The sequence below is a fragment of the Lycium barbarum genome, chromosome 5 (genome assembly GCF_019175385.1).
Source record: "Lycium barbarum isolate Lr01 chromosome 5, ASM1917538v2, whole genome shotgun sequence".
Classification (NCBI taxonomy): Eukaryota; Viridiplantae; Streptophyta; class Magnoliopsida; order Solanales; family Solanaceae; genus Lycium; species Lycium barbarum.
The window spans coordinates 104,168,906-104,240,994 of record NC_083341.1 but is presented as its reverse complement, the minus strand read 5'-3'; the positions used below and the strand labels follow the sequence as shown (position 1 = coordinate 104,240,994).

Sequence of the window (72,089 nt, the reverse complement as noted above, 5' to 3'; positions counted from 1 at the left end):
ACACTAGGCCTATATTACAGTACCTGATGAAAATTACATTTTTAAGTGATTTTGGCTTGGCATGGCGCCCGGGGCGTCGCCCTAGGCCATTTCTGACAGCATTCAGTAAAATGGGCATAACTCCTAGAAAAACGTTCCGTTCAGCCTCCACAACATATCATTGGAAAGGTATTTCAAAGATCTAAAACTTTTATGTTTTAAGTGTTCTCAAATTCTCAATGGATTTTCACGAAATTGGGATGGAAGGAAGACGTATCGAAAACTAAGCCGATTCTATTGAATCTTAAGCGCCTTACTATTAGCTATCATCTTGAGACGATCATATCTCCCTGATCCGATCTCTGATAGGCCTGTTCCTTATATGGTTGGAAAGCTATTTCTACGTAATACAACTTTCATTAGGGGTACTTTCCCAAATTCCGACCTAATCAAGGGGTTATGATTTCCCGAAGTAGGCTTGTCAACCATTTTCGAAAAACGTTCAAACCTTCTGTTCTTCCACTAAAACTCTAATGATACGAGTCTAACCTTAGTTCTAATATACAGGGTGTAACATAATCTCCCCCTTGGGATCATTCATCCTCGAATAATGGTCTTGGTTATAATCGCGGCTAATTTGGATACTTTACGGAAGCTTGACAGAGTTTACTCTGTAACTCAGATACATAAAACTGATTAGCTGAGGCACGTAATCACTAAACTAAAGTGAACACATGCTTACTGAAATGAATGTCTACTGAACTGACTGAATACTGAGCTGATTGAATACTGGACTTACTGAATATTGAAAACATGCAGATTATACTATAAGGATCTGAATGAAAAGGTTAGGTACCTTCAATATTTTCTGCCTGCTCTTCAAAGAGATTGGGCTATCTGGACTTCATGTCCTCTTTGGCCTCCCACGTAGCATCTTCAACTTTTTGATTTCTCCATAGTACTTTCACTGAAGCAATCTCTTTAGTTCTCAACTTGCGGATTCGATGATCAAGAATAGCCACTGGGATCTCTTCATAAGACAGGCTATCTTTAACCCCTGTGATTTCTGTAGGAATAACCAGAGACGGGTCTCCCATGAACTTCTTCAACATAAACACATGAAATACTTAGTGTACAGCAACCAACTTTTGGCCCAATTTAGGCCACTTGCCTGATCCTTCGTAGGATTCTATATGGCCCAATATAGCGGGGCCTAAGCTTCCCCTTCTTCCCAAATATCATAACGCCTTTCATAGGCGAAACTTTCAGAAACACCCAATCATCAACTTGGAACTCCAAGTCTCTACGCCACATGTTCGAATAAGACTTTTGGCGACTCTGAGCCGTCTTCAAACGCTCTTGAATCAACTTGACTTTCTCTATAGCCTGATAGACCAAGTCTGGCCCTAATAATATCACCTCTGCTTCACCAACCTCAAGCCAACCAATTGGTGACCTACATCTCCCCCCATACATGTCACGACCCAACCCCATGGGCCAGGACTAGTGCCCGAACTGGACACTCATATGCATACCTGTTAAATATGATCACATTGAGACTACGACAATATAGGAATTTGCAAGAGTAAGCTATAGACTCAAAACGCCGCATATCATAAACATGTCCCCTGAGGAGTCACAACTAACCTATACATAATGTGATACGCAAGCCGACAAGGCTGCCACTACATGTCAATATGATACGCAAGCCGACAAGGCTGCCACAACATATCAATACCATACGCAAGCCGACAAGGCTGCCACAACATGTCAATACCATAGCAAACCATATAGATACAGCTGAACAGAACTTATACACAACCCACACATATGTCTACAGACCTTTAAGAGTATCGATAGTGAAATATGACGGGACAGGGCCCCGTCTGTCACGACCCAGTTAGGGGCCGCGACGGGTACCCGGAGCTAGTTACCGAGCACCGCTCACTCTACTACTTATCTTGCTCATTTAATATTCTTTTATCAATTTACATACCAGTTGTAGGAAAATCATAATTAAACAAACATAAATACTTTATATACAATTGCCTTTCGGCCATCAAAATAATATACATGCATATGAAAATGTCTTGTGAGACCATCTAACCCACACTGCGTATCTACGAGCCTCTACTAACATATTGTATATACATGGACGGAACAAGACTCCGTCGTGCCCAAAATATACATATATACCAAAAGGATAATCCTAAGCACCTCCGGACGATGGAGTGCTTCCAACCAGCTGACTGCTACTGAGGATCTGGGCCAAGCTCTCCTCTCTGTCTACCTGTGGGCATGAACACAGCGTCCGAAGAAAGGACGTCAGTACGAATGTTGTACTGAGTATGAGAAGCATAAACAATGAAAGAAAACATCAACAATATAGTGATAACATCAACATGAAATATCTGGATCTGTCTGATAATCATAAAGGAAATCATGCGTGCCATCTTACTCGTACTCATCCTCATAACATATGTGCATCATATGCAAGCTGCCCGTCCATGTCGGAACGGTGTGATAATCAATAATATTAGCCCGCGTCCAGGCCTCCCGCGTCCGGGGTACCATCTCATGCCGCCCACTAGTGGTGTCTGCCCATGCCCGAAGGTCATGGTGTATCCGTATAGCTGCCCGCCTTGGCGGTGACTGCCCGGCCAACTAGGCAGGGTGTGAAATGCTCATGTCATGCTTATCATAAAATGCTCATAATAATAATATACTCATCATAAAATACTTATCTCATTGTAATACATGCATAAGGCTCAAGATCAACTTTACTCTATCGGGGTGACGTAAGGTCGTGATCCCCCGATTCCATTATGGAACAACTATTGATACTCTGCCTCACCTTGAAGGAACTAGTACATAAGGTGAGTGTAAGAGATAATTAACATCATCATTATACTAGCATCATCATATCGTATTCCTCATCTTATATAGACATTAAGGAGTTAGACTCTTAGCCTTTCGGACTACAACAACTCATGAAGAGAATAGGAATTTCGTGCTACAAGATTCATGCCATCAGAAAGAAGGGACTAGCCTCACATACCTTGGTCGTTTAGCTAAGATATCGCTCACTCGTTCTCCTTCAATATCGCGTCGTTACCTTCATAAAGAATTCATATCAACATTAGCATACTAACTACAAGAACGCGTCGCTAATTCTAGGAGAAGTCAGACAACGCTTCTCTTGTTTATACTATTTTTTTCCATGTTTTATATTAACTCCCAACATTCATAGCATTACTCACAATATCGAAATCAACAATCGTCGTTTACGTACATTTAGGAAAATCCACCATTTTCCTCCAATTTCCCTCATAATTAGCCTTATGACTCGTCCTTGCATTTTCATGCGTTTAATGCTTGTTTCATGATGTAAGCATCATTTACAACGTATTTGTATTCACAACACTTCAACATTCATAATTCAATCCCACTATCATTCATTTATGGCACTATTCACTCAGTAATGGTCCATTTCTATGTTCTTCTACATTTCAAGTGTCTAAGCTTTTCAATACTTCAAACAACATACAATGATCATGAAACTTACCTTGGATAGTGGTTGAACAACCCTTGAGTTGAAATTCTTCACTTAGCCAAAACCCTAGTTCCACCCTTCTTTAGAATTTCTTGATTTAGAAGATCCTTTGATGTGTTCTTACACTTATTTTCATGAATTTAGTGGTGATGATCTTGATATTCCCTTTGATTCTCTTGAATTCTTGTGGAGGAATAATTTGGAATATTCTAGAGGTTTCTTGAGTTGTGTTGATGAATAATGAACTAAATTGTAGTCCAAGCCCCTTTTAATGATCCCAAAATTTGATCTTTAATGAATTCTCGTCGGGTGAACAGTGGTCGTAAATTGCAGTTTACGGACCGTATTCTGATTTACGGCCCGTCCACTGTGGACGTATTTAAGCATTTCAAGAAACAGAAAGTTTGGCTGAGGATTATGGCACTTTACGACCTGGTTTACGGTCCGTAAACCAGTTTACAGGCCGTAAACTGGGTCGTATTTAACCATATCAACGCTGGGCAGAAAGTTGAGATTTTTGGAATGATAGAATACGATTGCACTATACGGTCCGTAAATCACTTTACGGGCCGTATAGTGCCATATACGACCACTGGCAGAAAATTTTTCTGCAACTTTATTATTTCCAAAAATGCAAAATTAGCCATTCCCGACTTAGTAAAACACCATACACTCAAGTCCTTCATTGTTCTACTCATCACACAAGTACGGAAAAAAAAATTCGAGGTGTAACACCGTCGTACCCCTGGATAAACATATATATACATCAAAAGATCTGTACCAAAAGTCTAGGCTCCGGAACAATGGAGCTCTCCAAGACAGCTGAGTGGAAATCCTAAGCTGGAGGATCACCAAATCGAGTATCTGTACCTGCGGGCATAAAACGCAGCCCCCCCCCCCCCCCCCCGGAGAAAGGGGGTCAGTATGAGATATGTACTGAGTATATAAAGCATGAAATACAATAAAGAGGATCATGACTGAAATAGGGATCACACGAGACAAGTATGACATTCAAAATACCAATACACTTGCCTTATGAAATGTAAATCATGCATATCAATATCATATATCATACCCGGCCCATTATGGTACTCGGTGAATAAAGTCATCACATGCCATCCTTGGTGTCATAATCACATCATCATATCATCATATATATATATATATATACCGTACCCGGCCCTCTAGTGAGGGACTCGATGAACAATGCGGTGAAACTGTGCACGAAAACATACCCGACCCGGGACTCGGTGAAAAATATATTGAGGCATGCACGAGCAGAGTAGTGAGCAACCATATGCAAACTAGATTATATTTGAGACTCAATAGAATATTCAAACGAACTATCATTTGGAAATCAAGACAATAGTCATTTCAAGTACCCTTCGAATGTCACTATGGAACATATCAAATAGAAATTCAGAAATCATAGAAACGTATCAAGACATAATAAAGTAAGCTTTGGGAATCAATGACATTATCCATCCTAGTGGTTCTAAGAATAGGAGCTTCTTTGGAGTCATATATACGTCATCCGTTTGTTTCATAAAGATCATGCCAAAAGAAAGAAGGGATAGCTTTACATACCTCGTCGCTTACTTACTCATCCCATGTCTCATTTCTTGAACCTGCAAGTCTATATTCCAAAGCGATATGCTCAACTCAGTCCATAGGAATAAGCTTTAAACTCATATTAACTTAACAAAATGATTTAGTGAATCCCCTGTATAATTCGTTCTAACCAACTTTATATCATTTCCAAATCATAAACAAAGACTTCAACAACGTCATCACATAAATTCCATGGAAGCAGAACAATAACTCACTTCATAACTCTATAGAATTCGGCCCACGTCTCACTAATCTCATACAATCTACAAATAATACCAAAGATGCCAATAATTAAATTAGGATACTCTTTCAAACCAATCCTTAATTACTTAGAAATCTAACGATATTCGGGCAGCATCTTCCCTAAAAACATAATAATCCTCGTGATTTCAACTTAGCCAAAATATCAATCATTATACCAGCAACAATAATACCAATAATTTCATATCAAACTAAAAGTAAATCCATTCTTAAATTACTTCCAAAATAGCCCACATGATAACAACAACAATTTATCCGATTTCAGATATAATTTTCGTAATTCCCATCTCACAATTTAGCTATGACCTGGATGAGATTAAATGTACCTAAGAGAGGAGGATTCTTACCTCATAATCAAGAACTCCTCTTCTTCCACCTTATTTCACTTCAAAGAAATCTCTGATTTGCTATCATCCGGAGAAAACCGACATTAAAATCACCAAATTAACGGATGAATCATCATGACTGAACTTGGTTTGACCTTACACGGAATAACGTAGCTGCTATGTGTTAAGAAGAGAATGTTGCCATGTTATTTGAAGAAAAACGTTCTGCTACATAATAATGAAGAAGACGTTGGTAGCCATTGAAGAAATCTGTTTCTATTCCTTAGAGAAATCAAAAACATCTTTAATATGAATTCTTAAGTGAATCATATTCTTTGGCCGTAGGGCCCACCTAATTCCACATTGTAATATGAAACATTCTTATCCCCACTTGTATTGTATGAGTCATATTTTGTTTCCTTGTAATGCATACACATGGCCATGCCAATACACTTGTCCCTTTATTCATTTTTTTATGAAAACTTGCTTACTTTATCTCGTGAAATTTAATTCCTTGCTCCCAATTTATTTAAACATGGACCACTTTTAATACACTTCGTATACTCATTATCATAATCGTGCAATATAACACTAGTCCATTGTCCCTTTTGGTACACATAAAATATTATTCCCAATCATCATCGTCACGCTTTTTCGTCTTAAATCATTTCGGGACTTCAAACTCTTTGTACATCGAGCTCTCGATTTTCATCCTTGAATATGATCGAATTCTCCAGGCTCGGGTAATTTTGCTCATATTGGTCGATTAAATTTTTCTAGTCCAAAAATACGGGATATTATAGCTTGGACCGTATTTCATCGAATAAATTTCAAACCTCGACAAAACTTATTTTCTTAGATTTGTTTAACTTCAAATATTTATAACACATATGTACCATCACTACAACCACCCATAAGCTTGGGAGGATAACCTCATTTTCGATACTAATATCATTTAACTCGCACGCTTTCTAACACATGAAAATACGGGATGTAACAATACAAGGCCTCAAACGGTGCCATCTGGATACTAGAGTGGTAACTGTTATTATAAGCAAACTCAATGAGAGGCAAATGGTCATCCCAATTACCTTTGAAATCTAGGACCCATGCTCTCAACATGTCCTCAAGAGTCTGAATAGTACGCTCTGCCTGGCCATCTGTCTGAGGATGAAAAGCTATGTTGAGGTTCACCCTTGTGCCCAATCCTTTTTTAAAGGATTTCCAAAAGTTCATCGTAAACTGAGCACCACGATCTGAAATGATAGACAAAGGAGTCCCATGCAATCGGACGATTTCCTGAATATATAACTCGGAATAATCTTCTGCTGAATCTGTAATCTTCACTGGTAAGAAGTGAGCTGACTTGGTAAGTCGATCTACAATCACCCAAATCAAATCATGCTTTTGAAAAGAGTTGTCACACCCTAATCTTGGTGAGGCGTGATTGGCACCCGGCACCTTATAGGGCCGAGCGAACCAAACTGTAACTCGCATCATCTATGTCTCCAATGGCAAGATAAGGCCAAGAAGGTCAACTATGAATATAATATCATGCATAAGTATAGGTACAATAGGCCTACGACGTCAACATATCCACTAACAAAACATAACTAAGTTGTGCACAGGAATCTGTCTGCAAAGCCTTTATGAACATGACTGAAGTACATAAGTCGGGACAGGGCCCCCGTCATACCCTTAACACAAAATACATATACAACCCAGACTCGGCAATGCTCCAGGAAGAAGTGGAGCCCACCAATAAACACTAGTACCTGAAAGCAGCCTACTATGGAAGATTCTCGTCCCGTCTGTCTACACTTGCGGGCATGAATGCAGCGTCCACAAGAAAGGACGTCAGTACGAATAATGTACCGAGTATGTAAGGTGGAAATGTAATATAATAAATATATACTGCAAGAAGAAGGATAAGAGTCCAACTGGCACTTCTGACTCACCAATGAGAATCTAGTACGCATGTCTCTTAATACTCCCATCTCTTTAACTACATCTCTGTTTGGTATTATGTCTCTAACTTACTTATCGTCCTGGTGCTAACTACCCAACTGATTAGTGGTAACTTCCCGACCGTCCGTAGCACGGTGGTAACTGTCCGTCCGATTATCGCCCGACAATAGAGCGCAAATTCCCGACTGGCCGTAACTCGGTGGTAATAACTGCCCAACCAGTCGTAACATGGTGGTAAATACATAGTTGCCCAACTGGTCAGAGACCAGTAGTAAACACATATCTGCCCAACCTGCTGTAGCTCGATGGTAACATCTGCCCGACTGGTCGTAGACCAGTGGTAATTATAATCGACATCATAACCAAACTTCTAAAAGTAATCTCTATGCACTTTTCATAGTTGTTACATCCGACATTTTCGCTTATTCGAAAAATTCAAGGTAAATTAACTTGTGATGGATAAGGCCACAATTGGACCATACTTGGTATGAATGTGTAGGTTATGAATTCAATGGCGTGGAATTACGAAAGGTGGCCAAGGGCAAAAATTGGAATTTTGGAAACTTGTCCCGTGAACTACAATATGTAACCAACAATTTTGGGCTCTAAAAGAAATAAGAAAAACAAGGCCCATTAAGGCATGGCCCAACCGGCCATGTAGGCCTTGGCCCATGAAATATTAAATTTTTCATGTGATAAATCCATATATGGATAAGTTTAAAAGAAGGATCTAGATGAATCAAGAAAAACAAAACAAAAGAAATCAAGAACAAAGAGAGAGAGAGAGAGAGAGAGAGTTCGGGTGAAAGAAAGAAAAAGAAAGAAAAGAAGAAAAAATTATTGGAGCCAAATCTTGGTTCAAAAAAATTCTTTTGTTGTGAGGATAGTACCAAGTGCAAAACCCTCTACAAGTGGATATAAGTGTTGGGGCAAGAAAACAATTTTTATCTCCAAGTGAAGGACTTGAAGAAAGGTGAGGATTTTATGCTTTTGTTATGTTATGAATGGTATATGTATGTTGTAGTATGTGTGAATGAATGAAAAACATGAAAATTTTGTGTGTTGGAACTAAGGGTGTGTTGGCCGAATATATACATGTATATTGCATGATTTTGATGGCTTGAATTCATGTTGTAATTTAGTTGTAGCATGAGGGAAATTGTGTTAGAAATGAAAGTGGAATGGATTAGTGAAAATTGGAAAATATAGGAGGTGGCCGTGTGGTGCTATGTTGAGTATGGAATATGAATTTGATCTTGTTTTCATGCTAAGTGTGTTATGGTGAAGTGAATGGAAAGATGACAATCTTTATTATCTTGGAAAAAAAATGGTTATTAAGTTGTTGTAGGAGAATATGCAACTTTGTTAGGATTTATGTAAAATGAAAATGAAAGTATCAAGAGGCAAATTATGATCATTGTTGATGAATTTGGAAGATGGAATTGTATAATGAACTTGTATGTGGAAGGTTAGGAAAAATTGGAAAAGTAGTGACTTAACGGAAAGTTTGAATGTTTGCGTATCTTATGAATATTGTGTGAAAATGGTATGGATGCCTCCGATGTATGTCGTGATGATTTTTATGGATAATGAATATGAAAATAATAAGTTTGGTTTGGAAATGTAAGTTTGAAACGAAAGATGTTTCGTTATGTCGAAAGATGGCTAGTGATGCCATAGTGTATGTCTTAATGTTTATTGTTGTTTTAATGTCATTTCTGGGTTGTTGTGTTGATGAATTGAGTCGAGCTAAGTCTCGGGGATGTCGTGTATACAGAGGAAATGCTGCCGAAATTTCGGTAGGCAAGCATGTGTTAAGTTGGAATATTGAAAGTTTGAAACTAACAAATGGTAAACTTGACCATTTCCAGATTTTGGACGAAATTTGGATTGACGCCAAGCGAGCGTAAGGTGCTACCAAGGTATGTGAAGCATTCCCCTTTGTTCCTAGGCATGTTCCGGATGTGATAGGCTCGGCCGCGAGCCTTAAGTACGACTCCGTCCCCCGGAATTCGAGACGGAAAACCGCTCCAATTCCTTCAATCCAATTGAAGCTATTTTCTTACAAATTGCCTTTAAAGTGAATTTTTGTACAAAACTTCCCTAAACGGAGTCGGAACACTTCCAAATGATTATGGATGACCTTATAAGGTCTACTATCGGTAATTTACCTATGTCGCCTCGAGTTTATCCGCGGCGGGCCCACGAGGCCCGATACCTTCTGTATGATCTTAATTACTTTAGTTTTGCCCGATTTTCTCAGAAAACACCTGGACTACTATTCTGATCACGATACGACTGTTTTTATAAAAATCTTACAAAATAGTTTTTGACATTTGGAAATCTAGTTCTGGTTATAATCTGTCGTGCCTCCCCAAGTGACGTGTAGGCACGTACCTTGAAAACTATCCGAATATGTGGTTCGATTGGCCAGTTGGCCTACTTCTGTTCTGTTGAGTCTGTATGACGATCTGTATGTATGTGGTTCCTCATTAATCAGTTCGTGCACATGCTATGATTCCTTTCACCCGATCCCGGGCCGGTACGTATATCGTGCGGTGGGCCGCCGAGCCCCATATGTGAATTCTGAAGTATGATGTGTCCGGTTCCGGGGTACTGTGTTACATGTCCGTCCCCGGTTACCAAGGATATATTACGAAGTATGATGAGTCCGGGCTCGGGGTGCTGTGTTATCTGTCCGCCCCGGGTACCGTGGTTATGTTATGATGTGTGACGGAGATCGGGGAAGAATTTCTGATATCTGACGTGTTGTGGTGCCAATGGCAGGAGTGGCGACCACGTTCCTGCACCCTATGTGTGATTCTTTCTGTCTGTATGACTTATGCTTCTGTATGTCCGTCTGGATTATCTGACCGACGGGTTATGCTTCTGTATGTCCGTCTGGATTATCTGTCCGACTGGTTATGATTCTGTATGTCCGTCCGGATTATCTGTCCGACTGGTTATGCTTCTGTATGTCCGTCCGGATTATCTGTCCAACCGGTTACGATTCCGTCTGTCCGTCTGGATTATCTGGCCGACGGGTTCCGATTCTGTACGTCCGTATGAATTCTGATTCTGTCTGTTGGACTATGATTCTGTCCGTTTGTCGGGACTATGACTCTGTCCGTCCGGCTTATGAGCCTGTCTATTATATTTCTGTGCTTCCGGTCCAGATCATGATTATGTTTGATATATTTCTGCTTTACATACTCGGTAAATTTTTCGTACTAACCCCCGGTTCTTCGGGGGCTGCGTTACATACCCGCAGGTACAGGCGCACTTGGTGATACGCCGCCAGTCTAGGGCTCGGATTCTGCTATTCTGAAGAGCTCCTTCGATCCGGAGCAAATACTTTTGGTATATATCTTCTGTTATCTGTAGACTCTGTATGTATGGTATTTCGGGGTACGGCGGGGCCCTATCCCGTCATCTGATTTTGTATGTCTGTAGAGGCCTGTAGATAGATGTGTGGGTTACGGGTTTCATCTGTTTGGTAGGTACGAACGATTTTGTGACTCCGTCTGTATGTTAGCCTCATCGGCTTATCTGTAAATGTCTGTATGTTCAGGTATGTATATGTTCGCGCGCGTGCAGTATCTGTATCGGCCTGATTTTGTAAACATCTGTTTGAAAGAAAAAAAAAATTGTATGGTACGAAGTTCTGTCAGGTAGGTATGTACGGGTACCCAGTTAAGGTACCAGTCGCGGCCACGGGGTTGGGTCGTGACAATAGTCATCACTTAACCTGTAGGGTCTACATAATCACATAAGACTTATAAGCACAGCTCAGGCCATTAGTACTTCTTCCCGCTTAACTAAACATCAACCAAGTCCTAAGATACAGCATAAACTTCTTTTCGAACATTAAAATACCTCATAAGGGATCCTCTACTAGCACTCTATTCATGTCCTATAAAACATTCCTTAAGAACCTGTTCCTAAACTCGTGGGATTATCATTATGAAACCATCATCACGAACACATCTCACCTTGAAGGAACAAAATCATAAGGTGAGATCAACATCAATGAATAACATCAATAGCCATGAAACAAGCTCAATGATATCACAAGAACATCGGGAACTGTAAGCTTTGGTATTTTAGAAATAGAGTTATTGAGGATATCATGTATAGGTTCACAACAAAGGAATCATGCCTTAAGAAAGAAAGGTTTAGCCTTAACATACCTAGAAACTCACTTCTCGACTTTCCAACCTGCCTCCGGTCTTGCAATCTATTTACAAATGTTCGTATTCTCGTAATCTACATATAAAACCATTCATACTATTGTTAGGCTCACCATCATAAAATTGTCTCAAGCCTTTAATTAAAATCCTTTTAGAATCTGCTGAAATTCGGGTAGCATCTCCCCTGTTTATATGCCTATCCCGAAATCACAATACCACAACCAACAACAACAGTACCAGCATCAACAACACCATTATCCATACCAATATATTCCATAAAACATCCTACACGATGTTTTCCAAATTTCTCAACTAACAAATTCATTATACGATCATTTAATAGCTTTTCCTCCATAAATAAGCTTAATTCAATATTACTAAGGAAAGATTCATACTTTTCACCCGCTAGAACTGCAATATCTTCAATTATCACCTTGCATCCAAGCCAAGTTTCGCCGCAATACGAGATTATAAACACAACTATACGCTGTTCGGACCTAAATCCGGAGATTTCACTTAATTCGCGGTAAAATTTAGTGGACGGAAGTTGGGGGAACTCTTCAGAATATTTGGGAACTTTTAGGGAGTATTTGGTCTGAAAATAAGGGGGTAAACCCCCTTTTTATACTTGGCTAGAGTCGGTTAGCACCGACTCAAAAATTGCTCAGCGCAATCGTGCTGCCTTGTGGCGCGTCCGCGCCACCTTCAGGCGCGTTCGCGCAAGATTAATTCCCTGCTCTGACAGCCCATCTTAAAATGCTCATAATTCTCTATTTTGACGTTCGATCAACACGCGGTTTGTTGTGTAGAAAACTACACTTCATGAACGTCACTTTAGGCTTTTTCTTTGCTTAAAAACTTCACATATACTAAAAGATATTCTTCCTCCAAGTTGGGCCAAAATTGCCCTTCATATATTCTCTAAAGTTCCAACAAACTTAATTTCCTTAAATCACTTGTCCTCCAATCCTTCCATAGCTTATTATATGAACTTAAACCCTCATAACTATAAGATAAGTGCATATAATCTCATATACCTCTTAAAAGGTAGCTCGAATCTCAACATACGAAACTACGGGGTGTAACAAGAGCGAGGTAAACCTGTTATGAAATCCATGTTTATCATCTCCCATTTCCAGACGAGAATGTCTATGTTCTGAGCCAACCCACCAGGCCTCTGGTGTTCGGCTTTCACTTGCTGGCAATTTGGACACTTAGCCACAAAATCTGCTACGTTCTTTTTCATGTCATTCCACCGATAAATCTTCTTAAGATCATGATACATCTTTGTGGAACCTGGGTGAATAGAATACCTGGAATTGTGGGCTTCAGACATAATTCGATTTTTGAGCCCATCTATGTCTGGAACGCATAGTCTGCCTCTGTACCTCAAAGTACCATCATCTCCCCCTTATTCAAAGGTCGTAGTCTTGTGTTTTCGAATTCCCTCCTTCAGCTGTAATAGCTAGGGATCATTAAACTCATTTTCCTTCACCTTGGCTACCAAGCAGGATTCAGCCCTGTTCTAAACAACAACGCCACCATCTTCGGAGTCAAGAAGTCGAACTCCTAGGCTTGCTAAGCTGTGGACTTCCTTTGTCATAGTTCGGTTGTCTGTCTCAACATGAGCTAAGCTTCCCATAGAACGCCGATTGAGAGCATCGGCTACAATATTTGCTTTCCCCGGATGATAGAGGATATCAACATAATAATCCTTAAGCAATTCAAGCCATCTTCTCTGTCTAAGATTCAGCTCCCTTTGCTAGAACATATACTGAAAACTCTTGTGATCTGTAAAAATATCAACATGCACTCCATACAAATAATGGCGCCAGATCTTTAGCGCGAATACCTTGGCTGTTAACTCAAGGTCATGAGTCGGATAATTCTTCTAGTGGGGCTGGAGTTGTCTGGACGCATAAGATATAACCTTGCCATGCTGCATTAAAACACATCCAAGACCAACTCTTGAGGCATCACAATACACCACGAACCCTTCGGTTCCCTCTGGTAGTGTCAAGACTGGAGCTGAAGTCAATCTCTTCTTCAACTCCTCAAGACTTTTCTCGCAAGAATCTGACCACTGAAACTTGACCTTCTTCTGAGTCAGTCTAGTCAAAGGGGACGAGATAGAGGAAAATCCCTCTACAAAATGCCTGTAATAGCCTGCTAGACCCAAGAAACCTCTTATATCGGATACTGAGGTAGGTCTAGGCCAATTCTTCACTGCCTCTATTTTCTGAAAATCCACTTTCACGCCTTCGCCTGTGATGACATGGCCCAAAAATGCTACTGATTTCAACAAGAATTCACACTTAGAAAATTTCGCATACAGCTTGCGATCCTGCAGTGTCTGCAACACGATTCTGAGATGTTTTGCATGGTCAGTCTCGCTACGGGAATAAATCAGGATATCAGCAATAAACACAATAACGAACAAATCAAGATAAGGCTTGAAGACCCTATTCATAAGGTCCATGAAAGTTGTTTGTGCATTCGTCAAACCTAACGACATTACCAAAAATTCGAAATGCCCATAACGAGTCCCGAAAGCTGTTTTAAGAATGTGAACTTCCTTAACCTTCAACTGATGGTACCCTGATCTGAGGTCAATCTTGGAATAGCACTGGGCACCCTGAAGTTGATCGAATAAATTATCTATTCTGGGAAGAGGGTATTTGTTCTTGATGGTGACTTTATTCAACTGAGGATAGTCAATACACATACGCAGAGACCAATCCTTCTTTCGGACAAACAAGACCGGTGCGCCCCAAGGTGAGACACTTGGCCTTATAAATCCCTTATTTAGAAGATCTTTCAACTGGGCTTTTAACTCCTTCAACTCTGTTGGAGCCATTCTATAAGGCGGAGTAGATATCGGCTTAGTGCCGGGAAGTAGATCAATTCCAAAGTCAATCTCCCTATCAAGGGGGACTCCGGGAAGATCCTCAGGGAACACTTCTGGGAACTCATTTACAATTGGTGTGGATTGGAGAGTGAGGGTTTGAGCATCTATATCCCTAACTTGAACTAGATGATAAATATACCTTTTAGAGATCATCTTTCTGGCTTTAAGATAGGAAATAAACCTAACCTTAGGTGTTACTGCATCACCCTTCCATTCTAAGATTGGTTCACCAGGAAATTCAAAACTTACTATCTTGGTCCTACAACCCACTGTGGCATAACAAGACTCTAACCAATCCATGCCCATGATTGCATCAAAATCTACCATCTCCAATTCTACTAAGTCTGCTACAGTAAAACGATGGTACACTTTGACTGGACAGCTCTTATAGATACGTCTAGCTATAACTGATTCCCCAACTGGAGTGGACACTTCGAAAGGTTCACATAACTTTTCTGGTTCTATACCAAATTTCTTAGCAATGTGTGGGGTACATAAGATAGGGTGGATCCTAGATCTATAACAGCATAAACATTGAAGGTGAAGACTGTTAGCATACCTGTGATAACATCTCCACGAGCCTCTGTATCCTGACAGTCTACCAGTGCATACAAGCGGTTCTGGCCACCGCCCGTATTAACGGACTTTGCTGCACCACGCCCCTCTTGGGCCTGAGAATTGCGAGGAGCTGCTGAATTTGTGGACTAAGCCACGTTACCTCCATTATTCTGCCTTGCTGATGGATAACCCCTCAAGAAGTGGCCTTGCTGACCCCACCCAAAGCAACCATTTATGCCCGAATGACACACTTTTCGGTACTTCTTACCACATATGTTGCAAGTAGGGTACTCAGGGCCTCTGTAGCCCTACTGCTCTTAAACTCTGTTTCTGGCTGAACTGACCTTTTGATCATATTTGGACCTCGGGACTGGTGCACTTGCTGCGGATAGAGTGGGTCCTGATGACCTCTTGTAGAAAACTGTCCGCCTTCACCTCCCTGAGAGCCTCCATGATTTACATTTCCTACAGACTTAGCTCCTTTGCTAATTTCTCTGTTATTCTCTTCCTGCAGTCTCTCATTCTCCTTTCTCAAGTACATTGTTATTACTCAACTTCCAAATTCATTATACTACACCTCTTCTCGGGTGACGTACACTTTATTCTACTTTCAATATCACCTCAAGTCTCATTCGTTACCAACAAGTACTTCACAATTGTAACCCTATGGGTAGTCATCCTCAATTGGACCTTGAATTCCCTGCTGGTCGCTTACGATTCGAAACATACGTAATTTGATAGGAAGAGAAGGTTACTTATTGCTCTATGCTTCATGGAAAGATCTAGAGTAGAAAGAAATGAGACAATCCTGAATGTCTTGGAGGTCAACTCTTTACATGTGTGGCGCGCACACACATAAAGTGACCCCACTGGACACGGCTTCATAGACTCCCTAGAACTCTTGAACCTAGGCTCTAATACCAAGCTTGTCACGCCCAGAACCACGGCCTGGGCATAACACGGCACTCGGTGCCTGACTGCATGTGACCGAGTGAACCAACTGGCTGGCTGAATCAACATGTGACATCAAAATATACTAACACATGCTGATCTACTAAAAGTCTGTCTGAATATCATAAATGCAGAAATACTGAATAAGCCCGAAAGTCTGAATAACTAGCCGACAAGGCTAATACAAAAGCCTGCTAAACATTTGACTGACTGGAACTATAGTTTATGAAGCCTCTAAGAATAATAAAGTCGAATTGTTTATCGGGACAAGGCCCTCGACAAACCTGACTGACTAGAAATACTGAAAAGACGGTAAAGTGTGATAACGCCCCAAGGGAACTGGGGCTTACCAAATAGCTGGTACGATAATCCTAGCGCTCTGAATCGTCAACCTGTAAATCATTACCTGCATCATGAAATGCAGGCCCCCGGGCAATAAAAGGGAACGTCAGTACATTTGAATTACACTGGTATGTAAAGCAACCGAAAGAAAGAACTGTAAATACTGAAACTGAACTGATAACTGCTAACTGATAACTGAACAGAAATAAAGAGTCGAAGATATGAATACTCCCTGTTCTGAATAACGAACCACCTGTTTATCTGAGTAAATAATCTAAGGCCTCATGCCCAATATATATATGCACAAATTGCGGCCTCGGGCCCAAGTATACATATACATAACTGTGTCCTTAGGCCCAATAACACAGGTGTTCATCCTTAAACAATTTACATAAAAGAACTGAGAACCATGCTGAAAGATACAACACTGACATACTGGGCAATGATTCACTCATACATGTATTCATGAACTGATTATGAGAACTAAAGCTTTACTATTTATAAACATGTTGAGTATTCTAAACTGAGACTCACAGGTATCAAACACAAGTCTATGTTGATTACGTACTGAGCTCACAACATTCGGAATGAAAGTCATGAATGAATTATGAAACTAGAGAATAGAAGTTCTGCAACTATTTAAGGAACTAAGCTTAACTATATTTCTGAGGCAATTAGTAACGTTGTAAACGAACGTGGCGTAGGGAGAATCATTAACATTCCCAAACATAGAGAGTTAGCCTCACATACCTTAATTCCGGCCTTTGAATGTGATACAACATTCGTCAACCCTTTCAACTTTAATCTGTAATAACACAAGTCAAAGGGATGCCATATTAGCAATAACATTCATGCTTTGGTCACCTAGGCATTTTATCAAACACTTACTGGGCATAAAGCCCCACAACGTTCATTAATGGTGTTTTCTTCATCCAATTCTCATTATATTACTTCTAGGTGATTCTACAATCTCAATTTGATGAAAGTAACATCATTCTTCATCACCCATATAACTACAATAATCCTAAGTTAATAATCCAAAACCCTGGCATAGTTCATATGATACTCTCTATAAAACCCATTTACTATTCTTCCAAGAACTCAATAATTCACAACTATAAGTGATTCGTGAGTAGAAGTATTACCTTTTTGAAGTTCAATCCTCTTGAATTCATATTCTAGGGTTCTTTTGTCCAAGACGAAGATTCAATCGATAATCTCTAGAATAGATGGGGATTCTAGCGTTAATCTTTGTTAGATTGATGTAATAATCAATGAGGTTTGAGTAGGAACTCACCTTGGATGCTTTGTGGAAGCCCTAGGGTATTTTCTCTCCAAAAAGACGGTTAAGAATGAAGTGGGAAAAGTTTTTCGGAGTTGGGTACATATAAAATTAAAAAAAAAAGGCGTTTCAGACATAATTTGGCCTGGTGTGTTTCCCCGGGCGTCGCCCAAGGCGGCGCACTAGGACTATATTACAGGACCTGATGAAAATTACATTTTTTTTATGTGCTTTTGGCTTGGCGCGGTGCCCTAGGCGTTGCCCTAGACCATTTCTGACAACATTCGGTAAAATGGGCATAACTCCTAGAAAAAAGTTTCGTTCAGCCTCCACAACATATCGTTGGAAAGGTATTTCAAAGATCTATAAATTTTATGTTTTAAGTTTTCTCAAATTATCAATAGATTTTCACGAAATTGGGTTGGAAGGCAGACGTATCGAAAACTAAGCCAATTCAATCGAATCTTAAGTGCCTTACTATTAGCTATTTTGAGACAATCATATCTCTTTGATCCGATCTCGGATAGGCCTGTTCCTTATATGGTTGGAAAGCTATTTTCACGTACTACAACTTTCATTAAGGGTACTTTCTCAAATTCCCAACTAATCAAGGGGTTATCGTTTCCCGAAGTAGGCCTATCAACCATTTTCGGAAAACATTCAAACCTTCAGTTTTTCCACTAAAACTCTAACGATACGAGTCTAACTTTTGTTATAAGACATAGGGTGTACCATTCTTCCTCTGAATCACTGCACTGTCTGAGACGGAACATGTTCACAAATCTGTTTCATTATCCCCTTCTCGTTTTTTCATGCAACTCTATCTTGAGCCTGCTTTGTGATAGATGATGGAACATGTTGATAGACATGTTTCATGCATCATGCTCTTTGCTCTGTGTCTGTCTACTTTACTGAGATTTATTCATTACTTGAATAAATCATGTCTTCAGCCTTATATTACTCTTTGACACTGATTATGTTCCTGCTTTGTGTTGGAACACGTTTGCAGACCTGGTTCATATGCTTTGTATGCAACTCTCTTTACTTTGAACAAAATACTTTGTTTAAGTTATCTTCATCTTTTCTGCTTCATGATCTCTTCTCATCCATCCATCAACTGCACCTGATGACTCTTTGTGATGGAACATGTTTTCATGCTTGTTATATTCTTCAATGAACTGCTCTGGGACTGAGTTAACTTCACCTCATTTACTTTGTATCTGTCTTTGTAATAAAGCATATATGTGGATGGTTTATTCTCTCTCTGATTTTCTCATTGCACTTGTCTTTGCACTGACACATATGTTGATCATCTGTGTTCAAATGCCTGCATTTGTCTCTGCTGCTTCTTTGCAATGGAACATGTTTGTGGACCTGTTCTATCCATCCTGTGCTGCTTTCTTTTCAGGCCTTTTACATTGTCTGGAACCTCTGCTTCATTTGAACTAACTGTCTAGCTTTGTTCAATTTTCTAGTCAATTATCACATGTATTTAGACCTGGTTTCTTTGCATAGTACGTTTACTTTATCAATCATCAAAACTTCATACATGGCTATATGCCAAAAAAATATTATAAGCGTATGTTTAGATGAGGGGTAAAAATATTGTTTAACTTTTAATGGGCATTTTGGTAATTCAATTTTTTAACTTAGGGTATTCCTACGTTTAGAATAATATGATTAACAACCCCTCAAATTTAGCTTAGAGCATAATGAATTGATTAATCAAGTGGTTAAATTCCCATTTAATTGATTTATTTATTATCAGTCGGAGGATAGATTTACTATTTGGTACAAAATTATTACTCCATAAGGGTAATGTTTAGATGAGGGGTAAAATATCGTTTAACTTTTAATAAACATTCTGGTAGTTTAACTTTTCAACTTAGGGTCTTTCCACTTTTAGAATAGTATGTTAATATTGCTTCCATAAAAGATTAATGTAACATTGACAAACGTTTAATTTGTTCATCACTTCTAGTCCTCCACCTTCTTATTTCACTATAAAAAAGCTAGCTTATCGTGTTTTTCAATCTTGGATTCATTGGAGATGGATGATTTTTTTCTATTATCAAAGTGAGATGGTTGATTTTGACAATGCTAGAATATTACCACGTCAGCTAAGTGATCCAAAATATCATATGAGTGTAGCGAGTGACTTTGTGTGTGAAAGATATTATTTATTTAGCGTAACTATGTTATTATTCTAGTTTTTCTAACTACACCTCCTAATATTTTTAAAAAATTAGTTCTTAACAAACTTGACATATAACGAGTGATATCATTGAAATAGAATTACATTGTTTAAATGATGTTATAGACTTATGTTTTCCTTTTCTTTTGAATTATATTTACTTAAGTTATGTTGGAACTTTGGAATTTGACATAAGAGTATTATGTTAAGAAAATTAGATTTTGAATTTATTTTATATTTTCGGTTCCAATTTATTTGATTTAGTAGTATTGACTTATTATTTCACATTACATGTCGTTCATTTTTCAATTAGAATTGATAAAAAAAAAATTGTCAAAACATTTGAATAATGTTGACATTATATTTATAAAGATTAAACTTTTTCTCAAACATGCAGTCCATGATATTCATACAAAATGTATACTTTTAGAAATATATGATTATTAATTTATGTATTTACAAAAAATAATATGGATCTTAAATACGTCATTTAATACATTTATAAGATAATTTTTGATAATTTTTTTTTAAATTTAATCAATTGTTTAATTACACATATGCCACAAAACAATACGTTTGTAATTACACTATAATTATGTTATAAGAATACATCATTACCCCCTTGAAGTTGGATCTTTTTTTTTTTTTTTTTTCCAAAGAGACACTTGAACTTTGTTGGGGTCCTATTACCCCCTATACAACTTTGAACTGATATAATTACCTCTTTTTCATCTAACCTCAATTTTTAGAAAGTAGGTGTTAAACACTTACCAATCCTTACTTGAAAGGTGTTAATTTAATAAAACTTACACATTTTCTTTTCATTTTTCTGTTTTGTTTATATTTTTTCCTTTTACTTTTTTTCTTTAACTATTTTGACTTCATCATCCCCTCCCCATCCCCAACCCCAACCCCAACCCCCCACAAATGATTTCCCTTTAGAGCAGAGCCTAGATCTTTTCAATGGTGGTTCATTTTCTTCCAGCTCATTTTCCAAATGGCTTACCTTTGATTCCTCACTGGCTTCACAACTTTTCAGTATAGTCAAAGACATTTATTACTCTTGAATTCGATTTTTCTACCATTTTATACTACTAATGTAGAACTTGAAGGAGCTCAATGAGGTTGAGGTGTAGCTTCTTCCTCAAAAATGGACTACCATCGATCCAAAAAGAAGGATGTTAGCTCCTAAGCCTTAACATCCCCAAGGACCTCGACAAAGTACACTCATTAATCTTGAAATCTAATGAATTTTTGCAGAATCCTTCGAAATGAAAAGGAAATTATTTAATAAAATTTTGGGTTGAAGAAAGAGTTGAAACCGTAGGAGTGAAAGAAGATGGGTGGAGTTGTGGAATGATGACGACCGATTTGTGAAGAAGAAGAAAAAAAAAATTAAACAACAAGAAAAATAGAAAAATACATTTCATTTGCCTCACTCTATGCCAGATTCTTAAAAAGAGATAATTATATCAGTTTAAAATTATTAATAAAGCAATAGAACCTGCAAAATACAGGTGTCTCCCTGAAAAAAAAAAAAGGTCATATTTCGGGGGTGATTATGTATTCTCTGCTCCCTTAATTGTTTCATCAAAAAGCTTTTGGAATCCATTTAGATAGTAGTAATTAGTACTTTCTTAAAATGAAAAAAAAAAAAAAAAAAAACTGTGTTGGTTTCATCCAGAAACATAAACGGAACTTCAACCAAAGTTTGGCCCACGCAATTATTGGTAGGGAAAGGAAACAACCACAGAAAAAGGCGCGTGTAAAACAAAGTGCGTGGGATGTGACATGAAGAGAAAAAAAGAGATACAGGCCAAGGCCCTCCTTCCACCCCCCACACACACTGTTTGCTTCTCTCTACCTTCAAGCCTTTAACGCGCGCACACACAGACAATCTCTGTCTCTCTCTGCTCCAAAATACATGATTGGACACACAAGTTTTTGCTACTATCAGTGTTCAATGAAACCCAATTCCATTTATAAATACAAAATTTATAATTGTTGCTCAAGTATAGTATGTTCTTTTCATCTTCCTTCAATTACTCTCGTCTCTCTCAAAATAGTATTTATTCCTTTCGTTTTAATTTATATGAACTTATTTAATTGGGCACGATATTTAAAAAATAGAAAGATTTTTAAAATTTGTGATTCAAAATAAGCTTTAAAAATTTATGTGGCAGTAAATCATTCATAAAGTGAATTTATTTTCATATTATGAAATCATTCATTTTGATACAAATTAAAAAAAAAAATAAGTTCAAACAAATTGAAATTGATTGAGTACATCTTTTTCTTCCAGACTAGAGATTTAAACTTTGATTTATAGCTTTAACTATACTGCTCCCTACTGAACATTTTAATATTATCAAGAGACTTGCAATTTATACTACTACTACTTTTCATCTAGTTTTGCAGTATTTACATTTTAATTTAACAAAATAAACTACTCCACTCTGATTCTTACTAGAAATTGGATTGGAGGGAACAGTAGACGCATTGAGACACAAATTTCCTAAAAAAAGGTTTTTTTCTTTTCTCTTTTTTCAATCTTTAAATTATGCTTATCTGTAATCTTGATCGATAACTTCATACCAATGGTTAATTTTACTGGATTTTTATGTTTTTATGAATTGTAATCTTGGGTTTCTTTTCTTTTCTTTATGAATCCTTTTGGGGAGGTTGAATTTTGCTATATTTAGATTTCTATTTCTGCGTGTTATTTCTTTGGCCTCGATTATTGTATTATCCTGCTGTTATTTCTGAGTGTTGCTACTGCCTTCTTTTTCATCGTTCTTTGAGCGGAGGGTATGAGGAAACAGCATCTCTACCTTCTCAAGTAGGGGTAAGGTCTGTGTACGCTCTATCCTCCCCAGACCCCGGGAATACACTGGGTTTGTTGTTGTTAAATTTTTGGTATATTTGGATGAGATATCACCGAGGTCTGACACTGTTTTTTTCTATTTTTCAGATACAACTTTAATACTGCATTGACAAGGTGCTGCTAATATTTGTGGAAGTTAGGAGAAGGGGCTTTTTTCTGAAATTTTGTTGGGTTATTTGAGGGAAAAAATTGGTGATGAATCATTTGGTAGTTTTGGGGTGTGGGGTTGTCTCATTATAGTTATGGGTTGTGTTTATTCAAGAGCTTCTTGCATTGGGGAGATTTGTGCACCAAGAAATGTAGATGTTAAAGAACCTGAAAATGTGAAAGCTGCTGAAATTCCTGTATTTTCACCTGCTTCATCAGATGGGGAAGATGGAGAAATTAGAGATCAAATAAATCAATTAAGTCTATCTAGGGACAATGAAATTGGTATAACCAGACTGTCAAGAGTCTCTGCGCAATTTTTACCACCGGATGGTTCGCGCATTGTAAAAGTTCCATCAGGGAATTATGAACTACAATGTTCGTTTTTATCTCAAAGAGGGTACTATCCTGATGCCCTTGATAAAGCTAATCAAGATAGTTTTTGCATTCACACTCCATTTGGAACAAGTCCAGATGATCATTTCTTTGGTGTTTTTGATGGCCATGGAGAGTATGGAGCTCAATGCTCGCAGTTCGCGAAAAAGAAACTTTGTGAAAATTTGCTTAGGAACAGTAAATTTCATTTAGATGCTGTCGAGGCATGTCATGCGGCATTCTTGATGACCAATACGCAGTTGCATGCTGATGCTATAGATGATAGCATGAGCGGAACAACTGCAATAACTATACTCGTACGAGGTACGACACTTTATGTTGCTAACAGCGGTGATTCAAGAGCTGTTATAGCCGAGAGACGGGGTAACGAAGTTGTGGCTGTTGACCTTTCGATCGACCAAACACCATTTAGGCCTGATGAGGTTGAGCGGGTTAAAATGTGTGGAGCAAGAGTTCTTACACTGGATCAGATTGAAGGATTGAAGAATCCAGATGTACAATGTTGGGACACTGAAGAAGGGGATGACGGTGATCCTCCAAGGTTGTGGGTACAAAATGGAATGTATCCTGGTACGGCTTTTACAAGAAGTATAGGTGATTCTGTTGCTGAGACAATTGGTGTTGTTGCAAATCCTGAAATTGTTGTTTTCAAGCTCACCTCAGATCATCCGTTCTTTGTGATCGCCAGTGATGGGGTATTTGAGTTTCTTTCCAGCCAAACTGTGGTGGACATGGTAATAAATTCTTCTTTCTCTGTCTACTTCCTAGTTCTGTAGATTCTATTTAATCAACAATTTAAAATTATTCTGTTATCTGCTACTGATAAATAAAGTGGTTCAGACTTTTGCTTGACATGTGTGATTATCTGGTCATGTCGTAATTGCTGTTCAGGAAATGTGCAGACTTACCAGTTTTTACACCCATAATATGGAAAGAAAACTGTGTTTTTCTCTTTGCGAAACTATCTTTTGCTGTCTATCCACAAAATGCTAGCTCATCTACACCTCTATACACATTAATTCCCCAACCTATTTTGGAATAATACAGGACAAAAGGAAATATGTGACGAAAGCAAATAGCTTACCATAAAGTACTCACATTTTCCTTGTAATGGAACACCTTTTCTTTTTGGGACATTTGCAATTTGATGAAATATATACGTTAATTCATAAATATACTTTGTGCACCTGACTCCACAATTACTGCAATGGTGTCTTTTACATCCACTACTATCATGTAAAAGTTAAATTAATCTCTTAGTTGTGTGCGCATTTCAACTCTACATAAGATCAGTGTTGGGGGAAAAAGATCAGTGTTGGGGGAAACCAACTGAGTCCTATTGATTAGTTTAGGATGCTAGTGAAAGACAAAATTATAGAGCGCTTTTGAGACTATGCTGCGCATATTTTTAATAGATTTTCAGTCCAAAAGAATAAAAGCAGTGTGACTCATTTTCACTTTTGGGTAACATCCTCTTGAACTACTTTCCCGAGGATAACAACAACAACATACCCAGTTGGATCCCACAACGTGAGGTCTGGGGAGGGTAAAGTGTACGCAGACCTTACCCCCACCTTGGAAGGTAGGGAGGCTGTTTCCGAAAGACCCTCGGCTCAGAAGAAAACAAGGAAAACAAGGGAAACAAGGGAAAAGAGTCAGATACGGACAAGCAAATCAAAACCATGTGAAAATGAGAAATAGCAAGAGCTACGAAGTCATGATAAAAATAACAAAGATAGACAAGACCAACACATAGAAGCAGGATTAAAATACTCCTAATACGAGAAAGGAAACCTCGCGGCCCCCCACTAGCCCTCTACCCTGATACTCGACCTCCACCCCCTCCTATCACCGGTCATGTCCTCGGTAAGCTGGAGTAACGCCATGTCCTACCGAATCACCTCTCCCCAGGCCTTCTTTGGCCTACCCCTCCCTTTGTTCAGGCCCACCACAGCCATCCTCTTACACCTCCTCACTGGCGCATCAGCGCATCTCCGCTGCACGTGGCCGAACCACCTCAACCTCCCTTCCCGCATCTTATCCACCACAGGGGCCACACCCACCTTATCCCGAATCATTTCATTCCGAATCCTATCTCTCCTGGTATGCCCGCACATCCATTTCAGCATCCACATCTCAGCTACCTTCATCTTCTGAACATGCGCTTTCTTAACTGGCCAGCATTCTGTCCCATACTACATAGCCGGTCTAACCACCGCTTTGTAGAACTTCCCCTTTAGAATAGGCGGCACCTTTTTATCACACAACACCCCCGATGCGAGCTTCCATTTCATCCATCCCGCTCCAATACAATGTGTGATATCGTCGTCAATCTCGCCAGTCCCTTGGATGATCGACCCCAGGTACTTGAAACTTTCTTTCTTCGGGATGACCCGAGTATCCAGCTGCATGTCCTCATCCTCTACTTGACTCCCATTACTGAACTTGCACTCTAAGTACTCTGTCTTAGTCCTGCTCAACTTGAAACCCTTCGACTCCAGAGTTTGTCGCCAAACCTCCAGTCTCGCGTTAACACCGCTCCGCGACTCGTCAATAAGCACAATGTTATCTGCAAACAACATGCACCACGGTACCTCTCCTTGAATGTGGCTTGTCAGAGCGTCCATAGCCACAACAAACAGAAACGGGCTAAGCGCGGACCCCTGGTGCAGGCCCATCGTGACTGGAAAGTGTTCCGAGTCACCTCCAACCGTCCTTACCCGGGTTTTGGCTCCATCATACATGTCCTTAATCGCTCTAATGTATGCTACAGGAACACCTCTAGCTTCCAGACATCTCCACAGCACCTCTCTTGGGACTTTGTCGTAAGCCTTCTCAAGGTCGACAAACACCATGTGCAAGTCTGTCTTATTACCCCTATACTGCTCCACCAACCTCCTCACCAGGTGAATGGCTTCTGTAGTCGAACGCCCCGGCATGAATCCGAACTGGTTCTCCGAAATAGAACTAACTTCCTCATCCTCGCTTCCACCACTCTCTCCCAAACTTTCATCGTATGGCTCAATAGCTTGATACACTTTCCCGAGGATAGAGAAATTAAAATATAGCTCTGGAACATTCACGCTACTTACTGATCATTTCAGGCCTTATATTGTAATTTATATATCCAATTGAGACATAATTGATTGATTGATATTGTAATTTCTTGATTCAATTGAGACGTAATTGATTGATTGATATTGTAATTTCTTGATCCAATTGAGACGTAATTGATTGATCAATTGATATTTAATTTCTTGTTGGTGCAAACAAAGGATACATGTCAAATTGATGTGATTTTTTGAGTTGGCAAGAACCAATTTACCACGATTAAGTTCTTGAAGCAAACATAAGATGAGATTCTAAACTAACAAATAACTACTTGTTCAAAAAAGCAAAGAATGACTCCAAAACAAGTGGAAACAAGTTCTGATTGTTAAATATTAAGATGGATGAAATTGTACAAGAGATAGGCATTTTTGAGAAAGGTAAAAGATAGATTGGAAACCAGCAACCACCACAACATGGCCTAAAGGATGAACCACCAACCAAGATGATGAAGATTTGCAAATATCCACTACTTGAAGGTAGGCCAAGATAGGTAGTAGGAAGAGACCCAATCTTGCAATTCAACAATGACCAAAGGAGGTCCTAGTCTTGAAAATATGGAGTTGGAGGAAAAGCTAAACTTAGACAGAAAAAGATGATGTAATTAGTGTTGCTATCTGCTAAAGGCTCATTAACATTGTTGTCAAGTCTCGCCCAAGGCACGCTTAAGCCCATAGTTTATATGCAAAATACGTTATTAAGCGGCTGTTCAGTGTAGGCACCAAGGCACTAAGGCGAGCACCTCATCGTTCATGGACTTTGTCTTGAACATAGTGGAACTAAACAATAAATCTTTCACTTAATTGTAGTTTTTTCAATCTTTTGTCTATATTATTGGCTTATTGCTTGTTTTGGGGTTTATAGTTATTATTTTCTCGAACTGCATATATATTCTTTATCATTCCTTCAATTGTGACTTTCTACATTGAAGTTCACGGTTTATTTGTGCTTTGTGCTTAAAGCTCCAGTAGACTTCAACGCTTTTTTTCCTGCTTTTCATCTTGGATTACATTGGTACATTGGTTCACTGGTGCACCACTCATCACCACAATCTCTATCTTGAAGAGACATCAATATTCAATAGATATAGCTCGCTAATTGATGTGTGAAATGTTCATAAATTGTTAAATAGACATGTTAGTTGATTCGGACTAGAGAATTATACAATATAAGAATCTAGTCATTAAATTGGAACTAAAAGCTGCCCCAGGGTTTTGGTTTAAGTTAAATATACAATGTTGTGTGTGTGGTAGACACACATCACTAGGTTAAATTCTTCTGGTGAACCTAGACTAACATACAAGTGGAGAAGGATAGAGGAGGGCCTATTATCCACCGAGTTTTGAAACTGTAAATAATGGATTTCTCGATTATAAAAAAAAATCGAATTAGAAGCTGCATCTTTTCATCTGAATAAATCATACAAGGTATATAAACTTAATGTCACAATTTTAATGTTATCATAGTTTTACAATTCTTTGTCCCTATAATTGCTGTTTGTTTATACTTATTTTCTGTTGCATTACTTTATATTTCTTCACTAAAGCTCGCGTTTTAGTTTTGCACTTAAAACGGCAGCAAAGCTGCTACTTTTCTAGACATTTCTCCTTTGACAACACTAGATGTAATGTGATCATAAGCAATGAGGTCATTTTTAGTAGGAATAGCATTTATTAGAGGAAAATTTCTGGTAAAGCAGGAGAAGCTACGCATTACCTTAATCTGTGCAAAAGTCTGCAGAACAGGAATTGGTTACTTAATTATGTAGATATTGCTATGTATTTCTTTACTTTCTTTTTGGAGTAACATGGAAAACGTCATTAGCGTGATGAAGTAGAAGGCGCAGTTGATTTTATTAGCTCTCTTCACAATCTGTGAGAGCTACTTTTGATGTGCTCAGTGGTCTATATTAGCATACTCTTGCTGCTGATACATAAATATAAAACTTCACCTTAACAAAAAGGAATGTTGTAGATATTAGTATTATACATATATGGGGATACTACCGCTGCGCTGTTGCTGAAGGAAAGATATAGATTTAACTTAAAAGTGGTCCAGAAGCAGTTGTTTGTGCCATCGAACTAACAAAGATTTAATAATGCTTTAAACCAAAAAACTGCTAAGGTAATTTTCTTAAGAGAGATCTTTTGGATCCCAGAGGCTTTATTCAGCCTTTGAGGCCCTGTTTTATTTTTATAAGCGCATATGGGCCAACTCACACGCACCTCGACCATACTTGGTAACTCTATCCACCAAGCTGGGATTTGAACTCGAGACCTCATGGTTCCCTACCCACTTCATTGACCACTAGGTCATACCAGTGGATGCACATCCTATGTCTATACTTTCTAATACCAAACCAATTCTTGGTACATTAGAGGTTCTATCTTGATTAACTTAGTTATTAATGACTAAGGGGTCTTTGTGGTCCTCAATTGAGGTGTCAATTTTTGCTTCAACTTGCAAGTGATCTCGTTAATCTCATCTGAACCTTGAAGATGACAATTCATGTGAAGACAGGAGTTTCTTCCTAAGAGAAAATAAGCATGTGTCCAATTCACTTGTTTTATTGATTGAGAGTATATGGGCTCTTAGCTATTTAATGTCATACTACCTGCAATATGATGCAATTTCATAACCTTTTCTCCTCAACTGACAATTTTATGTGTAAAAACAACCCTGTAAATGATTGTGAATCCATATTTGGCATTGTAGAATCCTTGTAAGTATTTGTGTAGGGGGATCTCTTCTTTTTTCAATCTGCGGATGCATTTTGCTCTAGCAGTACAATCTTTGTACTGTTGTCTATAAAATCTGTTACCAGTTGACAAAGCTGACAATTTTAGTTAAACACTTGTAGGCTTATTAATCATCATTTTTTGATATTGTTCTTCTGTTAAAGTTTCTGGGCATAGTAGTTCATGATGTTGTTTTTTTGGGGTTTTAACTTAATTCTTTATGTCAGTGAATTTTCATGGGTGTGTAACACCAGTTTGCTCTCATGTATGTTTTCTCTGTCTCTAATATTTGCGTGTTTTCTACTCAACAAGTCAGATCAGTTGGGATGGGAATGCCAACATGCTGCAAGCACGGCGTCTACTCTGTTTATTTTCGCGTTTTGCCTGTTAATAATCCAAATTCTCTTAATGACCTTGTAGGCTGCAAAGTATAAGGATCCACGTGATGCCTGTGCTGCAATTGTTGCTGAGTCATACCGTCTTTGGCTACAGTATGAAACTCGCACAGATGATATTACCGTGATAGTTGTACAAGTAAATGGATTGACTAATGTAAGATGTTTTCTTGGCTTTGATGTTCTCTGTTTTGGAATTATTTTATACTCCTGTAATTTAATTGTTCACTTGTTACATTTATTTTATTGTCAGGTTGCGGTTGGTCAATCAACAAGTTCCGATGTATTTCTGCGACCACCATTGCCTCAGGTTGTAGAATTATCAGGATCAGAATCTCCATCAGTTATGAACTGGAATTCTAGGATTCAACGTGCCAGGCAAGATATATCACGGGCACGACTGCGTGCTATTGAGAGTTCCGTAGAGAATGGGCAGATATGGGTCCCCCCATCTCCAGCCCATAGAAAGACATGGGAAGAAGAAGTAACCTTCTTTCTTCATCTATTTCCATTTGATAATCTGTTCTGGAAAAGAAAGAATGTTATAACCCACTTCCTCAATTGTTATCTGTTTAATGGTTGAAAAGAAAATTCATTATCTCTGCTTCACAGGCACAGATTGAACGGGTTTTGCATGATCATTTTCTTTTTAGAAAGCTTACAGATTCTCAGGCTCAAGTTTTGTTGGATTGTATGCAAAGAGTTGAGGTTGAAGCTGGAGACATTGTAGTCAAACAGGTAAATCTTTGTGACAGAGCGTTGATCCAGCATTATAATATTGTTAAAGAAGCTCCAAGACCAAGTGCATAATTTTTTAATAAGTTGTCCTGTATTATTTGTCTTAGAGGATCACAAGTATTTCTGTATTTGTATTTCATGATGTTACATTTTCGAAAAAAAAAAATTATTTGTATTTCATGTTTGAGGAAGAAACACGTGATATAGACTTAAAATTGCTTGTGCACTAAATTCTTACATTCTGAGAATTCTCAGTAGTACCAGATGATCAATGAATTGCAGGGTGGAGAATGTGACTCTTTCTATGTCATTGGAAGTGGGGAATTTGAGGTCTTAGCAATACAGGTGGGAGTTGGTTTTTTGCTTGATTTTGTTTAAATGTCATCAAACTAATTGTGTGTGGTTCACCATAGTCTCTGGCCAAATCTGAAAATTATCAGATTCATCATTTTGTCCCAATTAATTTAAGTCAGATCTAATTTGAAGTCTTCAACTTTGAATTACAAATGCCAGGATGAGAAAAACGGAGAAGTTCCTAGGGTTCTTCAGCACTACACGGCTGATAAGCTGTCATCCTTCGGGGAGCTGGCTCTGATGTAAGATATCTGTTCTTTCCATTGGAATTCATTACAATTCAAATATGAATTCTTTATTTGAGGGGAAAGTGAAATACCGAGCTAGTGCTTCTATTTGCAGAACAGTTATCTATTCCCTCTAGTTTTTTTGCTCCAAGATAAAGCTTTATGCTACTGAAACAATAATGTGGTACCTTGAAAGCTATGTTATGCTGGAGCTTTGCACCGATATACTAGTTTTCTTAGTTCCTTTTGTATCCTCTCTCACAATCTGAAGCAGCAATGGTAATATGTCCCTTCTCTTCTTCAAATGAGGTGTTGTGTCCTATCACCTGAGTTACCTATTTGGTTGTTATATCTTTTCTGTGTGGCTCGTAAATATTGCAACACCATAGTACTGGTTTATTAGTTACAGTTAATTAATCTCTCTGCCCTTTGGATCGTCTGTAGAATTATTTTGGTGCTATCTATGTTTTGCGTTGAATTCAGTTTTGTCACAGGTACAATAAACCACTCCAAGCTTCTGTTCGTGCTGTCACCAGTGGAATTTTGTGGGAACTAAAAAGAGAAGATTTTAGAGGAATTCTTATGTCAGAGTTTTCTAATTTGTCTTCTTTGAAGCTTCTGCGGTCTATAGATCTTCTGTCAAGATTGACAATTTTACAACTAAGTCATATTGCAGATTTGGTTTCAGAAGTTCCCTTTTCTGATGGACAGACAATTGTAAATGAGGTACCAATTTCAAATTTCTTCCCTTCCCCGCTTACACTTTGTTCCATTTAAAATGATAATTATTCTTTATGACAACTGCCTTGTGCTTGCAACTTTCTCTGACACATGCTTTGGATTTATTCGCAGAAACAGGAACCTTTGGGCCTATACATTATCCAGAAAGGGGTTGTAAAAATTACATTTGACATGGATTTAGTAAAATTTGAAAATGCATCAAGTCTCATGTGTGAAAACCTAAAGCAGGATGATATACAGAACAAAAAAGGCGTAACAGTTGAAAAGAGTGAAGGGAGCTACTTTGGGGAATGGACACTTCTCGGGGAACACATTGCCTCTTTGAGTGTCATAGCTGTGGGTGATGTGGTATGCGCTATCTTAACTAAGGAGAAGTTTGATTCAGTTGTGGGTCCTTTGGCAAAGCTCTCACAGGATGATCTCAAGTATGTCAAAAACCTAGCAAAAAAGAAGTTACCGAAGCAAAAGAAAAAAGGCGTCTATATTCTTTGTTTTACATTTGGGGTCTGATAGATGTATGATGTAAAGTGATTGCAGTCTTTACTTTTTCTTCATATCCATGATAAAAAAAAATTCTGCTAACATTTATATAGGGCAAAGGGCCATCAAACAATTTTCTCTTCAGAATCCGTCCAAAGCCTTGACACTTCGATGCTTGCAAGTTTGCAGCTTTCTGACTTGGTGAGGGGTTCTTTGTAATTCTTCCTAACGTATTTCAGAAACCTGTTATTGGACAGATGTTTGAATATATTAGCTATTTGTCCAGGAGTGGCAGACTTGTTTATATTCAACAGACTGCAGTGAGATTGGCCTTGTGCGTCTGAGAGACTCAGGTTGTTTTTCGGCACTTCATGTGTTGTTTTGTTATGGCCTCATTAGTACTCTTTGTTTTTAATGCTGATATATGCAGAAAGCAGTCCTTTGTGGGCCTTCTCTCTCTTGGTTTTACTTTGTGTCTGACCAGTAATACCTATTAGAAACAGTTTGGACGTACTAGATTCTTGATGATTGTGTTCAGTAAAGGAATGAACAATTTTCTCGTCTTTCTACAGATAAACTGCTTAGCTTAAAGAGGTTTTCAAAGCAGAAAATTAAAAAGCTTGGGAAAGAAGTACAAGTATTGAAAGAGAAGAATCTATTGACGCAAATGAATACAGTAGCTTCAATACCTCGAGTTTTGTGTACTTGTGCTGATGAAACTCATGCCGGCATACTTCTGGACACATGCCTGGCTTGCTCTGTGGTAGCAATACTTCACAACCCCCTTGATGAGGAGTCAGCATGTTTCTGTGCTGCATCAGTTGTCATTGCTCTGGAAGACTTGCACAATGTAAGTTGACTCCTGGTCCTAGTTATTATAAGCACATGGTAATTTCAAAATTTAACTCTTTTCTTTTGCCTTTGATTAGCAGAATGGTATACTCTATAGAGGTGTTTCTCCTGATGTATTAATGTTAGACAAGACCGGCCATATTCAGGTAAATATTTCTGTTGCTCTTGTAGTGTATTACCTTTAGAGTTCTTCTTATGTGGACCTCTATAAATGACAAGGTTCTATTACGATCAAGGCTTGTATGGTTTTCGGTATATGAAAATTGATACCAATCTAGATCTCCACATTATTGAAGGGGAGCCTTTCCGTGTACCTATAGGTCACGGGTTCAGTCCGTGGAATCAACCACTGATTCGAGCATTTCCGTGTACCTATAGGTCAGGGGTTCGAGCTGTGGGATCAACCTTTGATGCTTGCATCAGGGTAGGCTGCCTCCATTACACCTCCTTGGGGTGCGGTCCTTCCCGGACCCTGCGTGAACGTGGGATGCTTCATGCACCGGGTTGTCCTTTTTAAATCTCTGTATTATTAATCTGGCGTTTGGTTTCCAATATAAAACTTTGCATTACGAATATAATGTTTCCTTTTCTGTATAAATTACGTATTACTAATACTTGCACAACATACAGAGAATTTTGTCTTGTTTTATTAGGGATTTAATATTGAGCAAGAAATATTTGAAATTATCAATACTAGGATAAAGATAAATCTTGACTTTGGTGCTACAATCTTTGCACGAGAATCCACGTATTTTTTTCATTGCAAAACAATGTATTACTCATCGCTAATGATCCATGCGTTGTTATTCGATGTTGTACCACATAACTTCGACATATAATACCTGCCTAACTAGTTCATGAAACAAAGGGTGCAAAATCCAAATGGTCCCTAGTGTATAGTGATAGATTTATTTTGTTCTTTGATTTATACTTGTGAATATAATGTCCTATATATATACCTATATATATATATATATATATATATATATATATAAAGTGGACAACCTCAGTCCAAGTCAGTTTAAAACCCTGCAATTAACAGGAAAAAGCAAGTGGGTAACAGATCTAAAGTAAAAAAACAAAATAAATAAAAGAAACCAAGTCTTCTTCTCCAACAATGGTGTTGCCTGGGAAATACTTGTGTTTTACAGCTAACAATGGATTATGCCAATGTATACATAAAGGATCCAATGGAGGAAGATCAATGACATACTGGCGTATTTAGTTAAGCTACGGTTGTGCTAGAATAGTGAGGAGCATCTAAAGAAAAAGTATGAGTTGGTGAGATTAGTGATTTGCAGCTAAGAAATAATAACAATGAGAGCCCCAATAGGACCTCTTACTAGCCCACCGCCATAGCCGGTCCATTCTGTAGCTGTAATACCTCTGCTTGTCTCTTGAACTCCCTTTTGGAACCATATACGAGGGAATCTTATGGAATACGTGCAGAGTAGGGCTGTTAGGTGGGATAGGATGGGATGGGATGGGATGGGACAGGACAGGTAAGGGGGAATCTGGTCGGGACATGATAGGGGAAAAAGGGGGGATTAGGTATGATGGGCCGGGGCGGGAGGGGTTGGGGGGACTAGGAAGGGGTACCACAGCGGCCCACATCCTGGTGCATGGTGGGCCGGGTTATATCGGGACGTGATGGGACGGGTCAGGAAGGGAAGGGAAGGGGGATCTGGGGGAATTTTTTTCTTAAAAAAATTGTGTATAAACACTTGAATATCTGAACAAGAGTGAAAAATAATTCCAAGGCTAAATTTTATTTAATAAATATTTGAACTTTTTAATTTTTAATACAATTTCTAATTTGCAACATTGTTTTCTAAGTTCAAAAGTTGCAAATTACATAGTAAATTTGCATTAAAAATAAAATTACATAACTTTAAAGACTCTTTCCAATTGTGCTATAATTTCTTGAGACTTCTTCCGTTGAAATTGGAATATTTTTTGTCAAATTCGTCGCATTCGCCGTCGCCACCTGTTGATAGGATCTCATTATTTGTGTTAGTCTTCATCATTAACCTCTGGGTGGCCAAAGTTTCTTCTTTCCACTTCGATCCAATCTCTAAATAAGACTGCAATCTTTAAGTTGTACCCTGCAAACGAGTGTCTGTGCTCTTCGAGATGGAAGGAGTGTACCAAATGCCAGCGTATAATTGAGGTTGATAGTTGAAACTTGCTCAATCCCCAAGCTAGTTGCCAAATTCACTCCCAATTTCCAAATAATTGGTGGCAAATAAAATAGTTCAATACTCAATAGCAATTTTAGAGAGAGAAGAGAGACAGTAGGAAGATTTGTGAAAAATGAGGAGTATTTATAGTTGAGAATTAAGGCTAACGTGTAATTTTTTAAACTTAGGGGTATTCTGGTTGTTTTGTGGTGGGTGGGGGGGGGGGGGGGGGGGTTGTTCCATCCGTTTCCGATGCCTATTTCTGCAAAAGGGCTGTTGGAGAAACGGCTATTTTGGCCAGATTTAAAAAAAAAAAAAAATCTTTTATACAGGACCGGAATTCAGACGGGCTAACCGGGACGGGTCCAGGACCGCAACAGCCCGGCCCACTTGATCCTCCTCGAACTTATTACACTGCCAATCAAGAAACAATATCACCAAACAGTTTGCAGGCGAGAAAATTGTACAGGCTCGTTCTATATACCAGGAAAGATAAACACTATGTTTAGTTTAGTTTTGTAACCTACTGAAGAAATTTACTTTAGTGATAAACCAGATAAACTTCACTCAGGTTCTATGAAGCTAAGGTCCTTTTGCTTGTCCCACTTTTTGGTTGAGTCAGGCCAATTGGAGAAGAAGACTGGTTTGTTTGCTTATTTTATTTTTACTGTTGCTCAGTTAAATGCTTGCACTTCTCCATTAGAGATTTTCCGTCAGTTTTAGAGGCTTTCTATCAGTTTTACATACTTAGCCACTTAGGGGACGATTTATATTTAGTGGTATGTATTAAGGACCAAGATAAACCTACCACTGTACTTTAGGGACCATTTGGATTTTTTCTCTAAGAACGAACCTGAAGAGTATGTTGCTGGGTAAGTACTTATTTCAATAATGATATTCCTCTATTGATTTTCTGTAGCTAGCGGAATTCAGATTTGCTAAGAAGATTTCTTCTGAGTTGGATGAGAGGACATTTACTATATGCGGGATGGCGGATTCTCTAGCTCCAGAAATAGTCCAAGGAAAAGGCCATGGCTTTGCTGCTGACTGGTAAAATGCTACTCATATCGGCTAAAAAAAATTCAAATACCACATATGACTATGGAATAAGTTAATCCGGTAATTAAAGATCGCAATTATGGAGATGAAGAATTGGTTATCTTGGATCTATTCCGAGGAAACCTAGTTTAACAGAGGAGAAGTGCAATGGAGAGCAATTTGTTCAAAGTTTTGAAATTGCCCTAATTATGCAAATGCTTTAGAGAACTTTAACAAAGATGCATGTGATATTCTGCCTTTGTGATGTCTAAAATAAAGTTGGTTATCCAAGTGATTCGGTGACTATTATAATGTGACGCAAGCATCACTAATGAGCATCAGCAGCCATTTAGCCCTCTTACCCTTGGAATATCTTGAAGTTTGAAATAATTATTATAGGTTAATGATGCATAAATTACTGCAACATGAGATACTTAGTCTGATTGATTAACGTTAAAAGATGTGTATGGTTATCATGCTTTGGCAATTATTTTAAGAGGATGACGATCATCTGGAAGTTGTGAATCTTGAAATGAATAAGTGTCCGTCTCTTCTGACTGTAAGATTACAAATGTGAATCTATCATTTTGTTTTAACGTAATGAGTGGTTCTGCGTCCATGTGTATATATTTTGTGATACATCAAGGGAGCAAATAATATTTTACCCATGACCTCATGGTCATGAGGTATGAGTTTAGCTTTACAGTCACCGACCTGTACCCTGAAGACATGCACAATGGGATCATCATTGCCTGTTGAATTGTTCTCAATCTAATGAATATTACTTGTTCACGAGAGAGATTATTCACTCAAGTTAGAGCAGTTTTTGGAAGGCAAACTTGCAGCCAGTCCTGTCTGGTCTTCTCTTGTTTTTTTTTTTGGGGGTTTGGGATGAGGAGATAATGAAGTTCGGTAGATTGCTCTTTCATGGTGAAAATCATTTAGAAAAAAATCCAAAAGCTTCAAAATGATGAAGGTGTATAAACATACAGAAGTAATGTAACTTAATTCTTAAAACCCTTGAAGGAACAAATTCTCAGGTTGGTCAGTTGGTGAAGGGAGAAGCCACTGCAAATTGAGTAAACTGGAAGACAATGATGAGTGACTTGTAAGGCACCTACTTGAGTTCTCCTACTTCCCCTCTGTGTCTTTCTCCTTGAAGAGTGAAATCAAATTTCCTAGTGCTCCCCCCCCCCTCCCCCCCCCACCCCCACCCCACCCCCCCCCCCCCAAAAAAAAAAAAAAACACCAAACCCCTCCTCTAGTAAAAAGATAACTTCTAACCACTTGCATTGACTATCACATCTTTGAGTTGTTTCACTGAACACACTTCTTTTCTCATCAAGCAACTTTGTATAGATATCATGTTTCTTCGAGTCTTCAACTACATATAGTTTTCTCAGAATGTCATAAGTGCTTCTGTTGTGGCAAAAGCTATTTCTCCAATTTGTGGTCTTGACTGACATTTGCTGGTTGAGATTGGCAGGTGGGCGTTGGGGACCTTGATCTACTTCATGCTACAAGGTGAAATGCCATTTGGATCACGGAGAGAGAGTGAGCTTACATTTGCAAGGATTGCTAAAGGACAGTTGACACTTCCCCATACGTTCAGCCAAGAAGCTGTTGATCTCATTACCAAGGTATCACCAAGTCTAAGGAGTTGATTGCTTAACACATAGAGGATTGGAATTGGAAAAATGGCTGATACTATATTTGACTTAGAAATGCATTACTGTTCTTTATCTTTCTATTATACAAATTCTCCAATTTCTTGGTATCTTTCCGTGTATCTTGACATAAATTTGGTGCCAGTTACTTCAAGTTGATGAAAAGCTGAGACTCGGAAGCCAAGGTGCTGACTCTCTCAAAAGTCATCCCTGGTTCTTTGGTGTTGATTGGAAAGCTGTAGCAGATCATCGAAGTCCTGTTCCTGCAGAGATTCTCTCTCGTATAAGTCAACGCATGGAAAACCATGGTGATGAGAACATAGCTTCCCTACAATCCCCTATTTGTGACTTGGAGGAGCTTAACACTCCAGAGTGGCTTCAAGACTGGTAGCACATTATTATTAGAGTTCTACCCGTCATCCGGGATGCTGCTACCAGCAAAATTGACCAGCGTATTGTTTCAAAACTGTCCGTATTGTAGACTCAGTTCAAATGAACTGAGTGAGGTGGTGCGTCTAGATCATGCTCTCTTGTTCATCAACCATGTAGAGAGAAAATGTCTTGCTGCTTTTCTTGGACATTCATTTGCTTATGCTAGAGGTATTATATGGTTCATACATTTGTTCTTTTTGAAAATTTACCACGCCTTTGTAAATACTTATTATGTAAATCAAACAGAGCCCTTTTCTTTTTATCGCATCCTAACCAGTCTTCCCATCCTGCCCCCCACCAAAAAAGAAATGGATGTATCTCATAAAAGTGTCCGTGGTTGAGAGAAGCTATGTTGCACCAGTTGATCAGATTTTAGGTCTTATATTTGGACAAAAAGAATTTGTTCTGTAAAGAATTCTCCAAATTGGAGCTATGTCGCTTTGTTTTAACCTATTATTCTAGTTATTTGAGGTTTTCTTCCCCTGTTCCTTGTATTGAGTAGTGTAGATTTCAGTCTTAGGCCACCAAAAGCATGATATGGGCAATCGACTGATATCACTTTGATATACTGATTGCATTTTCGTTGGGTGAGAAACCCAACTACAAATTGATTGATGGGTATACTCTTTAGCTCAGCTAACTTTTGTTATATGACTAGAAGCTATTGTAATTGAAATGAGCTATTGTTTGCAGAATAAGCATGATGCAAATGTAGTTAAAGTAGTTGTACTCTTGCTGTAACCCCACTTCTGTTGCTAAGCTAGATTATGGGGAAAAGGAATTACTGAAGCTCACCAAACTACTACTGACCTGGTTTGGGTTGCCTAGTTTTCACTAGACAAGTTGAGTCGATAAAGTCTTTATAGCACAAAACATGTAACCGCTCCAAATATTTATTTAGTTCTGATACAACTAAATAAGGTGTTTTTCAAGAAAATAATACAAAATAATGTGAGATGAGTCTCGATATTGTACTAAAATATTCAATAATTAATGAAATCACATAAAACAAATATTGCTAATTAATAAGCTATAATGAAAATAAACATAATATAGAAGTACTAAGTCATACTAAAATAAGCACGACTAATAAGTATTATTAAATGACTAAACACTAGAGCAAAAGTAAAACTAAGTTATACATTTTCATTGTCTAAATCAATGCAAAACTAAAAAACAGATATCCTACGCCATTGTCATTCCTAATGTTAAATTGAATTTCTTTTTATTAGCATTAGTATTGATTTGGTTTTGGTTTGAGCTTTATTTGAGTTACTAATATTTATGAGCTATAAAAGTTATTAAACCATTCGAAAAATCTCAGTTCAAGCTTAAAATAATACGTTAGAAGACAAAAATTATGAAAAAGTTTTGAGGAACCTAATTATATTCGAGTCGGTTTGATTTTTTATTTTTTAGTTAAAATCAAACCAACCTAATTATACTTGTATTTTTTTTGGGGGGGGGGGGGGGGGGGGGGTAAACGAACACTTGTATTGACACCAAAGTGACGGTTACAAAGCCAAACAGGTACAGACCACTTATTTCTCAGAAAAGGACTAAGCTAGCAAAAGGAAGACCGGTAGCCCTATCACTAGTAATCTATTGCAACCACTGAGTGCAGCCTAGCAGAGAGATTAGCCTATCGAGAGTTAACTTTGCATAACATATTCTTGGAATCGAATATTTTCCTCACCACCCAAATTGCATTATGGTGCAATTTTCAATAGAGCCAGCTTTATGTAGTAAGAGTGTACCCATTTGATCCAGAAGCAATCTTTTTTCTTAGTGATGGCCTAAAGCTGTGTAAGCACAGCAGCTTGATTCCAAAGTGATAGGCTGCGAACATTTTGGCCCCCAGCAACTCTGGCCATACATATCTTCTCCCAAGACACAAGTACTTTTCTGAAAACATTGGCTGAGTCAGTACAAAAAAAGGTTCTGCACACACAATCAATCATCTTTAGTATCTTCTTGGGCAATATAAATATTTGTGCCTGGTAGGTTTGGATACCAAAGATGACTGACTTTATCCGTTGAATCCTGCCAGCATAAGCGAGAAATTTAGCTAACCAACACCTTATTCTCTCAGTGATCTTTTCCACCAGTAGAAGACATTTTGGAGACAGTGAACTTCTTTGAGGATAGAGAAACCCCCAATTTGAAAGGGATCTCACCCTCAGCATAGCCCAAGGTGGAAATAGGATTTCCTGCTTCAATGCCAAGGAGACACTAGACATAGATAGAACTTTTCTTGCAACCCTAAAGCAGCAGAAAATTTGTGAAAAGCATCCTGAAGAAGTTGAATTGACTTCACATCTGCCTTACAGAGCATCAGTAAGTCATCGGCAAAGCAAATATGTACCACACCAATCTTCTTGCACCTTAGGGGGAATTTGAAGTCCTTGTGAAGTCCAAGCAGTATAGTTCCCATTGTAAATATTTCATAGCAATGACAAAGAGGTAAGGGAGCATAGGGTCCTCTTGCCTTACCCCTCTTTTCTCCTGGAATGGGTTAGAGAGACCATCATTCAACACCAAAAAATAGAAAACTGTAGATATACACTTTATTATCTAGAGGATGAATTTATAGAGGAACCCCAATTCTTCAAGCATTTTTCAAAGAAACTCCATTCAATAAAGTTATAAGTCTTCCTGAGGTCAACTTTCATAAAACATCTTGGAGATAGACTTTCTTTTAATACCATTTTTAACAACTCATGACTAAAGAGTATGTTTTCAATGATACTCCTACCCTCAATGAAAGCTGATTGTGATGGGCTAAGTATATGACAAATAACACTCTTATTCCTTTTTGTTAAGACTTTGGTAATAATCTTATAAAAAGTAGTGAAGCATGCTATAAGTCTATAGTATTTGACATGTGTAGCGGAAGGGACTTTAAGTACAAGTGTAATGGAAATGCAACTAAAAGTTTTAAGAAGCTTTCCAAAGGCACAAAACTCCTTCACTGCAGCTAAGACATCAGATTTAATCATTGTCCCGTTCTAAGTAAAGAACTCAATTGGATAACTATCAATACCTGGAGCTTTCTCATGTGGCATGCCCTTGATAGCAACTAGTATCTCATGATCACTAATAGGAGTGATCAGAAGACACTTTTGTTGATAAGTGAGACAAGGGTCACTCCTTATAACTTCAGTATTTGGACAGGGTAACTCCTCAGCAACTGAACTCATTAAGTGGGAGAAAAATAAGATGAATTCAGCCTCCACTAATCTAGCATCATGCAATTTAGTACCATTAGAATTATAACGGGGTTATAATATTCCTGCTTGCCTTAATTTTATTTAAACGTGAAAGTATCTGGTATTTGCATCTCCACTAGAAAACCAGCAAACTCTGGACTTTCGTCTGAAAACCCGTTCCTCAACAGTACTCCACTTACTGATATCATTTAAGAAGGTCTTCTCCTGTTCTAGCCATAGTGGACAAAGAGGTTAAGTAGCAATTTGAGCTTTTAGAATCTCCAACCCCCTGTCTAGCTAGTTGTAATTTTTCGATGTAAGAAGCCACGTATGCATTCAGTCCCTTTAAACCTGCCTAAAGAGCTTTTAGCTTCATCCACAACTAATATATTTTGGTTCCCCAATCCAACACTTGGTGAATTACGCTTCACAATGATAGAAAGAGCCGACAATGAAGGGTCAAAAAGCAACGTCACTATGAACACTTAACTGCCACAAGCCAGTTATCCCCGTGATAACTTTTCTGACACATCTAGCTTTGAATCTGAAGGTCAAAAGGATCGTTAGACCACGGTTTCACGGTTCGTATTCGTACTGGAAATATCTGCTACCAGAATACTACGAAAATCAGGGTCTCTTTTTAACCACCTGGAAGCCATTCTGCTCTTGGACATCTGCCTCAGCATTCCAATAGTTATCAGCATTGTGCTCAAATTTCATATAATCAGTACAAAACTTGGGACTTCAATCATAGTTTACCACCTGATGGATAGTCCAGTAGGGGTGATGATCTCAATGGACTCAAGGAGTGGTCGAGAGACATCATTTTCAACCAGTATACGAGCATAAGAGATCCTGTCAATATTAACAGTAAACTTGTCTGTGTATAGAGGTCGGCAACACAAGCGACGTTACTCAGAGCATTACTAGACCAATACCTCACCGGCAAGCCAGAAAATAACCCATAATGGAATGGTGGTTACGCAATCAAGGTCGAAGTCATAGTCAATTTCCAAATTTTGAAGCACAAATGGTTTATTATGGAGTGTGTAAGGATCTACTTGAATGACCTTATCACATTCCTCTACTGAATCAAAACTAAAAGTGCATTAGCCTTCATCGTGCAACAAAATATAGGGTTTACTCACAAAATTTCTGTAACATCCCGTAAATCCATATAGAGTGTGAAAGCATTGTATGAGTCCTTTGGAACCTTATATGTTGGGTTACGTGCATGACTTTAGGCTAAAGACCCAAGAGGAGATGGTCAAAATGAAAATTCACTGTAGTTTCACGAAAAGGAGGTTTGATGGTCGTTCTTTGTATCGTCGATCTGTTCGACGCTCCGTCCTTTGCATCGTAGAAAGTAAGGAAGAGAAAGTTGCTCACTGAAAATTTCATGACTTTGACGGAGCAGATCGACGCTCCGTCGTTTGTGCCGTAGAATTGACCTAGCACAAAGACCATTCGACGGATCAGATCGACACTCCGTCGATCTGTTCGACGCTCCGTCGTTTGTACCGTCGATTGTGCCTGACGGGCTGAAATTATATAAGTTGCAAAATTTTAGTTTTCTTCCATTCTTTTCACTCTCAAAAACCCTAAGGACGAAAATATCTCTAGGGCTCCAACACTAAGGTAAGAACAACTTAATCATTGATTATCAATCCTAACATCAAACCCATGATTCTTGTGACTAAAACCTAGGGTTTGCAACATAATTCTTCCTAAAGTGATTCAAGTTAGGGTTTGGGTGTTCTTTACTAAAAAAGTGAATTGCTAAACTTTGTTTAACATACTAAGGTATGTCTTTCGTTTAAAAACCTCATCATGGATATATGTTTTCTTCTCAAAGGTTCTTTACTGAATAAAGAGCTGAACTTCTCATGCAAAACCCTAATTCATGTCTTTGCTTGTGGTTGGTGTAAGTGAGGGGACAAGCCCACATTAAACCTTGATTGTATTATCCTCTATATATGTATATGAAATCATAATCGTTTCTTCTATAAGAGATGATCAGTGATGATGGTTAATTGTTGGTATGATGATTTTACAAAGAAACTAAGACAAAGGAATCTTGTTTAAAGAAGTGGAACGCTTTCAAGATTATCTATGAAATTATGGATTTTCGTAATGGCATAATGAACTTTAATGTTATTTGATGGTGTGACTACTTTGAGACAAATTGTGAACCGACTTTTATGCTATGAACTTTGTTGTTGTGTTTGGCCTAGCAACTCGGGAGGAAGGGTAGCCACTATGGATCCTAGTGTGATGATGCCTAGCCATTCGTGAGGAAGAGTGGCCACTTCCGGGTTCGCTACCTGGGGTGTGATTATGCCTAACTATTCGGGAGGAAGGATAGCCACCGTTGAATTTCATATTCCGATGTGGTGCGCTGTGACAAGGGAACCTCTACGGTCACCCCTTCGATGTGCTTGATTCTTGGGCCTGTATTGGCATGTGTGATATTCTTATTTTCTCATGGAATTGTTGTTGTTAATTATGATCAATTGAAAGACATATTTGAAGTTGTGCCTTGACAAGAGGCCTTATAATCGGTTTTGATAATTCTTATTGAGACTTCCGCTGATTTAATTCATATATTCATGATTTGTTACATTTATTTTATAAACTGTTGGAGGCGACTATTGAACCTGACAGGTTCAAGTGTTATTATTGTGTCGTTTAGGTTTTTTCGATGTTGTTCATGACGTTGGATGCCGGTCACGTCTAGGGTGGGTTTTGGGGCGTGACAATTTCTGAAATTCAACACATAACTCTGCACGGATTTCACATACCGGGTGTCACCTATAACATAATCAATCAAGGCTGACTTAGAAATAGTCCTCCTGCTCTTTCAGGTCGTCATCTACAATATTAACATAAACTTTGCCTTCTTTAGTGATAGGGGAACATAGGATAGTGACTTACCCTTTTGTGCAATTCAGTTTTCTTGATAGTCTTTCTTCACCGGGGTTGGTTGGGAGGACGACTGCTCAGAGAATTGGAGCTCCCTCGTCGTGGCTGAATCACAGGCTTCTAGTTATATCGACTTCTGGGATTAAGAATCAGATATAGGTTTCCAATGATTGATTGGAATTGAGGCGGAAGCAAACTGACAAACGTGAGAGAAGGCAGTCGACAACTCAATCCATCTTTAGGGGTAACGAATTTTGTTACCCAAGTAGTACCGTTGTCGGAATTTAATTGTGGTTTCATGGTAAAAACCTCAGGTGGTGGAAGTTTGCAAAGCCGACAGAGTCCTCATTTTTCTATGATCCAAATTTTGGACGTTCCCAGTCGGGTATTATTTTCAATACCAAATCAAATCAAATCGAATCACAATTATTTTTTTTCCAGTTTAATTCAAATTATCGGTTTGGTGGAATTGTTAATTTTCTTTATACACCGATGTTTTGGTTAGTTTTTAAGATGAGTTTTTTAAGTTAAGTGCAAAATCTTTTTTCACTGACAAAACGTTAACTTTTTAAAGTAAAATGTATGTCCAAATAAAATTTTGAACGGTTTAAATACCATTATTTGTCTTCAACTTTAAATCATTATTCTACAATTAAATTCATCTCCAAATACCTATTAGATATAAGTTCAAAAAAATTGTTTTCCACTGGAGATGTGACAAAAAGTTGCTCTTTCCTGACTATAAAGTAAACTAATATTCGAAAACAGACACATGGGTGATTCATCTCCAAATAGTAAGAGTTAGTAATATTCGAAAACAGACACATGGGTGATGTGTCAGCAATGAATGCACTTAATAATAAATGACATCATGGTTCATAAGTCCTTATACCAAATCATTGTCTTTTAGCCAATCAACATAAGGAATATGTCCAACATAAGGAATGGTTTTAGATTGCTTACTCTATAAGTTTCAATTTATATCAACTTATTTAATTAGACATAAAATTTTTAAAAAAATGATTTTTTTAAAATTTATGGTGTTAAATAAGTTATATATATTTTATGTTGCTATAAATAATTACATAAATGTAAATTATATCCAAATATAAAAAGGGGTCTTTTTTTTTTAGCACGAATTAATAAAAAAATACGAGGGAGTATGTTATATGAGTAGTATTCAAGTACTCTCCCGCCCATTTTTATTTGTTCATATTTGACTTTGCACACTTTTTAATTAAAGAAGCAATAGATAAAATGACGATTTTACTATATTATTCGTTATTATTATAGATAATTGAAATCAATCAAACATACTTTAAAAGTTGTGCAGCCACTAATAATTACTTGAAGCTTTCAACCTAATTATTAATAATAGGGATAAAATAGATACGAAATGATACATTATCATCCAGATTGAACAAGTAAAAATAGATATTATTTTTAATAAAGCGGACAAGTAAAAATGGAAGAAGCTGAGTATCAATCTTTTTTTTTTTTTTTTAACATGAAGAACCGTAGTAGCTATAAATCATTTTGTCGTAATGAGCCCACTCATCACCAAACAGATGGTGATAATGCCACCAGCTCCGATATTAATTAAGTTTATTTATATATTATCTTTTGGGAAAATTTTCAATTCAACTTTTCTAACGTCATGCTAAATTTAATATTTGTAAGCTGTTTTTTCTTATTCTCGAATTGTATACTGTATCTTCTGTTGCAGGGAATTAATAATCCTCAACCACTTCAACCTATGTATCCGTTTCAATAATAAATTTCAGCAAACCCGAAACCTTGATTTAACAAACTAGATGGTGTATGTCCGTGCGTCCAACACTTTAGATTATAGTGTATCTATGTGTATGTAATTGTGTTTGGGAAGTAATAATATATATATTTTATATTGCTAATAAATATACATAAGTTTGCACTGTTTTTATGCATATATATATATATATATATATATATATATATATATATATATATATATATATATATGCATATATATATATATATATATATATATACTATGTTCAAAACACGATTAATATAACATTGTAGTTTGTGCTCCGTATCCAAAACTTTATTATATTAGTGTTTGCTAAGAATACAAAGTTTGCAAAAATTTATTAATATTTTTTAAAAGATAAGACTTGTTTAAAAGGAAACTATTTTCCTCTCTTTGAGACAAAACAATAGCAATATTTAAGCATCAGTTGATACTTTGAATTTTAATTCGATTAATTTAAAGAGGTAAAATATTCTATTGTTAATGTATGTAGATTGGACCTAAACAATACTTATTATTTTTTATCAAATTTTGATTTGGATAATTCTAATTCAAATTATTAAATTAATTTTACATGTTTAAAATGAAACAAAGTAGAAATTTGATTTTCTATTTAAATGAAGAACTAGTATTTTTTAATTTTTGGTGAATATTCTTGGTTTAGCTCATTTTACTTGTCATGTTGTCTTTTGCACTTTTTTTAAGGAAACGTCAATTAGAATTATAATTTGACTAATTTACCTTATTTATTATTTGATCTCTATTTAATATTATTTTTTCTTTTACGACATTAATCTTTTTTCACATTCATTAGAATAAGATTAAAAATGAAAAAGTAATTAAATTCTATCTTATTTTAAAATATAAATATTTTAAGTATATTTATTTTAGTAAACATAACAAATAAATGACATAGCGGAATAGCAAATACAACAGTTAAATATCTAGATTAGATCTCAGGCTAATATAAGAAAAGAAAGGAAATTGTACGGTTTGACTACTTAACCTTTTGAAGAAAAGCAATAATATGGGATCCACGTTTTTTGCTATACAATAATTGTATTTGCTTTCACTAATGGGTTGATACGCATGTGGCAATGAATCCACCATTATTGACTTAATGGAGATACTTTGGGAATTACATGAATATTGTTTGATTTTTTAATATGGGGTGCACGTTTTTTTTTTATATTGCTTTTTTTTAATATGGGATCCACTTTTTTTTTAATATATTGTTTGATATTTTTAGTATAGGGTCCACTTTTTTATTTTTTATTTACATGAGTTGGAGGTGGACAACGAAACCACCCCCAACTCATGCTTCTAATATAGTAAAATATAATTTTGTTGTAACCTTAATTTTACGTGGTTGGCCATGAAACCGCCCACTTTACTTGTTCATGTTTGACTTGACACACCCCTTAAAAAATAATTAATAAAATAATTAATTCACTAATCATCCTTTGAATATAATAAATCTAATGTTTTGGAAATGCATTGGGAAATGATTATAGTTAATAATAAGGATAAATTAGGAACTAAATGATAAATTGTTTTTTAATTTTTTAAAATGGACAAGTAAAAGTGGACATCTATTTTTAGTATAATGAACAAATAAAAGTGAACGGAGGGAGTAATATCTTAATTTTCCTATGGATTATTATTTTCTAGTGCTAAAAATGTTAAAGAAAGTTTATTTATTACATACTATATTGATACCAAACGTGAGAAAATATATTTCTGAAAAGATGGATGGTGAAGAAGATACTAGGGTCAAAAGACTGCTTCGTTGCTGCTTCTAATGTTTTACAGGCAAATCCCAAAAGAAGCATGATAAAACAGCTGTATTTGCAGTCGCTAGGGGAGGTTCCTAGAGCACCATGGACGAGTTTACTGGTCCAGAACTCAGCTAGACCTAAAGCTCTATTTATTATGTGGCTTCAAGTTCAAAACAGGCTCCTCACCACAGATAGACTACTACAATGGAATATTCAAGTAGACCCAATCTGTCAAATATGTTACACTGGAAATGAACACAGAGATCACTTTTTTTTTTTATTGCAATTTTGCACAGGTGCTTTGGCGCTTTGGCAAAGGTTGATGAGATGGTTGCAGACCCACTGGCCAGTACAACAGAACTGGAACCAGCAATACCAGACAGTCCTAAACCTTTCCAAAGGCAAGACAACACAGGATCAACTGTTACGAATGGTATATGCAAAATTTATATTTGCACTGTGGAAAGAGAGGAATAACTGAGTTTTTGAGAAAAGGGAGACACAAGGGGTGCACTTAGCAAAGGAAATAGCATGCGTATGTACTGCTAGAGCTGCCTCAATAGTGAAAACAAGACTGCTACAATGCAAATTCTGATAGAATACGAGCTGAGTTAGATATATAGACTATAGCAAGCAATAAGGTGTTCTGATGTATAGTTACCAGTTATCCTTCGTATAGTTTAGAAGGGGAACTCATCAGATTTAGCAAGCTGTGTTATAGCTTGGCTGTTTTGTAATTATTCTCTTGGTATTAATACAAGCCTATTAGTTACCAGTATATATATATTTCTGCAAAAAAATATAGCGGAAACTAATTTTTGTCCAACACACATAAATAACATTTGAGCAGTCCACGCATTAACATATTATAGATTTCTTAGCATTTTCAAAAATGATTTTGGAGCTTTATGTATTTTTTTGGGGGACTTTATGTGTGATCTTAAGTTCTTAACCCTCGTAATCCTTTCTTCCAGAAATGGCTACGTATACGTCACTTCCTAGTTTGTGAATTCCTACCTGAAATTGGCGCTAATTGAGTCCTAAATTATGAACTTACTAATTTAAAGGAAGTCGCATGAGCAAGTTAAAGACAAAATCATAATGTACTATTTTATTATAGTTAAATAATCCTTAAAAATTGCACTTTGGTCAAACAAAGGTTGAAAAAGCCTTGTGGAAATTTTGAAGGGAAGCCTTGGAGCAATGATAAAGTGGTCTCCGTGCGACCTATAGGTCACGGGTTTGAGCTGTGGAAGCAGTTACTAATATTTGCATTAAAGTATGCTGTCTAATTACACCCCCTTGAGGTGCGGCCCTTCCCTGAACCCTATTAATTCGTGATGCTTTGTGCGCCAATCACTAATATTTGCATTAAAGTATGCTGTCTAATTATACCTCTTGAGGTGCGGTCCTTTCCCGAACCCTGTTAATTCGGGATGCTTTGTGCACCGGACTGCCCACCTCATTGACTACAAATTAAATGATGCTTGTAGTTTTCCGACTAACTTTTGATACATTTCTTTGAATTTGTTTTGTCACATTTGGTTATAGAACACGAATCCCTTCTACCGATAATGTTTGTAGTGTTAATTGTTTAATTTATTAGGACACTTTAAAATGAGTAATCACACCAAGAATAACATATACAGTGAAATTCAATTTTTAAAACGATGATAAAAGTTAAAAGAGCAAGAAGCGTACATAAACTAAATTATAGTACGTCATGAATGTCAATCCTTAAGTCAGCAGCCTAAAATACAGATTGAGTATCAAGCCTGTCAAAAGCATAATAGTAAGCAATACTAAGTGATTTAAAGTCCATTCCGCATATAGATAGATAGAGGATTTATGATAAAAATGAATATTTGCGGTGAAGATGAAGTAAGTGAATCATTAAAATAGTCAGTCTTGTAAATAGGCAGGCCAATGGAGATACATCTTAAGATTTGTTAGACCAAAAGCTTTCACAAAATGAAAAAGAAAATAATGAAGAAAGTGGGTGCAGCAAATTAATTACTTTAATAAAGCACACCGTAAAAAATACAGAAGAAAGGGTACCACAAGCTAATTATAAAATTGCGTTTAACCAATAACTTATTGGTTATTATTTTTGAAACAGTAAGGGTGGATTAGAAAACAAAGAAATAAATAACTTGTTATTTTCTTAAAACGTGAAATATTTTAAAACAAATTTACTGTACTAAAACGACAAATATTTGGGAGAGGTAGTATTATTATTGTAAAAGATTCGCTGAATTCAAACTTGAAAGAGATTCTCATTTCTTAGAACCTCAATTATATTGGTTGCTCCATAATTTTCATAACCTCGAAACTATGGCTTGATTCGCAGAACCAAGCAGAAAACCAGGGTGGCAACAGTCTTATTGTTTAATGTTGCTTTCTTTATTAGTATAACTACATACTCAACTTGATCAACATTTAAAATACCACTTTTTTCTCAGGATTGGTAGCTTAATTTACATTCACATTGAGCCTGGTGAAACTTAAAACAAAATTAACAAAGGAAAATGTACTTACCATCTAAGTCAACACTTTTGATACAATAAATCATATCCAGCAATGTCATGTAGTAAATGTTTTTGCATCATTAGAAAGATTCTAGCCTTTTTGTTTCATCTATAGTGGAATGATTCACGTTCTATTCCTCCCCAACCAAAAAGAAGAATCTCGAGAAAGATTCATTAACCCCATAAGAACAATCAGAACTTGAGCAGGGCAGACCTAGCCTATAGGTATAGGTTCATGTGAACCTAGGAGCTTCTGTTAAGGCCATGTATTTTGTATTAAGAAAATTACAAAATATTCATAAATGTTGTGATTGTGAACTCAGTTATTGTTGCATTTTAACTTGAAGTCGTTACACGATCCCATAAACTTTAAGTCCTGGATCCGTCTTGAGCTTGACTACTTTAAATTGTCCCCATCGTCCTAACAGCCGATCACACAATTAAAGTTGCTAATTGCCTTGATTATCCTGGGGAAACTGAATCAGTACAATCTTTCATTTTTACTATTATAATCTGTTAAAGTAGTTTGTAACTGAAAATCTTGCTTATAGAAGGAAATTACAAACAAACGAAAAAAATTGTCTGCTTTTCTGAACTAAGATTATTATCTGTGAAGGTTCAAATTTTACTTCCATGATGCACCAGAAGTGAAGAGAATTAGGATGCCACAATAAGAAGGCAAAGTCTATACATTTAGTGTTTGTGTTGTATTTTGTGTCTGTACTGAGTTTCTTTCCCTATTAGCAAACCACTTGACTGTTCTCCTTACAATTGGAAGCCAAAGCTTCCTCCTCCTTTCCTCTTTCACATTGTTTTGTGGAACTGAAAGCTCTCTATTCCTGTTGTTGAAATCTAAGAATCTTGGATGCACTATAATTTCTGACATGGATCTTTTCTCATTTTGATTTACTACTTTTGATGTACTTGCTGATACAGGGGCTGCAACAAGACTATTTTGCTTGAATTTACTCTCGAACAATCTTTTCCTTTCCATTTCATCCTTGATATTCATCCTTTGACCTTCTTCTATCACTCTTCTCGCCGTGGATTGCTCAGAGTTTCTGTCCATTGATGAGAATCTGTTGCTTTTCATGCCATTAAGCATTTCCGAATTCAAGAATATCAGGTCAGAAGAACTTACGTTGCTCCATCGATTCTTGAAGACAACATCTGAGATTATGATCTTATGATTGAACCTGTGTAGTGCTTTCTCATTGTTTTCTTGTATTGGCAATTCTTCTTCCTTCTTACCCTTTTCGGATTTCCTAAAGCTACTCCCGATACTAAATCTTGAGGATCCATTTCCCTCTCTTTGAATATAAAGTTCCAAATTTGATTCCTCTCTTGACTGATTCCATAAGAATCTCAAACTATCTGAATATGTAAGTAATGAAAGGTCTTCAGAACTGATCTTATGCCTGCAAAGAGGGCAGGTTGAATGTTTTTCCAACCACTGATCAATACAGTCAATATGAAAGGCATGTTTACACATAGGAAGCAATCTAAGAATTTCAATATCTTCAAATTTTGATAAGCAAACAGCACATTCAAGCCCTTGTTTGGACCCTTTCAGTAGAGAGAATCTGAAAAAAGGGAGCGATTCCACCACAGTTTTATCGATACCTGAGGAACGAGACACTGATCGAACAAGTCCATCCTGAATATGAAGGTTGGTGCTGTTATGAACAGGAGAAGATGTCCTATGACAGAACTTGGCATAGAGGAGTAGAAGAAAAGTTAGTGAAAACATGATAGAAAGGACACCGATAACAACAGCAAGGCTTGGCTGGAAACTGCTAACAGCATCTTCTGAAGATGGCAAATCTTCATGATCAGCTCTCACATTCAAAGTAAGCACTGCTAACATTAAAAAGATACTTAATCGATTCATGAAAAGATTGAACTTCCGATAAATCAAAGGCTTATGAAAATACATCTCCTTTATGTTGTGTATAGAGAAGCTCTCAAACTATAGAAGGTAGTTTGACATTGGTTTGTTGTGTCTCAATATTTATTTTTTATATTTGGGCAAGTGTATCCACCTGGTTTGTCTGTTTTCTTGGTATCTTCACGGATTGTTTTCTTTATTTGTGGATGTGAGGTCTGCTCCAAGTTTTAAAACTGGGAATGTTATGTAAGTGATGGAAATGTGGGAAGGCTTAAACATGAACACATATTCTTCTGACTTGGGGCCTAATAAAATTAGAATAATATCGTTATCTTTTACCTACTCAATTTTGAAAGGATGCAGCCTCTGACGCAAGCACTTCATCTCATTCATACCTAGAGGACAACTAGCCAGGGCTGAACTTCCAATATTTTTTTTTAGATATTCAGTATGAAACGTACTGACTCGACTAATTTGAATTCGCGCCGTATAAGTCCTCTCAGGGGGTAAAACGCTCCATACTAAGAGGTTCTCGCTTCCTAGAGCTTGACCCCAGTGGCGGAGCCACGAATTCAAATAAGGGGATTCAAAAAAATATTATGTCAAGGAGATTCAACAACTTATATATATGCAAAATAATTACCCCATTTACATAGTATAATTTTTTAATGAAGGGGATTCAATTGAACCCCCTTGCACCCCTCTGCCTCCCTCCTGCTTGACCCCGAGATATCTAATTAATGGTGGAGAAATCCCAACCATCTGACTACACCCTTTCAGTTAGTGTTGAATTTTCCGACAATCTCACTAGGCAGGATAAAGGCTATCTCTGTAAAAGAGAAACTCAGGAAAAAACTTTAATTTGACAGTGTTATTTAGATACTGTAACATGAATTGGTACTTGTTTTAAGATAAGTTCTGGAAACTAGTGTAAACAAATTGAGTCATCCGAGTTAGAGCCTGCATTGGAAGATTATGCGACGAGAGGGGAGGTGATAAAAAAAAATGAATATTGCTTTATCATTTTCATTTGCGAAGTTGTATTTGAATGAGTGAAGAATGACGTTTTCTCAATGAAAAAGAGAAGTTGCTATAAAGTTGATAAAATAGTTCAAATTTTGTCGAAGAAAAAGAAGCAAAACTTTATTTATACACATACAGAATGTAGTTGAACACATTCTTACAGGAAACAAACAACGCTGTCAGCAATAAATAAAAACACAAAATCCGCATTGTTTTCTGCAAAAGCACATGGATGAATCCTCAAGGGTAAAGGAACTTTTTGCGTAGTCAACAGAAATGACAGATAATGCATCTGTGCTAATTAAATAAAATTATTTTCTTGGATTAGGTTGGATGACGCATGATATTAATAGCTCTTAAGCACGTCTTAATATGAAGCATTGCTAGTTGGCATGGTGATTAATACTTTATATCATAAGAGGTATGCCCTCTATTTCATTTTATGTGAACATGTACATGTTCGACTAAGTACAAAATTTAATAGGGAAAGACAGATTTATAAGACTTGTGATCTTAAATATGTCATTTTTTTTAAAACTTACTAAATAGGAAATAGTGTCACGTGAATTAAAATGGAGGGAGTAATTAGTTTAATGAATTAAACCAAAAAAATAAACATCTTCCTATCTAATTCTAACACATTTACAACAGAGAAGAAAAAGTTCATGTCCGTGAATTATGTTGAGTTACTCTAATAGTTTCAATGGCAAAGCTTTAGCAAGTCAGATCAACAACAACAACAACAAGCCCAGTGGAATCCCACCATGTGGGGTCTGGGGAGGGTAGAGTGTACGCAGACCTAACACCCACCTTGAAAGGTAGGGCGGTTGTTTCCGAAAGACCCTCGGCTCAAGAGAGGAAAACAAGACAAAAGGTCAGATAGGGTCAAGCATATAAAAAACAATATGAAAACGAGGAATAACAAAAGCGAGAAAGTCATGGTAGAAAGGAGCATTAACTACCATAGATAAATAAGATAATCAAAGTACAAAGGCCCAACAAATATAAGCAGAAATCAAATAGCAATAAACGAATGAGCAAAACTACAACTACTATGGTGAAAGGATAAGCAACCTAGCCTTCTATCCTAATCTGAGTCCTCCACAACCTCCTATCTAAGGTCATGTCCTCGGTAAACTGAAACTGTGCCGTATCCTGTCTAATCACCTCTCCCCAATACTTCTTTGGCCTCCCTTTACCTCTTCTGAAACCGTCCATAGCCAACCTCTCACACCTCCGCACTAGAGCCTCTGTGCCTCTCCTCTTCACATGCCCAAACCATCTCAGCCTCGCTTCCCGCATCTTGTCCTCCACCGATGCCACTCCCACCTTGTCCCGAATATCTTCATTCCTAATTCTATCTGTCACGACCCAACCCCGTGGGCCGCGACCAGTGCCCTAGCTGGGCACCTATACGTACCCGATACCCAAATTAGCATATTAACAAAATAATATAATAATAATATTAGTGGACGCTACAGAATTTAGCATAAAAAGCAGACTTGGCACATATAGGCCGATAAGGCCATCATAGAACAAAGTATCCCAAACATATGTACAGAACCCACACAGATATATCCACAGACCTCTACAGAACATATCATAATCATAAGACGGGACAGGGCCCCGTCATACCCAGAACAATGTACATATCCAGATAGCAGTAACAGACTGTACTAAAAGATGGGCTCTGAAGAAGAGAGCGCCCCAAAATAGCAGAAATGGGATCCTAAACGTGTGGATCAGCGAACCTGTCATCTGTACCTGCGCGGCATGAAAACGCAGCCCCCGAAGAAAGGGGGTCAGTACGAAATATGTACTGAATATGTAAAGCGGAATCACAGAAGTCAAATCATAATGATTTCAGAAAATGAGTACAAAATCCAGAGTGTCAAATGCATATTTCCAAAACAGACAGAATGTGTACAGAAACATATGTCATATCATATCCGGTCCCTGCCATGGGACTCAGCAGACAGAACGTGGCCACCCTCCCGACGCTGGTGCCACAATACAGAGGAATCAGAAAAAGGGGCGTGGCCCCGTATCATAAAATGTCATATCAAAATGGCCATAACAGATCAGATCAGAATAGGCGGACATGGCACATCATACTCCACAGACCCATGTACGCGTATACCTGCCCCCTCACATCGGGACGCGGCGAACAATGCAGAGAATCACGCTTGACAACATATCCTGGCCCGGGCTCAGTGTGGGAAACATTGGGACATCCACGAATGGAGTAGTGAGAAACTAATGCAATTTAAAAATATCATAAATGTTTTCAAAGACTCGATGAAGCGTATCAAAGCCAAACAGATCCAATGGAGTCGGACGGGATCATAATAAATGCATTTCGGATATCATAATAAATTACAGAAGTATAACTTTCCCGAAGTCATTCCGGGTGTCAAAATAATTTATAAGATTTAATAGAATATTTAAAACAATGTTTATTAGGCGATTAGTATGATAGTCAAAACATTTCTTTCAAAAATCGCCTAAAAAGGAAGCTTTAGTACATTAAGGGCAAAACCGGGAATAGTGGGCCCGCCTCGGGACAAATAAGGCGGCGGACTCAAATTGTGCCCTCTAAGCTTATAGTATCACTTAAAAAGGTTCTACAAACATTCTATGACTTTCCAAGTAATTTGGAGCAAAGTTGCATAATTTTCCGGAAAAGCATACTAAAGTGGTTCAATTCCACTGAAGGAAAAACTGAGATTTTCTCTTGCGGATTCCGAGGGCCAAGAGGTCCTTCGAGGCCCGGATCCGACCCTAACACACTAAGGGCATGCCAAGGGAAGAATTGGGGTTGCTTTACATACCTTTCAACCTCTTTACGCCTTTCCAAACTCACTTCCCGTTTCGTCGAAAAACTGCAATTGGTCAAATTTACCAATTGTAAGCTATGAATACCAAAGTTTCAACTTAATGCATATTTGGCTACCGAAATTTCGGCAGCACTTCCCCTATACATATGGCACCCCGAGAATTCAACTCGGCTAGAAATCATCAACAACAACCCAAACGACAACATCAATATCAACAACGAACATTAAAAACATAAATATCCTTCAACTAGTCATCTTTCTAACAAGTTGACATAATCTTCATTTCAACCCAACTTTCAACTAATATCTATAATTGCACATTCATCAACAATCAAGATCATCACCATATAGTTCTAGAAACATTTCATATCGTTTTCCTCAAGTTATACACTCGATATACATAATATACAACCTTCCGTCAAAGTCATATCTTATGCAAAACATCAAATCTTTGGCATACAACTTCATAACAAGTTTCCAACTTCCAAATTCATCAATGATCATCATAATTCACAACCAAACAACTTCATTTCCTTAATGTCGGAAAATCATACTAAAACGACATAAGTTTCTACATTCCAATTCAATACAAACTTATATCATTCTAACTTCATTTACATTACAAACATCACAACAACACTTTAACACACTAAACAAACTTAATCCATTCCATTCCAAACCACTCCATACCACACGGCCAAATGCTATTTTCATCAATTCAATCAAATTTATTCCACTTTCATTCTCAACATAAATTCCATCACATTCACAACTAGAATACAACATGAATTCAACACATTATCACCATACAACACACACACACCCACGACTACAAGCCATATTCCAAACCCATCTTGCAAACTTCCATTTTTCCACACAATCAACATATTTCTATATACTACAACACAATCAAAACTTCATAACACAATAAAAAGGTAGAAATTCTTACCTTTTCTTCAAGTCTTCTTCACTTGGAGATATGATCACTTTGGTGATTCTAATGCTTCCCACTCCAAAACAACTATACCAAGTTACAAAGGAACCTTGACTTAGTAGGAAATCAACAAGAAATAAATTTTTGAAGCAAGATTTTTGCTAGCCAAATTTCCATGGCAAACCCGAAACCTCCCTCTCTCTAGCTCTTGTTCTTGATTTTTTTTTTCTATGCTTATCCTAAGTGTTCATCTTCTAGATATATAATTGAAGTGCTTGGTCACATGACCAACTAAAATGGGCTTCGATCAAGGCCTTAAGTGGCCGGCCAAGGTCCCTAATTTGGGCCTCAATTTCAATTCAATTTTTGAGCCCAATAGCTTATGAATCATATTTTGTAATTCCCGAAACTAATTTCCAAAATTCCAAAATTGCCCTTAGCCTTGTCCCACACTTTCATGACTCTATTCTTTCATGCATAACTCCTATGTTCAACAAAATATCAAATTTGACCTTATATCTCAAAAATCCAATAAAATTCAAGTTTCTCCAAACGTGTGAAAACACGGGGTATAACATCCTCCCCCCTTTAGAACATTCGTCCTCGAATGTAAAATTAATCTTATAGGGTTGGAAAATACTTTGGGGGAGTTTCTGATTATAGACAACACATAAGACATACGATTGATATTGAAATAAATTAGGCAGGGATTTGAGGTTACCTGTGGACATAGGGAACAATTGAGGATATTTCTTCTTCATTTCCTCTTCGGCCTCCCAGGTCATTTCCTCCCTATTATCGTTCCGCCACAGTACCTTAACAGAGGCTACATCTTTATTCCAGAGCCTCCTTACCTGACGATCCAAAATAGATACGGGCTGTTCCTCGTACGATAGTTGCTCCGTCATCTGAATATCATCCGCAGGAAATATTCTGGAAGGGTCACCAATGCATTTGCGGAGCATAGACACATGGAATACTGGATGTACCGCTTCCAAATCAGATGGCAAATCTAACTCATAGGCGACATTTCCAACCTTCCAAACAATCTGATAAGGCCCAATATAACGCGGACTGAGCTTACCCTTTCTGCCGAACCGCATCACGCCTTTCATAGGCGATACCTTCAGAAATACCCAATCGCCTACCTGAAACTCCAACGGTCGACGCCGTTTATCCGCGTATGACTTCTGTCGACTCTGGGCTACCAACAGTCGCTCTCGAATAAGCTTCACCTTGTCCACTGCCTGCTGGACCATATCTGGGCCAATCAACTCTGTCTCGCCAATATCAAACCAGCCGATCGGCGATCTGCATTTCCTACCATATAAAGCCTCGTATGGAGCCATCTGGATGCTGGAATGGTAACTGTTATTATATGCGAACTCAAGCAATGGCAAGTGATCATCCCAGCTGCCTCTGAAATCAATAACGCAGGCCCGCAACATATCCTCCAACGTCTGTATAGTGCGCTCGGCCTGTCCGTCGCTATGAGGATGAAAGGTTGTGCTCAGACTCACCTGAGTCCCTAGGCCCTCCTGAAAAGACCTCCAGAAATGCGCCGTAAACTGGGCGCCTCTGTCAGAAATAATAGATAGAGGAACTCCGTGAAGCTTCACAATCTCTCTAATATAGAGCCTGGCATAATCCTCGGCGGAATAAATAGTCCTGACGGGAAGAAAATGGGCTGATTTCGTCAGCCTATCAACAACGACCCAGATGGAATCATACTTCCGTGGAGTGCGAGGCAAACCTGTAATGAAGTCCATATTAATAACCTCCCACTTCCAAGTCGGGATTTCCATCTCCTGCAACAGTCCACCCGGCTTCTGATGCTCAATCTTGACCTGCTGACAATTAGGGCACTGGGCGACGAATTCTGCAACATCCCGCTTCATACCGTCCCACCAGTATAAGCATCGAAGATCATGGTACATCTTCGTAGACCCAGGATGGACCGAATAGCGAGCATAATGTGCCTCGCTCATAACCTGCTGCCGAAGGCCTGCAATATCAGGTACACACAACCTGCCTCTGTATAACAAAGTGTCGTCCGGTGAAAACTCGAACGGAGTCCTCTCCTTATCATAGGCTGTGTCCCTGTCCCGAGCTAAGACAGGATCTTCATATTGACGCCGCTTAATATCGTCTCTGATGGAGGACTCAGAAACCCCTCGAATAGAAATCTGGGTATCTCCAGAATCGGCCAGACGAACCCCGAGACTAGCTAACTGCTGAATATCACGGGATATCTCTCTCCTGTCTGGCTGTAAGTCGGCCAAACTGCCCATAGACTTCCGACTGAGCGCATCTGCAACAACATTAGCCTTACCCGGATGATACAGAATATCCACGTCATAATCTTTCAGAAGCTCCAGCTATCTCCGCTGCCGCAAATTAAGCTCTCTCTGCCTGAAAATATACTGGAGACTCTTATGATCAGTGTAGATATCCACATGAACGCCATATAAATAGTGTCTCCATATCTTCAGAGCAAGAATCACCGCTGCGAGCTCCAGATCGTGGGTAGGATAATTCTTTTCATGCTTTTTGAGCTGCCAGGAAGCATACGCTATAACTCTGCCGTGCTGCATCAATACATAGCCTAACCCCATACCAGAAGCGTCACAATAAATAACATACCCGTCAGGTCCCTCTGGAAGAGTCAGAACTGGGGCTGTAGTCAGCTTCTCCTTCAGCAACTGGAAGCTCCGTTCACAAGCGTCAGACCACTGGAACTTAGCTCCCTTCTGAGTCAGCCTTGTCAAAGGCGCTGAAATCGAAGCAAACTTCTCCACAAACCTCCTGTAATAACCTGCTAACCCCAGGAAATTGCGTACCTCTGTGGGCGTCGTAGGTCTGGGCCAATTCTTCACGGCCTCAATCTTCTGTGTGTCCACCCGGACACCATCAGCTGCAATAATATGCCCCAAGAAAGCCACTGAAGACAGCCAGAATTCACACTTAGAAAATTTTGCATATAATTTCTGATGCCGGAGTACCCCTAATACCAATCTCAGATGATCTGCGTGCTCTGCCTCAGACCGAGAATAAACCAGGATATCATCAATGAATACAATTACAAACATATCCAAGAATGGCCTGAATACCCGGTTCATCAAATCCATGAATACTGCGGGGGCATTAGTAAGCCCAAAAGACATAACCCTGAATTCATAATGCCCATATCGGGTCCGGAAAGCTGTCCTAGGGATATCGGCCTCTCGTACTCGTACCTGGTGGTAGCCGGATCGAAGATCTATCTTCGAAAACACTTAGCGCCCTGCAGCTGATCAAACAAATCATCAATCCTGGGGAGGGGGTATTTATTCTTTATAGTTACCTTATTCAGCTGCCGATAATCAATACACATACGCAGCGACCCGTCTTTCTTACGCACAAATAATATCGGGGCTCCCCAAGGCGAAGTACTGGGTCTGATGAAACCCTTATCCAACAAATCTTTCAGCTGCTCCTTCAACTCCTTTAATTCTGCAGGTGCCATTCTGTACGGAGGAATAGAGATAGGCTGAGTGTCTGGGAGTAAGTCAATAGAGAAGTCTATCTCCCGCTCTGGAGGAAGACTTGGAAGCTCGTCGGGGAAAACATCTGGAAACTCATTAACCACGGGGACTGACTGAAGTGTCGGCATCTCTGCTCCCAAGTCTTGCACCTGTACCAGATGATAGATATAACCCTTTCTGATCATTTTCTTCGCCTTAAGGTACGAAATAAACTTACCCTTCGGCGATGCTGTATTACCAGCCCATTCTATAACTGGCTCCCCGGGAAACTGGAAGCGAACCACCTTATTCTGGCAGTCAACATTAGCGTAACAGGAAGCTAGCCAATCCATACCCATAATAACATCAAATTCAGTCATATCTAACTCTACCAGATCTGCCTTAGTGTCACGGTCACAAACAATTACGGAACAATCTTTATATACCTGTTTCGCTACAATAAAGTCCCCGATCGGTGCGGCTACCTCAAATGGCTCTATAGGTTCAGACATAATACCAATTTTTCCAGCAACAAGGGGTGAAATATATGATAAAGTCGAACCTGGATCAATTAGTGCATACACAGACCGAGAGAAGACCAATAAAGTACCTGTAACGACATTAGGAGATGCCTCCTGATCCTGGCGGCTGGCCAAAGCATAAATGCGGTTCGAAGGACCGCTAATACCAGAAGCTCCACCACGGCCTCTGCCGCGACCCGCCGGTGCTAGAAAACCCTGCCCCGTATGGCGCATTGCCACTGACGAAGATGAAGACCCAGCGGCTGATCCGGAAGGCTGCGCTGCACCACCCGAACTACCCTTATACGGGCAATCTCTCACAGAATGGCCCTGACGACCACAAGAAAAGCATGCACCGGTGGCTCTGTAGCACTCCCCCGGATGATACCTGCCACAAAGAGAACACTGCACCCTGGGTGGCCTCATCTAACCAGAACCCCTATCTGTCCGCGAACCTGAAGCCCTGGAGCTCTGGCCTGCTCCTGAATACCCTGGGCTATCGAACCTGCGACCTGTAGGCTGGGGAGGTGCGCTCTGCGCCGGCTGAGATGAAAATCTGCTAGGCTGCTGCGGCTGTTGGGGCTGTCTACCCCGAAAATCTCCAGATGACCTGGCCCTCTTGGGCTGTCTCCGATCCTGGCCCCTGTCAGGCTGGTGTCCTCCTCTGCCCCGATCCTCCATGCCCTGGGCGTGGGCCTGAATACGGGCAATGTCCATACCGGGCTGAGCAGCCAACACTAAACAGCTATCAACAAAATACCGATCCAGCCCCATAATATATCTGTGCATCCGGTCCGCCATAGTAGCCACCACAGTAGGTGCATATCGGGCTAAGGAATCAAACTCCAAACTATAGTCCCGGACACTGCGGCCCTTCTGCCTCAATAACAAGAATCTATCAGATCTGGCTCGTCGCAACTCTGGGGGCAGAAAATGTCCAAGAAATGCCTGAGAATAATCGCCCCAAACTGCTGGAGGAGCGCCGTCCTCTCGGGATAGCTCCCATGACTCGTACCAGTTTGCCGCCACATCATATAACCGGTACGAAGCTAACGCGACTGACTCTGTCTCGGAAGCATTAATCAAATCTAGAGTGTGTCGCATCTTCCTGATAAACTCCTCAGGATCCTCCTCGGGCTTTGTCCCGAAGAACTCTGGAGGACTACAAGTCAAAAACTCACGGGCTCTCGAACTATCACGCCTGACTGCCCGGTCACCTCCCAGTCCATGCCCCTGAACCTGCCCTGCCACAAGTCTAGTCAGTAACTGGACTGCCTCCCTCATAGACTGATCCTCAGTGCCTGGCCGTGGAGCTGGAGCCTCAGGTACTGGAACTGCGGGAGCTGGCGGTGGAGCCGCCCCCCGATCTGCGGCTGCGGCCGCCCCAATGTCCTCCACGAGTGGCGGTGTAGAAGAGCCCTCTGTCTGGGGAAAAGTCTCCGGAGCAATATGTGCCTGGGCCCTGGTAATCCTCTGGACCCGGCTAGTCTCTCCCAAGCTGCTGACTTGGCCTTTTGGGCCGCTGTTGCCTTTTTTGGAGGCATATCTGCAATTATAGCCACTCGTTAGGGAGGGGTCATCTTGATAACACAGCTCTATCGCACGATCTAAGACAGAAAGAAGGGTAGTATCCTAAATGCCCTGTAGCCTCCTGTTTATAGGTGTGGTGCACAACACACCGATAATCAAGACTCTACTAGACACGGTCTGTGGACATTCCGAGGACGAACCGCTCTGATACCACTTTTGTCACGACCCAACCCCGTGGGCCGCGACCAGTGCCCTAGCTGGGCACCTATACGTACCCGATACCCAAATTAGCATATTAACAAAATAATATAATAATAATATTAGTGGACGCTACAGAATTTAGCATAAAAAGCAGACTTGGCACACATAGGCCGATAAGACCATCATAGAACAAAGTATCCCAAACATATGTACAGAACCCACACAGATATATGTTATGTCCCGCATTTTCGCATAATTGGAAATCGAGAAATAATTACGACTTGGGTGTTAGAAGGACATAATTTAATTTTAGTGGATATGACCATGTTGGTTGTGGAATCTTTAATGCTAAGACATCGGGGAAGGCCGAGGATAAATTTGGAATTTCGGAAATTACAAAACGAGGCGTTTCATGAATTGGGCCAAGAAAATGTAACATAAAAAGAGGCCCAATAAATTGAAGGGTGGCCGGCCTTGGGTAGGCCCAAACCCATTATGTGGAGGTCATGTGCATAGCACATGACCCTTAAGAGGATATATATCACTTATACTTGGTAATTTTCAAGAAAAGAGAACAAAATCAAGAACACCAACAACAAGAGGGCTTCGGCCGAACCAAAAAGAAAAGAGAAAGAAAAATTTCCAAGCCTTGTTTGTGATCCAAAAATCCTAATCTCTTCATAGTTGTGAAGTACTCAAGGCCCTCTTCAACGGGGTATAATTAGTTTGACAAAAGTACTACGTTTGCGACAAGTCGGAAAGTCAAGAAAATGTAAGAATTTTGCCCCTCTAATGTTATAGAATTGATATGAATGTGTTAAGGATTGGAAATAGACGAGAATCCCGTAACGTGGATGTTAGTAAAAAGTCGTGGGTGTGTGTGTAGAGTGTGGGTTGGCCGTGAGCCATAGGGAGGAGGAAATGGTGTTAATTTACCTTGTTTGGTTGGTGTAATGTGTTGTTGTGATCCTTATGTTGTAATTGGTCGATTGATGAATGAAATTGACGTTGAAAAGTGATTTTGGATATTATCGGAAAGCGTATACCTTCGGTATCACTATGTATATCATTGTATATTTTGGGTGCTAGAGACTTTAGGTGTGAATTTATAATGATGTTAATGAATTCGGAATGAAACGACGTGAGTTAGAATGTTCGTCGTGGATTTTTGATGTTTTAAAGAATTCTGGAAAATAATGGATTTTGGTGTAATTTCGTGTATGGCTTGGATTGTAGTGAGGATGTGATTGTATAAGTTTGAATGTAGAAATGAATACAATTATGTAGATTTAGAAATTGAGTTTTGAAAGTTGGAATGAAAGTTGCCAACTTAGATAACAAAGTAGATCTTTGAAGCTAGAATGGTTTGATTGTTGTTTGTGTTGTTTGTTGACGTGTGGGCTGTTGTGGTGGATGTATTTTGAGCCGAGCTAAGCCTCGGGGATGTTAGATTTATAGGGGAAATGCTGCCGAAATTTCGGTAGGCAAAAATTGAAGTTAAAGGCATTTTAAGCCTAAGAATCTCAATTGGTAACTTTGACCATTTGCAGATTTTTGACGAAACGGGACTGGACTTTCGAGAGAGCATACGACGTCTGTAAGGTATGTAAAGCTTCCCACTCCTTCATTTGGCATATCTTAGTGTGTTAGACGAATATGAGAACTTCCGGAGCATTTCTGCTCCTCGAAACCCGATCCACAGAAAAGTTACTATTCATTCAATTCGATTGAAGCCTAAGGGCTCTATTTTGGCTAGAATGCCACCACTCGTTCGAAACCTATCGAAATGTGGTCGGGTAACCTAGAAACGACCATGTATGACCTTTGGCATATAAATGTTCGTAAAAATAAGTTCGCCACCTCACTTTGACTCGAGGTGGGCCCGCTACCCTGAAACGCCCTATTTGTCTTATTGGGCTATCTTTGTGAATAAAGTTGGATATGATACTTTCGATTTTGAAACTCCCTCCTATGAGATATATTTTGAATATTATGATACGCTAAGTTACGTTTTGAGCTATACGTACTATTTGGAAATGTTTTGTGAAATGAAACCTTATATCGACTAAGTATTCGACTATTTTGTATTATGAAATGACTTATGGGATTACTCTGCTTTGAAAGACTATTTTGAAGTATGATTTGCATTTGTTTGCTCACGACTCCGCTCGTGCCTTATTATGACTTTGTTCACCGGTTCCCGGGCCGGTTTTGATTCGTGCGCCTTATGATAATTCGGCCGTATGCTGTGTTACGGTTCCCGAGGCTTCGCCATAGGGCCGGGTTCCGTTTGGAGTTATGCTGTGATATGGCTCGTGATGCGATACGCTCACCTATGATTATGCTTGTGTTCGGGGATGTACGGAGATTTGAAACCTTCTGGTGTTATGCTGTGTGTGGCGCCAGCGTCGGAGTGGCGACCACGTTCCTAAGCGTTTGCATGATTTCATTGCATTATGTATACGTATATGATTTCGATATAGATTTTGACCTACCCATTTGTAGTCCACTTTGACATTTGATTTGCTATCGGTTTTGATCCATATTTCTGTACTCCGTGCTTTACATACTCAGTACATATTTCGTACTGACCCCCTTTCTTCGGGGGCTGCGTTTTATGCCCGCAGGTGCAGATATCGGTGATCCTCCGCAGTAGGCTTCACTTCTTGCTATTCCGGAGTACTCCTATTTGATCCGGAGTCCACTTTTGGTACAGACTCTTTTTGCTTTGTATATATTCGGTATATTTGACTATTTGGGTACGGCGGGGCCCTGTCTCGCCATATGTCTTTGTTTTGAGTTCGTAGAGGCCTGTAGTCATATATGTGGGGCGAGGGTCCTATGTATGTTTGTCTGATTTCGTTTTCTGGTCTTAAGGCGGTCTGTTTGTTATGCTGGCCCCAAATGGCCCTTATGCTTATGTTTGCACTTTTGGCCGGCGATGTCTACTCCGCCGCTTCGTTTGTATTTGCTATGATATTTTGATTTGGCACGACCGCTTAAGACATATTTGATATAAATTATGTTCGATATGATTTCGAAAAATTATGAAATAAGTTTGGATTTGAAAACGAATGTTTGATTCGGTCTGGGTACCCAGGTAGGGTGCCAGTCGCGGCCCACGGGGCTGGGTCGTGACAAAAGTGGTATCAGAGCGGTTTGTCCTCGGAATGTCTACAGGCCGTGTCTCATAGAGTCTTGTTTATCGATGTGTTGTGCACCACATCCATAAACGGGAAGCTACAGGGCATTTAGGATGTTACTTTCTTTGGGATCTTAGATCGTGCGATAGAGCTGTGCTATTAGGATGATTTTGATCTGACTCGCCTTTGTGTTTGCAGTGATGCCTCCGAAGAAGGCAACGGCGGCCCAGAAGGGCAAGGCGAGGATTGGAGAGACTAGTCAGGCACAGCGAGCTTCCCGGGCTCGTGTTTATGATTTGCCTGAGGATGTGCCTCATTCTGAGGGGTCTGCTACACCTCCACTAGTACAGCCTGGAGCAGGACCTTCAGCAGCTCCAGAGGTCCGTGTACCCGCACCCGAGACTCCAGCTCCTCAGCCAGGGGCGGAGGATAGGACCTTGAGAGAGGCTGTATAGTTGTTGACTACCTTGGTGGCAGGGCAGGCTCGCAGACGCGGGCGGAGGGATGATGATGACGATGACAGGCGGGACAGCCTGAGAGTTCGGGAGTTTCTGTTATGTGGCCCTCCAGAGTTCTTCGGGTCTAAGCCCGATGAGGACCCCCATGACTTTATTCGGGGGATGCGACGCTCACTGGACTTGGTCAGGGCTTCAGAGACCGAGTCAGTTGAGCTGGCTTCGCACCGGCTTCGAGATGTGGCTACCCACTGGTACGAGACTTGGGAGCTGTCTAGGGGAGAGGGTGCCCCTCCAGCCACTTGGGATCAGTTTGTGACAGCATTCACCCGCCACTTTTTGCCACCAGAGTTACGGCGGGCACGGGCTGATCGATTCTTACGTCTGCAGCAGAGGGGTCAGAGTGTTCGCGAGTATAACCTTGAGTTTGATTCTCTGGCCCGATATGCACCGGCCGTGGTAGCAGATATGTCCGATCGGATGCACAGACAGACTGTACCAAAAGATGGGCTCTGAAGAAGAGAGCGTCCGAAAATAGCAGGAATGGGATCCTAAACGTGTGGATCAGCGAACCTGTCGTCTGTACCTGCGCGGCATGAAAACGCAGCCCCCGAAGAAAGGGGGTCAGTACGAAATATGTACTGAATATGTAAAGCGGAATCACAGAAGTCAAATCATAATGATTTCAGAAAATGAGTACAAAATCCAGAGTGTCAAATGCATATTTCCAAAACAGACAGAATGTGTACAGAAACATATGTCATATCATATCCGGTCCCTGCCACGGGATCAGCAGACAGAACGTGGCCACCCTCCCGACGCTGGTGCCACAATACAGAGGAATCAGAAAAAGGGGCGTGGCCCCGTATCATAAAATGTCATATCAAAATGGCCATAACAGATCAGATCAGAATAGGAGGACATGGCACATCATACTCCACAGACCCATGTACGCGTATACCTGCCCCCTCACATCGGGACGCGGCGAACAATGCAGAGAATCACGCTTGACAACATATCCTGGCCCGGGCTCAGTGTGGGAAACATTGGGACATCCACGAATGGAGTAGTGAGAAACTAATGCAATTTAAAAATATCATAAATGTTTTCAAAGACTCGATGAAGCGTATCAAAGCCAAACAGATCCAATGGAGTCGGACGGGATCATAATAAATGTATTTCGGATATCATAATAAATTACAGAAGTATAACTTTCCCGAAGTCATTCCGGGTGTCAAAATAATTTATAAGATTTAATAGAATATTTAAAACAATGTTTATTAGGCGATTAGTATGATAGTCAAAACATTTCTTTCAAAAATCGCCTAAAAAGGAAGCTTTAGTACATTAAGGGCAAAACCGGGAATAGTGGGCCCGCCTCGGGACAAATAAGGCGGCGGACTCAAATTGTGCCCTCTAAGCTTATAGTATCACTTAAAAAGGTTCTACAAACATTCTATGACTTTCCAAGTAATTTGGAGCAAAGTTGCATAATTTTCCGGAAAAGCATACTAAAGTGGTTCAATTCCACTGAAGGAAAAACTGAGATTTTCTCTTGCGGATTCCGAGGGCCAAGAGGTCCTTCGAGGCCCGGATCCGACCCTAACACACTAAGGGCATGCCAAGGGAAGAATTGGGGTTGCTTTACATACCTTTCAACCTCTTTACGCTTTTCCAAACTCACTTCCCGTTTCGTCGAAAAACTGCAATTGGTCAAGTTTACCAATTGTAAGCTATGAATACCAAAGTTTCAACTTAATGCATATTTGGCTACCGAAATTTCGGCAGCACTTCCCCTATACATATGGCACCCCGAGAATTCAACTCGGCTAGAAATCATCAACAACAACCCAAACGACAACATCAATATCAACAACGAACATTAAAAACATAAATATCCTTCAACTAGTCATCTTTCTAACAAGTTGACATAATCTTCATTTCAACCCAACTTTCAACTAATATCTATAATTGCACATTCATCAACAATCAAGATCATCACCATATAGTTCTAGAAACATTTCATATCGTTTTCCTCAAGTTATACACTCGATATACATAATATACAACCTTCCGTCAAAGTCATATCTTATGCAAAACATCAAATCTTTGGCATACAACTTCATAACAAGTTTCCAACTTCCAAATTCATCAATGATCATCATAATTCACAACCAAACAACTTCATTTCCTTAATGTCGGAAAATCATACTAAAACGACATATGTTTCTACATTCCAATTCAATACAAACTTATATCATTCTAACTTCATTTACATTACAAACATCACAACAACACTTTAACACACTAAACAAACTTAATCCATTCCATTCCAAACCACTCCATACCACACGGCCAAATGCTATTTTCATCAATTCAATCAAATTTATTCCACTTTCATTCTCAACATAAATTCCATCACATTCACAACTAGAATACAACATGAATTCAACACATTATCACCATACAACACACACACACCCACGACTACAAGCCATATTCCAAACCCATCTTGCAAACTTCCATTTTTCCACACAATCAACACATTTCTATATACTACAACACAATCAAAACTTCATAACACAATAAAAAGGTAGAAATTCTTACCTTTTCTTCAAGTCTTCTTCACTTGGAGATATGATCACTTTGGTGATTCTAATGCTTCCCACTCCAAAACAACTATACCAAGTTACAAAGGAACCTTGACTTAGTAGGAAATCAACTAGAAATAAATTTTTGAAGCAAGATTTTTGCTAGCCAAATTTCCATGGCAAACCCGAAACCTCCCTCTCTCTAGCTCTTGTTCTTGATTTTTTTTTTCTATGCTTATCCTAAGTGTTCATCTTCTAGATATATAATTGAAGTGCTTGGTCACATGACCAAGCACATGACCAACTAAAATGGGCTTGGATCAAGGCCTTAAGTGGCCGGCCAAGGTCCCTAATTTGGGCCTCAATTTCAATTCAATTTTTGAACCCAATAGCTTATGAATCATATTTTGTAATTCCCGAAACTAATTTCCAAAATTGCCCTTAGCCTTGTCCCACACTTTCATGACTCTATTCTTTCATGCATAACTCCTATGTTCAACAAAATATCAAATTTGACCTTATATCTCAAAAATCCAATAAAATTCAAGTTTCTCCAAACGTGTGAAAACACGGGATATAACACTATCCCTCCTAGTGTGCCCACACATCCATCACCGCATTCACATTTTCGCGACTTTCATCTTCTAAACATGAAAGTTCTTGACTGGCCAACACTCCGCCCCGTACAATAAAGTCGGTCTGAAGACCACTTTGTAAAACTTTCCTTTAAGTTTTGGTGGCACTTTCTTGTCACACAGCACTCCGGAGGCGAGCCTCCATTTCATCCACCCTGCACTAATACGATGTGAAACATCTTCGTTGATAGCCCCATCTCTCTGTATAATAGACCCAAGATACTTGAAACTTCCTTTCTTTTGAATGTCCTGGGTACCAAGCCTCACTGCCACGTCAGCCTCATGCGGTATGCCACTGAACCTGCACTCCAAGTATTCTTTCTTGGTCCTACTCAATTTAAATCCTTTAGACTCCAACGCCTGTCTCCAACCCTCCAGCTTATCGTTAACTCCGCTGCGAGTCTCGTCAATCAGGACTATGTCATCCGTGAACAACATACACCAAGGCAGCTCACCTTGTATTTGTTGCGTCAATTCATCCATCACCAAGGCTAATAGAAACGGGCTAAGAGCTGATCCCTGATGCAACCCTATCAGAATAGGGAAGTGCTCCGAGTCTCCTCCTACGGTCCTTACCCTGGTCTTAGCTCCATCATACATGTCCTTTGTCGCTCTAATGTACACCACAGGTACACCTTTAGCCTCCAAGCATCTCCATAGGACCTCTCTTGGCACTTTGTCGTAGGCCTTTTCTAGGTCAATGAATACCATGTGCAAGTCCCTCTTCCGCTCCCTATACTGCTCCACCAATCTTCTTATAATATGAATGGCTTCTGTAGTCAAGCGCCCTGGCATGAATCCAAAATGGTTCTCTGAAATATACACACCTCTCCTCACCCCCATTTCCACCACCCTTTCCCATACTTTCATAGTGTGACTTAGCAGCTTGATACCTCTATAGTTGTTGCAGCTTTGAATGTCGACCTTGTTCTTGTACAAGGGAATCATTGTACTCCACCTCCATTCTTCCGTCATCTTCGCTGTCTTGAAAATGACATTAAACAACCCAGTCAGCCACTCCAAGCCTACCTTGCCTTCACTCTTCCAAAATTCCCCAGGAATCTCGTCAGGTCTAGTCGCTCTTCCCCTGCACATCCTATGAACCGCTCTCTTAACCTCCTTAACCTTTATACTCCTACAATATCCAAAGTCACGACGCCTATCAGAGTGCTCCAAATCTCCCAACACAATGTCTCTATCCTCTCCCTAGTTCAAGAGTTTATGAAAGTATGACTGCCAGCTCTGTCTAATGTGGGCTTCCTGTACCAACACTTGGCCATCCTCGTCCTTGGTGCACTTCACTTGATCCAAGTCGCGTGCCTTCCTCTCTCTCACCTTGGCCAGCCTAAACAACTTCTTATCCCCACCTCTGTCCTCTAGTTCTGCATAAAGGCATTCAAAGGCTGCCGTTTTTGCCGCCGAAATTGCCAACTTCGCCTCCTTTCTCGCCATCTTATACTTTTTCCTGTTCGTCCGCTTCTCTTCATTGTCCTTGCTATCTACCAACTTCACATATGCCTGCTTCTTTGCTTCCACCTTCCATTGGACTTCTCCATTCCACCATATAGAACTCTTTATAAGCCCCAAAGAGGAGTAGCCATTGAATCTATTTAGAATAACTAAACATAATTCGTGCTTAGTTAAAAGCAGACTGGGTTTGGGTTTATAGTTTCCAGTAGCCACTGCAAAATATTTAAAAGCATTATTTGCAGTTAGCAGACCCAACTAAAGCTTGGCAAATAATCTAAACTGAACTAGCCTCAGTATTACCGGTGTAGGGGAATTTCATTTTATTTTACAGAGTTAAAATTAAGAGCATCTCTTCCACAATGAAATCCACAGCTAATAGTGCTAGCCCTTGTACTCCATATCACCTATTGAACTATAAACCATTTGAATGCAAGGCGACAACTAATTTTAGCATTTCATTCGAAAGTCGACGTTTTTTTCAGTTCCTTATTTATTTATTTTTAAATAAGGGCGGTGTCCGAACCAAGCTTCCTGCACCACGATTATTTCATCGGATACCTGCTATCTCCCACTAGCACATATTATCAAGTAACCCTGCTCACATATTGAAGATTGGTTCTGCACCAGCC

The 72,089-nt window shown here is 39.0% G+C and overlaps 2 protein-coding genes across 10 annotated transcripts; one reads left to right on the top strand and one right to left on the bottom strand.

The window, feature by feature from the left end:
* Positions 1-21,822: 21,822 nt before the first annotated feature.
* On the top strand, positions 21,823-38,994 carry LOC132641084 (protein phosphatase 2C and cyclic nucleotide-binding/kinase domain-containing protein). 9 transcript variants are annotated; one of them, XM_060357966.1, is made up of 17 exons: positions 21,823-22,140; positions 22,594-22,648; positions 23,095-24,284; positions 29,817-29,948; positions 30,045-30,275; positions 30,404-30,529; positions 30,812-30,874; positions 31,043-31,125; positions 31,605-31,836; positions 31,963-32,276; positions 32,445-32,532; positions 32,618-32,684; positions 32,904-33,181; positions 33,261-33,329; positions 36,283-36,413; positions 37,888-38,041; positions 38,214-38,994. In XM_060357966.1, the coding sequence occupies exons 3-17, from the start codon at positions 23,250-23,252 to the stop codon at positions 38,457-38,459; spliced, it is 3,249 nt and encodes a 1,082-aa protein (XP_060213949.1). In that variant the 5' UTR covers positions 21,823-22,140; positions 22,594-22,648; positions 23,095-23,249; the 3' UTR covers positions 38,460-38,994. The 9 variants fall into 9 exon arrangements, 7 of the variants coding, with proteins under 7 accessions (XP_060213949.1, XP_060213951.1, XP_060213948.1 ...); XM_060357968.1 differs by lacking the exon at positions 22,594-22,648 and having other exon boundaries at positions 21,823-22,135; XM_060357965.1 differs by lacking the exon at positions 22,594-22,648 and having other exon boundaries at positions 21,824-22,140.
* Positions 38,995-51,348: 12,354 nt separating this feature from the next.
* LOC132642582 (E3 ubiquitin-protein ligase ATL42-like) lies at positions 51,349-52,822 on the bottom strand. The gene has a single exon (XM_060359694.1). The coding sequence runs from the start codon at positions 52,663-52,665 to the stop codon at positions 51,415-51,417; it is 1,251 nt and encodes a 416-aa protein (XP_060215677.1). The 5' UTR covers positions 52,666-52,822; the 3' UTR covers positions 51,349-51,414.
* Between the last annotated feature and the right edge of the window lie 19,267 nt (positions 52,823-72,089).

Bases quoted from the DNA above. Each gene is read 5' to 3' on its own strand.
- LOC132641084 (XM_060357968.1), top strand. From the start codon at position 23,250: ATGGGTTGTGTTTATTCAAGAGCTTCTTGCATTGGGGAGATTTGTGCA. The intron at 32,277-32,444 runs GTATGTCAAAAA...ACATTTATATAG, and splicing joins CTCTCACAGGATGATCTCAA to GGCAAAGGGCCATCAAACAA. The intron at 32,685-32,903 runs GTTGTTTTTCGG...GTCTTTCTACAG, and splicing joins TGTGCGTCTGAGAGACTCAG to ATAAACTGCTTAGCTTAAAG.
- LOC132642582 (XM_060359694.1), bottom strand. From the start codon at position 52,665: ATGTATTTTCATAAGCCTTTGATTTATCGGAAGTTCAATCTTTTCATG.